Source organism: Boleophthalmus pectinirostris, unplaced genomic scaffold (genome assembly GCF_026225935.1).
Source record: "Boleophthalmus pectinirostris isolate CB_2022bp ecotype Guang Dong unplaced genomic scaffold, ASM2622593v1 HiC_scaffold_19, whole genome shotgun sequence".
Lineage (NCBI taxonomy): Eukaryota > Metazoa > Chordata > Actinopteri > Gobiiformes > Gobiidae > Boleophthalmus > Boleophthalmus pectinirostris.
In genome coordinates this window covers 37,203,745-37,275,833 of record NW_026571140.1, presented here as the reverse complement: position 1 = coordinate 37,275,833, position 72,089 = coordinate 37,203,745, and the positions used below count along the sequence as shown (strand labels likewise).

The 72,089-nt window shown below is 40.2% G+C and overlaps 2 protein-coding genes across 2 annotated transcripts; one reads left to right on the top strand and one right to left on the bottom strand.

Moving 5' to 3' along the window:
- Positions 1 to 13,637: 13,637 nt before the first annotated feature.
- LOC129409166 (uncharacterized) lies at positions 13,638 to 14,752 on the top strand. The gene is made up of 3 exons (XM_055154345.1): positions 13,638 to 14,145; positions 14,239 to 14,407; positions 14,632 to 14,752. The coding sequence occupies exons 1-3, from the start codon at positions 13,719 to 13,721 to the stop codon at positions 14,750 to 14,752; spliced, it is 717 nt and encodes a 238-aa protein (XP_055010320.1). The 5' UTR covers positions 13,638 to 13,718.
- A 9,214-nt stretch (positions 14,753 to 23,966) lies between these two features.
- On the bottom strand, positions 23,967 to 39,903 carry gpatch1 (G patch domain containing 1). The gene is made up of 20 exons (XM_055154974.1): positions 39,817 to 39,903; positions 39,095 to 39,229; positions 38,926 to 39,011; positions 38,076 to 38,236; positions 37,606 to 37,703; positions 36,891 to 36,943; positions 36,503 to 36,742; positions 35,776 to 35,923; positions 35,261 to 35,340; positions 34,959 to 35,172; positions 34,544 to 34,885; positions 33,240 to 33,418; positions 31,812 to 31,939; positions 31,504 to 31,592; positions 30,595 to 30,812; positions 29,125 to 29,443; positions 28,164 to 28,238; positions 27,630 to 27,757; positions 25,495 to 25,625; positions 23,967 to 24,057 (listed from the first exon to the last, which is right to left on the bottom strand). Exons 1-20 carry the CDS (start codon positions 39,887 to 39,889, stop codon positions 24,024 to 24,026), a joined length of 2,931 nt encoding a protein of 976 aa, XP_055010949.1. The 5' UTR covers positions 39,890 to 39,903; the 3' UTR covers positions 23,967 to 24,023.
- Positions 39,904 to 72,089: the final 32,186 nt, after the last annotated feature.

The following is a 72,089-nucleotide window of genomic DNA, read 5'->3' as shown; positions in this document are numbered from 1 at the left end:
CACATTTTAAAATCAATGCGATAGGCTTGAGATTTTAAAGATGATCACCTGCATTTTCTGTAAAAAAACATTGGAAACATTAAGAGGCTATGTATTACATTGCAGAGTGCATAAGAACGAGCCTCCTTGTCTTTTCAAATGTGTTGGCGCCAATTGTAGTCAGACGTTTACCACTTACTCGGCTTTTAAGGGGCATTTTTATCGTGTGCACTCTGCACCTGCTCCATGTGCTGCTCCTAAGACCGTTGTTTCAGATTTGAAATGTGCAGTTTCATTGTGTTCACACCATTTTCATAGAGTGAAGGAGCTTGTGGCTCATTTAAATGACCATATAGAAGAGGGCAGGTCTGTGGCATGCCCAGTCACTGGTTGTAAGCACGTGTTTACCAAAAAGTCATCACTTACTTCTCACATGTGTAGGAAGCATAAAGCATGCTCTCCTGATGCTATTAATGATATGTACAGAGAAACACAACCACCGACCACACGTGTTATTGTTTGTACAGGTGATTCAGAAAACACACAGGAGGCCATGTCCACAACTAATGCATCTGTTGATATGCCAGAGACGGATAGCGAGTTCTATCTCAGAAACATGTGTCTCTTTTACCTTAAACTGCAAGGACAGCTGCTGATTCCTGCCTCTACTATACAGACTATTGTTGAGGAAATGCTAAATGTTCACGAGTTAGGCCAAGCTTACACAATAACTAAAGTAAGTTCTGTATTAAAAACTGATGCAAACCTATCAGATGAAGCCGTCACTAAAGTCTGTGACTGCATTAAAGAGTCAGATTTGTTTTCTTCCTGTCATCAGGGGCCGTTAAGGACAACATACTCCAGAAATCAAACCTTCACAAAACTGTTTAAATACACAGAACCTCAAAAGGTGGCATTAGGTATGGATGAAAAACATGACTCAAAAGTGTGCTTACTACATACCAGTGGCAGAAACTCTGAAGAGCTTTTTTGCAGTCACATTTATGGAGGGCTGTGCAGTCCCAAAAGTTAAGAGATCCTGAAGCAGGGGTTTTTACTGATTTATATAATGGACAAAATTTCAGATGTCACCAGTTCTTTAACGAAAACCCCGAGAGCCTCAAACTGATTTTGTACCAAGATTCATTTGAAATTGTGAACCCCCTGGTTCTGCTAAAAAGACACACAAGGTTCTTGCTGTCTATCTGTCAGTAGCAAATATACCCATCCATTTGCGCTCAAATACTGATAATATGTTTTTGGTCCTGTTGTGCATTGAAAATGACCTCAAGCATTTTGGAGTAGCCAAAGTTTTTTCAGAATTGTTAGCAGATCTAAAATCCTTAGAGACAGTTGGAATAAATGTAGATGGTGAAACAGTAAAGGGGGTCTGTACTGCATTTCTGGGGATAACCTTGGTTCTCATAGCATAGGCGGGTTTACAGAGAACTTCAGCCGCTCTCAATATTTTTGCAGGTACTGTGAAATCACAAGAAGTGAGTTTGAGGCTGATCCGAATGCCTGTGGACCTCCACGCACTCCTGAGACATACAACGCGGCTGTTACTGAGCTTCAGACTAATAACACTGAAGACGTCCGCAGAATAAAGATAAACTCTGTCTTTAACAGCCTTGAGTCTTTCCATGTGTCTCAGCCTGGTCTGCCGCCTTGTTTAGGTCATGACCTCTTTGAGGGAGTTTTGTCATATGATCTAGCACTGTACCTGAAGAACATCATAAAAAGAAAAAAATGGTTCACATACTCACTCTTAAACAGGCGCATTAAACAGTTTAAATACAAAGGATCAGAAGCACTCGCAAAAGCCATGTGCTGTCAACTGTGAGGGAGCCAGGTTATCAGGGCAAGCCATTCAAAACTGGAACTTCTTGAGATTGCTGCCAGTTTTAATTGGCGACAAAGTGCAAAACCATGAAGATGAAGTGTGGCAGTTAGCTCTCCAGTTAAAAGACATTGTGGATCTTATTTGTGCTCAGAACATTTCCTTGTCCCAGATAGCATATCTTGATATTTTGGTCCAAGAGTATTTGGAGTTGAGGAAGATGTTGTTTCCTGAAATCAAAACTCAAACCGAAGCACCACTTTTTACACCATTATCCAGCCACTGTTGTTGAAATTTGGTCCTCTGATAAGGTTATGGACACTTAGGTTTGAAAGTAAACATGGTTATTTTAAAAGATGTGCCAGACACTTAAAAAACTTCAAAAACATTTGTCAAACTTTAGCAGAGCGTCATCAGATGTATCAGGCATATGTTTTAGCAGGACAAGAATGCATTAAACTACTTCAAGTGAAGGACAGCTGTGCATTTTACTCCAACCTTTATAGTGACACTATTAAATGTGCTGTCCAGGAGTTTGCCTTTTCAGAAAGCAATACCACAGTCTCCACAGACATTCAGTACAAGGGCCTACATATAAGAAGGGGCAGTTTGTTGTGTACCGAAATGATGAGTATGTGGAATTTGGTGAACTTCTTCTCTTCTTGATTCAAAATGACTCGGCTGTGTATGTTTTGATGGATATCCACCAAGGCATCTTCCTGTCAGAATACCATCTGTATTCTGTGATAAAGAACAGTCTTGGGTTACAGCAGGGGTCTCAGACTCACGGCCCGGGGGCCAACTGCAGCCCTCGAAAGGATTTTTTGCGGCCCGCCACTTAATTCCAAAGAATAATGTCCGTGCGGCCCGCGGTAGATGTACGCACAATCCCACCCACCTACCGCGGGCCGCACTGACAGAAGAAGCTGCAATCGGTGCCCATGCAGATTCACAACAGATTATTAACGCAGCTTACATCCCAAAACTCAATTTACAGCAGTTGCGAAGCAACGAGTCTAAGTGGATCTGGTAATACGAGTACACGTGCACATACGGCGTCACCGAAGAATCAAAACAAACCACACATGGTGGTACACGTGTGCACACTTCACTTTACGCTCCCACAACCACAGTATCAGAGCGCAGAGGAGACGCTGACAGAATCCCCCTGTTCATAAGTATGGGACCTTTATCGGAGGGGGTAATAAGAAATAAAAAGGCATTGATAGTCTGTTTACCTGTTCAACACTCGGTGCGTAATTTGCTGGCAACTCGATGACCAAGCTCCACATGTGCGTCGCCGAAATCCACGCGCACTCAGCAGCAAACACAGTTGTCCTATCAATATGCAAGCACCACAAAACTGCAGCGATCTATTCCAGAGGCTTGGCGACATGTTAGCAAAAAGTACGAGGCAAAAACAAACGTGTTCCATTCGTGTTTGACATAGGAGACGCGTGAGGGAAAGACGACGTATTTGAAAGAATCCGGTCATTTTTCAAAATAAAACATTGTTCATTGCCTGATAAAAATAAATAAAGTATAATGTATAACACAAGTTATTTAATATATTTCATATGGACCTATTATCAAATGTCGGAAGAAGGGCAACGTTGATTTATTTATTTATATATATATTTTTTTAAATCAGCTCCCTCGGGCTCGTAACTGCTTCCGGTGGTATTTGCAGAGAAATTAGCCAAACTAAAACTGTGAATTAACCTCGTTAGCTGAATGAAAAGTGACTTCGAAGTGAAATCTAGTCTAGTGGAAAGAAAATAAATTCTGTCATCCAATGAAAGGTACAAAAGAATTAGGAATATTATAAATTATATTCTTATGTTTTAATACATGTAACTAAATATATATTGTTGCTTTTTTCCACCCAGACCGAGTCATGTCTTTCTCAAAACCTGCTGTGAAAAGAAAGATTAGCGATGAGCACAGGCAATTTCAAGAAAAGTGGGAGATGGAATATTTTTTTGTTGAGCACAGGGGGAATGCAACGTGTCTTATATGCACAGAGAAAGTTGCAGTGTACAAAGAATATAATATCAAACGTCATTACTCAACTAGACACGCTGAAGAGTATGCAAAATACCTGGGAAAGGAAAGGGAGGACCGAGTTGCCAATCTTAAAACATGTTTACAGAAGCAACAATTTTTTTTCAAGAAAGCTTGCAAAGACAGTGATGCAGCAGTTGAAGCCACCTACGTAGTGAGTGAGATGATTGCAAAGGCAGGAAAGCCATTCACAGAAGGCGAGTTTTATTAAAAAATGCATGTTGCAGGCTGCAGATATAGTCTGTCCAGAAAAGAAGGGCCAGTTTGGCAACATCAGTCTTTCAGCCAACACAGTGGCAGAGCGCATTACTGAAATGTCAGGTGACATATACAATCAACTATGTGAGAAAGCCAAACATTTCCGTGCATACTCAATCGCTCTTGATGAGAGTACAGACATCACTGACACTGCACAGCTTGCAGTGTACATTCGTGGTGTTACTGACAATTTTGAAGTTACTGAGGAGCTGCTCACAATGGTGCCAATGCATGGTCAGACCACTGGTCAAGAGATATTCTGCCAGTTGTGTGATGCCATTGTAAAAGCCGATTTACCATGGGCCAGGTTTGCTGGAATAACAACGGACGGAGCACCGTCAATGACAGGCAGGAAAAATGGACTGGTGGCACTTGTTCAAAGAAAATTAGAGGAGGAAGGTGTAGAAGAGGCAGTTGTTCTCCACTGTATTATCCACCAGCAGGCTCTTTGCAGCAAGTGCCTAAAGTTTGACAGTGTGATGTCTGTTGTTGTGAAGTGTATCAATCAGATCAAATCCAGGGGCCTCAAGCACCGGCAGTTCCGTGCTTTTTTGGAAGAAATTGAGTCAGCCTACGCTGACGTTCTCTACTTTACTGAGGTACGTTGGCTAAGCAGGGGAACCACCTTGAGGAGGTTTTTTGATTTGAGGGTGGAAGTGAAAACCTTCATGGAAAGTGATGGAAAGGCTGTTCCTGAGCTCAGTGATCCAAAATGGCTCATGGATTTAGCTTTTCTTGTTGATATTACACAGGAACTCAATGTACTTAACAAGAAGTTACAAGGCCAAGGGCAGCTTGTGAATGCTGCTTATGACAATGTAAGAGCATTCTCCACAAAGCTTGCATTATGGAAAGCCCAGCTCTCTCAAAAAAAATCTATACCATTTCCCAGCATGCAAGACACTTATGGATGCACCCACACCATTTAGTGCTGAGAAGTATGTTGAAGCCATTGTGAAGCTGCAGGAAGAATTTGAGCACAGATTTGCAGACTTCAAAACACACAAAGCCACTTTTCAAATTTTTGCTGACCCCTTCTCCGTTGATGTGCAAGATGCCCCCCCTGTGCTTCAAATGGAGCTAATTGACTTACAATGCAATTCTGAACTTAAGGCTAAATTTAGGTCGTTTTCACACCGCTAGTTCGATTATTTGGTCCGCACCAAGCAATAAAATTGTTATTATGTAGCAAATACACTCCAGTGTGGTCCGCTTTCACACCGACAAACGAACCAAAACTGGTTCGATTGACGTGTCTCTGTTTCCCCGGTAAAACGGCGATACTCCAGTTATCAACACCGATGTTCCTGTTAATATCACGGGCCGTCCTCATCTCAAATTATCACCATGAACTCATAAAACAGCAACATGTAGAACTTTGTACAAACTCACTGCATCAGCCCAGAGTTCGGGTAACAGCAGCAGCCAACAGCTCCTCAGGACGGGGCTGGGGTCTGTTACAAGCTCGTTGGTCAGATGGTCCGGAGGNTTTCATTGTGTTCACACCATTTTCATAGAGTGAAGGAGTTGTGGCTCATTTAAATGACCATATAGAAGAGGGCAGGTCTGTGGCATGCCCAGTCACTGGTTGTAAGCACGTGTTTTTACCAAAAAGTCATCACTTACTTCTCACATGTGTAGGAAGCATAAAGCATGCTCTCCCTGATGCTATTAATGATATGTACAGAGAAACACAACCACCGACCACACGTGTTATTGTTTGTACAGGTGATTCAGAAAACACACAGGAGGCCATGTCCACAACTAATGCATCTGTTGATATGCCAGAGACGGATAGCGAGTTCTATCTCAGAAACATGTGTCTCTTTTACCTTAAACTGCAAGGACAGCTGCTGATTCCTGCCTCTACTATACAGACTATTGTTGAGGAAATGCTAAATGTTCACGAGTTAGGCCAAGCTTACACAATAACTAAAGTAAGTTCTGTATTAAAAACTGATGCAAACCTATCAGATGAAGCCGTCACTAAAGTCTGTGACTGCATTAAAGAGTCAGATTTGTTTTCTTCCTGTCATCAGGGGCCGTTAAGGACAACATACTCCAGAAATCAAACCTTCACAAAACTGTTTAAATACACAGAACCTCAAAAGGTGGCATTAGGTATGGATGAAAACATGACTCAAAAGTGTGCTTACTACATACCAGTGGCAGAAACTCTGAAGAGCTTTTTGCAGTCACATTTATGGAGGGCTGTGCAGTCCCAAAAGTTAAGAGATCCTGAAGCAGGGGTTTTTACTGATTTATATAATGGACAAAATTTCAGATGTCACCAGTTCTTTAACGAAAACCCCGAGAGCCTCAAACTGATTTTGTACCAAGATTCATTTGAAATTGTGAACCCCCTGGGTTCTGCTAAAAAGACACACAAGGTTCTTGCTGTCTATCTGTCAGTAGCAAATATACCCATCCATTTGCGCTCAAATACTGATAATATGTTTTTGGTCCTGTTGTGCATTGAAAATGACCTCAAGCATTTTGGAGTAGCCAAAGTTTTTTCAGAATTGTTAGCAGATCTAAAATCCTTAGAGACAGTTGGAATAAATGTAGATGGTGAAACAGTAAAAGGGGGTCTGTACTGCATTTCTGGGGATAACCTTGGTTCTCATAGCATAGGCGGGTTTACAGAGAACTTCAGCCGCTCTCAATATTTTTGCAGGTACTGTGAAATCACAAGAAGTGAGTTTGAGGCTGATCCGAATGCCTGTGGACCTCCACGCACTCCTGAGACATACAACGCGGCTGTTACTGAGCTTCAGACTAATAACACTGAAGACGTCCGCAGAATAAAGATAAACTCTGTCTTTAACAGCCTTGAGTCTTTCCATGTGTCTCAGCCTGGTCTGCCGCCTTGTTTAGGTCATGACCTCTTTGAGGGAGTTTTTGTCATATGATCTAGCACTGTACCTGAAGAACATCATAAAAAGAAAAAAATGGTTCACATACTCACTCTTAAACAGGCGCATTAAACAGTTTAAATACAAAGGATCAGAAGCACTCGCAAAGCCATGTGCTGTCAACTGTGAGGGAGCCAGGTTATCAGGGCAAGCCATTCAAAACTGGAACTTCTTGAGATTGCTGCCAGTTTTAATTGGCGACAAAGTGCAAAACCATGAAGATGAAGTGTGGCAGTTAGCTCTCCAGTTAAAAGACATTGTGGATCTTATTTGTGCTCAGAACATTTCCTTGTCCCAGATAGCATATCTTGATATTTTGGTCCAAGAGTATTTGGAGTTGAGGAAGATGTTGTTTCCTGAAATCAAACTCAAACCGAAGCACCACTTTTTACACCATTATCCAGCACTGTTGTTGAAATTTGGTCCTCTGATAAGGTTATGGACACTTAGGTTTGAAAGTAAACATGGTTATTTTAAAAGATGTGCCAGACACTTAAAAAACTTCAAAAACATTTGTCAAACTTTAGCAGAGCGTCATCAGATGTATCAGGCATATGTTTTAGCAGGACAAGAATGCATTAAACTACTTCAAGTGAAGGACAGCTGTTGCATTTTTACTCCAACCTTTATAGTGACACTATTAAATGTGCTGTCCAGGAGTTTGCCTTTTCAGAAAGCAATACCACAGTCTCCACAGACATTCAGTACAAGGGCACTACATATAAGAAGGGGCAGTTTGTTGTGTACCGAAATGATGAGTATGTGGAATTTGGTGAACTTCTTCTCTTCTTGATTCAAAATGACTCGGCTGTGTATGTTTTGATGGATATCCACCAAGGCATCTTCCTGTCAGAATACCATCTGTATTCTGTGATAAAGAACAGTCTTGGGTTACAGCAGGGGTCTCAGACTCACGGCCCGGGGGCCAACTGCAGCCCTCGAAAGGATTTTTTGCGGCCCGCCACTTAATTCCAAAGAATAATGTCCGTGCGGCCCCGTAGATGTACGCACAATCCCACCCACCTACCGCGGGCCGCACTGACAGAAGAAGCTGCAATCGGTGCCCATGCAGATTCACAACAGATTATTAACGCAGCTTACATCCCAAAACTCAATTTACAGCAGTTGCGAAGCAACGAGTCTAAGTGGATCTGGTAATACGAGTACACGTGCACATACGGCGTCACCGAAGAATCAAAACAAACCACCACATGGTGGTACACGTGTGCACACTTCACTTTACGCTCCCACAACCACAGTATCAGAGCGCAGAGGAGACGCTGACAGAATCCCCCTGTTCATAAGTATGGGACCTTTATCGGAGGGGGTAATAAGAAATAAAAAGGCATTGATAGTCTGTTTACCTGTTCAACACTCGGTGCGTAATTTGCTGGCAACTCGATGACCAAGCTCCACATGTGCGTCGCCGAAATCCACGCGCACTCAGCAGCAAACACAGTTGTCCTATCAATATGCAAGCACCACAAAACTGCAGCGATCTATTCCAGAGGCTTGGCGACATGTTAGCAAAAAGTACGAGGCAAAAACAAACGTGTTCCATTCGTGTTTGACATAGGAGACGCGTGAGGGAAAGACGACGTATTTGAAAGAATCCGGTCATTTTTCAAAATAAAACATTGTTCATTGCCTGATAAAAATAAATAAAGTATAATGTATAACACAAGTTATTTAATATATTTCATATGGACCTATTATCAAATGTCGGAAGAAGGGCAACGTTGATTTATTTATTTATATATATATATTTTTTTAATCAGCTCCCTCGGGCTCGTAACTGCTTCCGGTGGTATTTGCAGAGAAATTAGCCAAACTACAACTGTGAATTAACCTCGTTAGCTGAATGAAAAGTGACTTCGAAGTGAAATCTAGTCTAGTGGAAAGAAAATAAATTCTGTCATCCAATGAAAGGTACAAAAGAATTAGGAATATTATAAATTATATTCTTATGTTTTAATACATGTAACTAAATATATATTGTTGCTTTTTTCCACCCAGACCGAGTCATGTCTTTCTCAAAACCTGCTGTGAAAAGAAAGATTAGCGATGAGCACAGGCAATTTCAAGAAAAGTGGGAGATGGAATATTTTTTTGTTGAGCACAGGGGGAACGCAACGTGTCTTATATGCACAGAGAAAGTTGCAGTGTACAAAGAATATAATATCAAACGTCATTACTCAACTAGACACGCTGAAGAGTATGCAAAATACCTGGGAAAGGAAAGGGAGGACCGAGTTGCCAATCTTAAAACATGTTTACAGAAGCAACAATTTTTTTTCAAGAAAGCTTGCAAAGACAGTGATGCAGCAGTTGAAGCCACCTACGTAGTGAGTGAGATGATTGCAAAGGCAGGAAAGCCATTCACAGAAGGCGAGTTTATTAAAAAATGCATGTTGCAGGCTGCAGATATAGTCTGTCCAGAAAAGAAGGGCCAGTTTGGCAACATCAGTCTTTCAGCCAACACAGTGGCAGAGCGCATTACTGAAATGTCAGGTGACATATACAATCAACTATGTGAGAAAGCCAAACATTTCCGTGCATACTCAATCGCTCTTGATGAGAGTACAGACATCACTGACACTGCACAGCTTGCAGTGTACATTCGTGGTGTTACTGACAATTTTGAAGTTACTGAGGAGCTGCTCACAATGGTGCCAATGCATGGTCAGACCACTGGTCAAGAGATATTCTGCCAGTTGTGTGATGCCATTGTAAAAGCCGATTTACCATGGGCCAGGTTTGCTGGAATAACAACGGACGGAGCACCGTCAATGACAGGCAGGAAAAAATGGACTGGTGGCACTTGTTCAAAGAAAATTAGAGGAGGAAGGTGTAGAAGAGGCAGTTGTTCTCCACTGTATTATCCACCAGCAGGCTCTTTGCAGCAAGTGCCTAAAGTTTGACAGTGTGATGTCTGTTGTTGTGAAGTGTATCAATCAGATCAAATCCAGGGGCCTCAAGCACCGGCAGTTCCGTGCTTTTTTGGAAGAAATTGAGTCAGCCTACGCTGACGTTCTCTACTTTACTGAGGTACGTTGGCTAAGCAGGGGAACCACCTTGAGGAGGTTTTTTGATTTGAGGGTGGAAGTGAAAACCTTCATGGAAAGTGATGGAAAGGCTGTTCCTGAGCTCAGTGATCCAAAATGGCTCATGGATTTAGCTTTTCTTGTTGATATTACACAGGAACTCAATGTACTTAACAAGAAGTTACAAGGCCAAGGGCAGCTTGGGAATGCTGCTTATGACAATGTAAGAGCATTCTCCACAAAGCTTGCATTATGGAAAGCCCAGCTCTCTCAAAAAAAATCTATACCATTTCCCAGCATGCAAGACACTTATGGATGCACCCACACCATTTAGTGCTGAGAAGTATGTTGAAGCCATTGTGAAGCTGCAGGAAGAATTTGAGCACAGATTTGCAGACTTCAAAACACACAAAGCCACTTTTCAAATTTTTGCTGACCCCTTCTCCGTTGATGTGCAAGATGCCCCCCCTGTGCTTCAAATGGAGCTAATTGACTTACAATGCAATTCTGAACTTAAGGCTAAATTTAGGTCGTTTTCACACCGCTAGTTCGATTATTTGGTCCGCACCAAGCAATAAAATTGTTATTATGTAGCAAATACACTCCAGTGTGGTCCGCTTTCACACCGACAAACGAACCAAAACTGGTTCGATTGACGTGTCTCTGTTTCCCCGGTAAAACAGCGATACTCCAGTTATCAACACCGATGTTCCTGTTAATATCACGGGCCGTCCTCATCTCAAATTATCACCATGAACTCATAAAACAGCAACATGTAGAACTTTGTACAAACTCACTGCATCAGCCCAGAGTTCGGGTAACAGCAGCAGCCAACAGCTCCTCAGGACGGGGCTGGGGTCTGTTACAAGCTCGTTGGTCAGATGGTCCGGAGGCTTCATCCTCCATGTGCTGGTTCCAAACGGAGGCGAGCAAGACCAGTGCGCAATGACTGGGTCTGAGCGGGTACGTTCCGTCGTCTGCGCGCTGTTTCCGTGCGGGAAAAGCAAGAATGCGCTGTGGACTACAGGCCCGGGCGCTGCTCCGGTTCTCCGCGCTCAAGAACCACGGCTGGTTCCGAGGTGGTGCAGCATCCGGACAGAAGCGTGAGTCCAGTTTGGTTTGTTATATGTTGTTCTGAGCGTCCGTCCTCCGCGCATTTGGTTCTTCCCGGGGAAAGCGCTTCCTCAGGTCGAGGCTCCCCGCTCCAGCTCCTCTGAGCCCGGCCTGAACTGGAGCTGCCCCCGCTGGTTCAGGACTCTGGTTTGGATCTAGTCCGACTGTATTTCTCACACTAGGCTAAAAGCAGGGACTTTTTTAAGTTGTATCAATTGAATGGACGATTGCCTATTGCCATAAAATTATTTGGTTAATTAAAGCCTAAAATAACAAATGTTGGTTGCTGTGTGATCACGGGGGACACCGGGTCGTCTCTGTGCGTGTAGGTCCCGAACAGGGGTACGCACCCCCAATTTTGACTCACTCTGGAGCCACACGTTCGCACACTGATACTTGCTCTGATCTTCGTGTGTTACATTCTCTGTATTGGCCATTGTTGGTAAAATAATTTGAAAATGAATCGCGACTGCGTCTGGACAACAATCTGTTACTGCGCTGGAGTCGTACAGCGCGTCATTTCAGGCAGAGGAGACGCGTGTCCCTCCCATGATGCATTTCGAATAGTCCGTTTGTCCATACTGTCTATGGTTTGGACCCGGGTTTGCGTTCACACCAGAGGAACCGCACCAAAATTGGTCATTTGGTGCGGATTCAAGCGAACCGAGACCACCTCCTTTTTGAGGTCTCGGTCCGCTTGATTTGGTTCGGGTCCGAGTCCGATCGACGCTTTCACACCAACGCAAACGAACCGAACTAACCACTTTTGGTTCGAATGGACCGTTTGGTGCGCACCAAATACTGTCGGTGTGAAAACGCCCTTAGAGAGGTCTGTGGAAAAGCAGAGGGGCTTGGACAATTTTTGAGGGAATTACCACCCAACTTCCCTGAGCTTTCAAGGATGTTCAGGCGGACCATGTGCCTTTTTGGAAGCACATATCTGTGTGAAAAGCTCTTCTCTGCCATAAAATTTAATAAGTCAAAATACAGGTCAAGGCTCACTGATGAGCATCTTCAGTCTATCCTGAGGATTTCATGTGCTTCCTCTTGCAAGCCAAATATCTCTCAGCTGTGCAAGCTGAAGCGTAGCCAGGTTTCAACCAGCAAGGAGTAGGCAAAAGAAGAAGAGTAGACGTATTAGTTTAAACTTACATTTTGAATACATTTTCATGTTCTGAACTGTTATTAAAGATTAAGAAAGTGTGTTGCATGTTGTTCTTTCTCTCTTTTTTTTCGGGCAACCGCTATTTATCGAATACTCAATGCGGCCCAGCCTCACTCAGACTTTATCTAATGTGGCCCCCAAGTAATTTGAGTTTGAGACCCCTGGGTTACAGTGTATGAACATTAAAGACCTGCTTGATTTTTATCCTTTGGTGTCATACATTCTTAATGGAAACAAAGTCATTCCTCTGAAGCACAGTATTGTGGAAAAATAAAGTTGAAGCTAATGCTATACTTCTCACACTGTAAATAGTTCACAATGATATCTGATTTAAGTTTATTTACTGTATTTTATTTTATTTTTTTCTTTTTAGTGCAAATATGAGTGACTCAGAGCGAACGTTCTTAGATGATGCCATCATGGAAGTACTACCAGACCTTCCACCGGCAACCAAAAACATCCTCCAAGAACACTTGCAATCCATTGGAGTTGAGATGTATGATGATCTACATTTCATACAGGAGGCTGATTTAATGACTGCATTAAGACCTATACAAGCCAGAAAACTTCTTTCTGTTTGGAAACAGAAATGTAAGTAAAGACCGTACACAAACAGTCTTTTAATGTATGGATTTGTCATCTGTTCAAAACATGGTATGCACAGTGTAACTCATCACCTTTTTCCTGTTATTTTAAGACCAGACTCCTGAGCCCAACTGTCACCTGCCCACTCTGTGTCCTTGCCATCAGTTTCACCCCGAAGTTCATCTTCAACCTCCTCCAGTAGTAGCAGCCCAGGACTCGATACACAGTGGGAGAACAGTTTTGAAATTCCATGGAGTAAATTTCCTGAGGAAATGATGCAGTCTTTGGAGAGGGGAAAAAGGCCAGGCTCAAAACTGAGGAGACAGATGATCCGGATAGTTGCGACTGAGATGTTAGAAAAATACCCTCATGTAGGTAAAAAGCATTCAACTGATGTTGCAAAAAAATTTTTAGCAAAATATCCAAAATCTCTACAAGATGTTATAGAGGGAGATATTGTTGGGGCAGGCTACCATTCCCTTGTTAAACAGTTACAAAACAGAATTGAAAATGTGAGGCGCGGTTCAACACCTAAAATAAGAAAAAGAAGACATGCGACCGATGACTCGGATCACACAGATGAGATCCCTTTAGAAGAGAGAGCTGAAATGCAGGACATTTATGGGTGCATTAAGTGGAATGTCAAATTTCTGCCCATTGGAGAAACTCAAGAGAGCCAGCAGCAAAAGATGGAAAAACTCAAAGCAATGTACCAACATTAATCTGAGGCCAATCTGGAAGAGATCAAAAATCTAATGAAGTCCACTTTTTACACACAGCGCCAACAAGTCAACCAGGGAAAAAGTATCAAATACCTCAGAGAGGAGTGGCCATTTTTGTTTGATGAACTTGGTATGTCTGTCCACTTCAAGGAACTCACTGGGATTGACCTTAAAGAGACATTCACTCGAAATTTGGATTTGAAGGGGAAAAGGCTTCTCAACTACATGACAACAGTTTGTGTCAACAAGAGTAAGAAGTTCCTTCAGACTTATGCTAGGCTTCAGAGGATGCGAGGACAGCAGAGTAGCTGCTCAGATGATGTGAAAGAGATGGTCCTGCTTCTGCTCAGCTACTTTGATGAGAAGGAGGAGTCCTTGTTCTTCTATGTAGAAGATACATGTCTGGCAGAAGAGGTCCAACTGGAGCAAGTGCCTGTGACACCAGCTGTTATTGTCTGTGGTAAGTCTGTTTCATATCTTTTAATTGCAGTTTATAGAATTTGTCATGTGTGTGGTGTTTATTAAAATACCCTGTTTAATATTGTATTCATAGGAACATCATGCTTTTCTTCAACGAGGTACATGCTGAGTCTGGATCAGAACCTTATCAACACAAACATCTCCTCCTTCATTTCTGCATTGTGCCTGATGTTTGGGAGCTACTATTGTTTTAACATCCATTATCCATCTGAGCTGGCTTCAACTCTTGAGTTTCTTCAAAGGTGAGTAAATATGGCTTACACATTTCTTAATACTGAGATTGATACCTGGACTCAGACCCAGACTTTACTCTGGGTCTGACTTCAGTCCTGGGCTGGGACTGCTACTCTGGGACCTAAAATGACAGATTTGTGTTTTAAACATTCATTTTATTCGAAAATATATTTTGTAGTTTATTTTATTCTGATAAATAAAAATGTTTAATATGCAATATTTTATTTTATAGGTGTTTTTTCTTGATAAACCCGGAAAAAGGAACCAAAGTGGAGAGTAAAAACTCAAAGCGTCGTCTCAATGTAAACCCTCGAGTCCTCACCCTGATACAAGAACTCTCTGATCACGAGTAGCGGGAAGGATAAACATGGACTGTCTGATGGAGTCTTTGGAATCTCTTTGGACTCTGTGTTCGTTTGAGAAGAGGTACCGGAAGTTTTTGCTTTGTTAAATCTACAGTGTGATTTATGTTAATTAAGGCATAATATGTCATTGATTTAACCATCATGCTCTCCTCGGGGTCACATTGACCTGAAGATTAAAAAAAAAAACGGTTTTCCTTTCCTCTCTCTTGGTGCGGGTCAGTCAAACCCAAAAATGTATTTTCTCGCCTGGCGAGAATTTATTTGAAAATACATTTTTGGGTCTGATAGACCCGCTCCAAGAGAGCAGGAAGGGAAAAAAAACAATTCTTCGGGACAATGTGACCCCCAGGAGAGCATGAGGGTTGTAAATGTTAATTTTAAAGTCATTTTAAGAGTTATGTTTTAGCAAGTAAACACAATTTTAATTTGGTTGTGTGCCTGGCACTTGAAACTTGTTTTAAGGGAAAGCCCAATACTGTAAAATGACTCATTCAATAGACCTGTAGATCAATGCGTGTTAATTTAGTTCAGCTGAAAATCAGTCACATGCTTGATATTGTTAAAACAACACCATGAGAATGCATTGTTTGAGTAACTGAAAAAAGTTCTGCAATAATGAGGCTATCTTGGAACTTCGATTCAGTGGTTTCTTTGAATGCAATTTTTTGTTCTATATGCTGAAAAAAATCTAATTGTTTACAACTTGTTACTATATTGAGACTGTTAAATAAATGTTTTAAGTGATATTTTTCTTGTCATGTATTATTGCATGTTTTGGTAATGATTACAGTAGTAGCAGTAGAATTTATGATCTTGCAGGTTTAACAGGTAATTTTTACAGTTCAACTGTATTATTTAAACATAAAAATACTGCGTTTATGAGTAGATTTTATGTAAAATTTACAGAAAAGCTTAATTTAAAATATAAACTTTTACTGTCATTTTGCCAGCTTAAACTGTTTTTTTGTGAAATATTTCCCTGTTAATTTGACAAGAAATCAGTGCACAAAAAACATTTATGTTATGTAGAAAATACAGGAAAGGATGTATAATAAGCATTTTTTTCATGTTAAAAATACAGGAAGGTGTCTATTTATTTACAACACGGTTATGCAAAATTAACAACTTTTTTGTGTAGATTTCACAGATTTTAAATGTGATTCAACCGTGATTTCAAAAACCGTAAACTGATTTACATTGTTCTCAGTAAAGTTATTAACTGTATTACTGTATTTTTTACAGGAAAGCTCTGGTAACCCCAGCTGCCAGCGTTTTCCTGTAAAAACGACTGATTTTTTTTTTTACAGTGTAGCTTTGATTTTTGCAATTGAAAAATTGTACTTAAAAAATCATAGTATATTTTTATATGTAATATAAAAAATATAAAAATTTATATGTAATATAAAAATATGCTTATATGTAATGAGTAGAGTTAGTTTTCCCTTTTTAAATGTCTTGACAAGATCTTAGTGTGAATCATTACAATCAGAATAGAAATAATTCAGATTTAAAAGTGCTTCTCAAGTCACAGGCCTCAAGTCCAAGTCGAGTCCCAAGTCTTAGTCTATTTCTTCAAGTCAAATCTCAAGTCCTAAAAATGGTGCACCAAGTCCAACTCGATTCCAAGTCACGACATGGTTTGCATCGACATAATAGTTTAAAGGGCCGATATTACACTGTTGTTTCCTCATCGCAAACATACCTGAAGTTGTGTTTTGTTTCATTCACACGTTTCACACACAAATCCTGCATATTTAGGTTCTTCTCTCAAACTGAAAACACTCTGTTCCACCTTGTGATGTCATGTGAAAGCGCTCCACTGTGTTTTTAACTCCCTGCACCTTCACTACAATCACTTAGATAATTTCAGCCCTGGAATTGCCAAACTCTACTGAACAAAAGGTAAAAGGAGCTGTTAATTTTAAAACTATCAAAAGTTGGAACAAATTAATAATAAAGAGTTACTCAAACATGTGTGAATGAAACTAGATCTAAACCAGGTCTGAAACCTGGTCTAAACTAGGTCTAAACCATGTTTAAACCAGGTTTAAACCAGGTCTAAACTAGATATAAACCAGGTCTAAACTAGATCTAAAACCAGGACTAAACCATGCTGCACATGCTCCGTCCTCCATGTCCTGGTTCCAGACAGGGGCGAGCAAGACCAGTGGGCGATGGACTGGGTCCGAGCTGTTCTGTGCCGTCATCTGCACACTGGTTCTGGCCTAGTGATGCCACCTTATTTTCTCCATGGAAATTGATGCTTATTACAGTGGAATTTTCCAGACAAAGGAAAAACATCCATGGAGACAAGGGTGTGGGGATCCTCTGCCAGAAAAAGGTACATAGTGCGCCTACAAGGGATTTTTCATTTTATGCCAATTTTAGTCAACTAAAAAACAAAAGATACACTACCACCAGTTTATTATGTAAATAATGCAGTTTTAAGAAAATTAACTGAAACCAGTTTTATTCTCTGTTATTACAATCCAGTAGCAAAATTGCAATCAGATATGTCCAAACCAGTAGAGGCTGGTGGTATAATTTTTTTTGGGTGGGAGCACAGACCAAAATAATAAATATACGTTTTATATATGTGAAGGTGTGTCTTGACCTCTCTTTATTTCAATGACCCACAGAAGCTGCTGGAGTTTGGTGTGACAGCAGTTTATTCTGCACAGAATATAGAAAACAGTTGCTGTGAATTGATTTGTAGTGGACATTCATCATGTGATTCATCTCGTCTCGAGTTCTCCATAACAATGAGTAGTACATGTAATAATATTCAGGGTATTACAACGTTTAAGTCTTTTACAATATTGTAATAACAAAAACAGAACAGCATTACTCAATTCTCTGTAAATAGTTCTTGTGACCGTATAGTGGATTTATAATATAAAATAAAATGCAATTTTATTGTTTTTTTTTCCAACGGGCAATTTATATCTGTACCTTCAATGCAATTTGCCTGTCTGTCACGTTTTTTAAATTTTACTATCTGTAATGTGCAACGCACTTAGAATATAACCAGATGTACATTAACATAAAACATTTGTACCTTACGTACCTGCACAGAATATACAAAAAAGTTGCTGTGAATTGATTTGTAGTGGACATTCATCATGTGTTTCATCTGTAGAAAACAGTCATTTATTAGCCGCTAGCAAAACTAAGAAAAACACGGTCAATACAAATATACTGTAAACTGACTTCAGCAGATCATGGCCAAACAAACATAAAATACCTCCAGTACAACACACAACTGTCAGCTTAACAATAAAATAGCTACACATGAGTGAATTAATCATTTTTGTCCACACAATTTCAGAGCCACGTGACCTCGTCTCGAGTTCTCCAGAACAATGAGGACTCAGAATTCGCTCGAGTTTAGTAAGTGCAGGTACGGCGGGCACCAGGAGATGGCGCTAGTTCACAATTTAGCAGGATTTAACAACGAGGGTTTAACAAAACACAACGCACAAACTGATCCACCGCTCACACCCAGCTCCAACAACGTCAGTAAAACTACAATAAGACACTACGGTCACAACACAAACACAGGGCATCAGCGCTGCTCCTACAGCGCACGGCAGAACAACCGGAGCAGCTCCGTCGGATCAGAGCTCTTTTACGCACTATTTAACTATTAACACTATAACACTATTGAACTATGTTAAAACAGACATTTATTCAATAACTGAGCTCTTATGAGACAAAACACAAACGTCAGCTAAAAACACTTTTAAAAGGCTAAAAAGGTTATTATCTGAATATTACAACACGTTTAACAAATAACATGACAGAAAAACCTGAAAATAAGACAGGCTACCGGTTATCATAGCAACGGGGTCTGGGTCAGCTGACCGGGGTAGGACAGGTTTATGACTTTTCAGAAAAAAAATAAAAGTATTAAATAGCCAATCCCATAAAACGATCAACTGAGATTTAGTATAGAAAACCATCACTCTGTCATTTTCAACTTATTTAAAAATACAGAACTGAGACTCAAAAGTGAAATCAAAGGCAATTTAAATTTATCTGAAATTTTAATAAATCACAAATCTGGTCACAGTCATCAAATATTGTGAATCTGGAGGTCTGGTTCTTGTCTTCCTTCTCCAGCAGATGGCGCCACTACTCTGGGCGACACGGGATGGTTCTTAGGTTTTCCTCTGTAAAAGTCAAAACTTCAGAAGTATTGCACAGGTTGAGAAACATGTTTTTTTTTTTTCTTTCTAAATTCTACACACATTACACATTTTATTCAACATTACAATATTTACAGATGTACTTTTTATTCTAGCAGCAGGAGAAATTTTGACGAGTGACTAAATCAAACCTATAAATATAACTTTACAGCTACAAGATAAACGACAGATTTAAGTTGGTACAGTCAATATATTAAAGTGCATATGGTATGTTAGCAATTATATTTATGAACATTTCTCACTTTATTTCCTGGTTGAACGGACAGAAGATACAGAGACAATTTCATAACTTTTACCGAGCAACCATACTGTGAAAAATGGGCCAAGACTTCCCTATATGACACAATAGTTCAATTATCCATAGATGTATTCCTTTTTAAAACTACTACATCCTGTATTTTTGTGTTTTTCAATTTTTGTCCAGAAACTAACACAAAACTGATGTAAAACTATGACAAATATTCACCACAAGTAAATATCACCAAACCAAGTAAAAATAATTAGAAAAATCTGCCATAAACACTTTAAGATCAGGCTAAAAGAGGCAGGTTTTACGCCGAAGCAACCCTCTCCATTTATCCAGGCTGGGGACTGGCACAGAGGGACACACACAGCGCCCTCTGTGGCTGGATTAGACCCACCGCCCGTGTTCATACAGAGTTAGTGTGTTAGTAAGTGCGTGCAGACATACTCACAGTAAACAGCAGCAGCCTCTGGACCTGTAAAGACTAGTTTAAAAGTTTAGTACAACAGTTTAGAGCTGCAATGAGAAGAGTTAGAAGAGTTAGGGTGAGAACTGTCATTTCACAAAACAAACCCGAAACAATTTTCCAACATACACAATGACAAAATTAATATGAGATTTAACCTTTAACCCTGTAAAGTTAATACAATGTTTAAACAGAAATGTCAACAGATTTCAAACTGGTTAAAATGAACAGACCCTCTGCAAACCTGTGGAAGAGTTGAACAACTAGTATTACAGTTTAGTCTAAGGGTTAGGACCAGAGCCATCAGACTCTATAAACCAGTCCAAATCTGGCCCACGTTAAGACCAGTTCAGACCAAACCAAATACAAAACACATCTCCTTTAAACAACCCAAGACTCAAATCAGTTTTCAGACCTTTTTACCTCCAAATGAAACTGTTGAAGGCTTAGTTTCGAATAAGAAATTTCACTTTCACCCGAGAATAACATGATTTACCAGCCTGTTTAAATCTGGCCAATATTTAGACCAGTCGAGGCACACACCAAAAACACACAAGGGCCCAAGCCCAAATGAAACCTGTGGAAATTATGGTGTAAACATTTAATCTGGCCCACTCCACATTTAGACCAGATAAGACCAGGAGAGACCAGCAGTCTCCATAAAAGTGAGGCAACATTTAAATATGGCCCACTTTCAAACCACCTTAGGCCTAAAACTAAAGCCTTGGACATAAAATCCTCAGCATATTCAGGCCTTGTTTTGAGATGATGATTCACACAGAAATGTCACCTACCTGAGTTAAAGTCTGCATGAACAGACCAACGAATCCAGTGAAACCTGCACTCGGGAAAGATCCCTGTAAGATTATGTCGGTCACAAATCCAACGTCAAAGAGTCAGAACTATTACATTCAGACCATAAAAAAGTGACAGAACACATGGGCCTCAACCCTTGGACCAAAACTCAAGTCAAGATGAGTGGCTGAGCACTCACTCACAGCAAAAAGGTTCCTTTGTGTGCAGAACCTGCACAGGTGTATGGCAGCAGCTCACTGCTCCTGACAGGCTGTCCCAGCAGCACTTTGCATTTGACCCATTCATCATCAACAAAGGGAGAATTTCCCTCAAAAATTCCCTACTAAAATATACTGTACCTGAAGATTATTCCAAATGATCAGGTTTTAAAAAGATGTGGGTTTCTCCAACCTGAAAACTGAAGAGTTAGTAACATGACAGTCATCACATTTTAGCTTTAGCTGTTTAAAAAAAAAAAAAAAACTAACATCTGCTACAGTTGTTGCAGATGATTTTCATGTCTCACAGTTGCAAGACATGAAGTATATTTAGCTTAGATTAACTATGAACTAATTAACAATGATAATAATAATAATAAACTGATACCTGTAGAAAGGTTAGAGGACACCACCCAAATCTGCAAACACAAAGGAAAAGTTATTAACAAAATTACAAAATTCTAGAGTATTTCAGCAAAACAGTTTAATATTCACCTTTGGGTCTTTGGGGGAAAGCTGGCTGAAGCCCAACCCAACCCAAAACAGAGTTTAGGTAAACTCTTCCAACAAGGTGGTCTGGATCAATTCTTTCATTCCATATTTTGGAGTATAGCCTCTGATATAAGAGTTTCCATTCTTCTACTTTAGTTCTTGGGTCCTTTTTAACTTCAGATGGAGGCAAAAGGTTCATTTTTCACTGGTCAGCAGCACTCTTTAGCTTCTATAGCAGTAGTAGATATCACAGAGCTGCTGTAAAAGGGTTAGACACCAACCTAAAACCTGAAAACTCCAGCATTAGTCAGTAACATATGGTAGACAATTTTATTTGAAATGAGCTAAAGCTAAAACATAACATCTGCTACAGTTGTTGCAGATGATTTTCATGTCTCACAGTTGCAAGACACGAAGTATATTTAGCTTAGATTAACTATGAACTAATTAACAATGAAAATAACAAACTGAGACCTGTAGAAAGGTTAGAGGACACCACCCAAACCTGCAAACACAAAGGAAAAGTTAGAAACAAAAATTACAAAATACTAGTGTATTTCAGCAAAACAGTTTTATATTCACCTTTGAGTCTTTGTTTTGGGTTGAACGTCCGTCAGCTTCCCTCACAGAGTTCAGGTAAACTCTTCCAGCAAGGTGGTCTGAGTGCATCACAATTTTCCTTAATTATGCACTTGTTTCAGTTTTATTCTTACCAACCACCCCAAACCCACACCCAACGCAATACAAGAACCCAAAACCAAGTGCCACCTGTGGAAATTAAACATTAAAATCTAGTCCACATTTAGACCAGATCAACCCATAACAAACCACACAGTCTCCATAAAAGTATGTAGAATATGACACATTTGGACCAGTTTAGGCCCAAATCTGAGCCATTAAAATCCTCAGATCTTGTTTTGAGAGGACACAAGGTAAAGGATAAAAAGAAAGAACAGAAGTTTTAGGAGTTGACCATTGTACAGTTGGATGCATTTGGACGGTTTTAAATTTCCAGGACAGATGAGAGATTTTTATTTTCCAAGTAGGTTTTCATCTCATTTGAAACCTTTGATGACACCTTCCACTTTTTGTTTTGCATTTGTTTAAATTTGCATGTTTGAGTATTTTATGGCAGGTCCTGTATCATCCTTATATCATTCATGTTTGGAAAGTGACCATTTAATTCCCACAAATGTATCGTTCATTTCATATAATTCTGAGTCATTGTGTTCCAGTTCATTGACCCAAGCTTGGTGGACATGTTTAAACCTTTTCATTGCAATTTGTTACATTTGAAAAACACATTTTTTTTCACCATGGTTTTACACTTTGTGATAAATGACATTTTCACACATCAAAATACCGAGAGATTTTATTTGAGAAAAGTTTAGCTTTTGTTTCATGAATTTTGTTTGTAGCACAATTTCCTTCATTTTACTGACAAAACCTTTTGCATTTGTTTTCAGAAAATGCCTTTCTGTAAGTTTCCTTTTACCAGACAGTTTCAGGACACAAGGCCGCACCTTCATGTTTCCTTTTATAGTCAGTTTTTTTCAGTGAGCCATCATTTACAACACATCCACAGAGTGAAATAAATTTCCTTTCAACAAAAGCATCTTTATCATTTGAAACTCATCACATCAACGCTTTATTTATTTCAAACCACTTTGCACATTGCATAAACATGAATCAGAGCGCAGAGTAACGACGCACCCGCAGCAGTTTCATTCATCCAATATTTACAAACGAACGCATTTTATTTATTATTGCAATAATGATTCTGTATCCATAAACAAGACTCACCTGGTCTCGTAAGACTTACCTGGACTCCTCCGTGCTGTTTGTCGTGCTGATGGTGATTCGGGTCCCGCTGCAGTTTTGGCGCGTTTTCCTAAAATGCGCGGGTCCTGCGCCGATGGCTCCACACCGCAATTTCTTGTTGCTAAAAACGTCGCGCTGCCGTGAGAGGTGCTTCCTCTGACAGAAAGCAGCGTTTGAAGTGACACCAAGAGTAACTTTAGTGAAACTGTCAGCAAAAAAAATATAACGAGTTGGCTCGACTCGACTCACCTCGGCTCCCCCGGTGCCAGGTCCCTTACCTGTGCAGGTGAGCGCCATTTTTAAAAGAACCCAGCATTCATCTGTGCCCACGTGACCACGCCCACCTGGCCGGAATCACCATGACAACTATCCCAAGGTGCCTCCCCATGGATTTATCTATCTGTCTATCTATCTACCTATCTATCTATTCATGCTCCTCCCCGGGAAAGTTTTGAAGAGACTCTATGTTTGTCACATGCCAGGGCATTTTAGAGGTTTATAAAGCCTCAGCTCAATAATATAAACCTTTCTAAATGTAATAGGTTTAATTTTGACAGTGTCAGTGTGTTTGTGAACTTCTCACAGACATGAGAATAAAGTGTGTGCTTCACAGAGCAGAAAGAACAATATTTATGTACACAGTCTATGAACAGCACAGACACTTCAGGCTTTAAGCCTTTATCAGGACACAGGCTGTTTTATGATCATCCATGTTTGGATGCAGCACCTTCATTTTCAGTGAAAAATACCTAAGCTGTCTGTAAAACAAAAGGCTACTGCAGCTTTTCTTTAATTGTGCAAATAGAAAATACTTAAATGCTGCTTGTCAGCCTAAATTATCTGCACATAAGAGTGTGAGTCTCATATAGACTTGAAATGATTTTGGCCAATATGATATTTGACATATTTTGAGAGAACAAACTGTCTGTAATATGAAATAAGGCAACAGCACCAACAGTTTATTGTACAATATATACAATTTATTGTTTAAAACAGCAGCTGTAGTTTGGAGTCCTCACAGAGGACACTGTGCACGGACAGTCTTCAGCCTGAAACAACAGAAAGAAAAAGTTATTTTACATCAGACTGAGCACTGACCCTTAAAGACACATTAACCGTCTCTGCATGTGCATTTAAATGGTAAATGGTCACATTTTTCTATAGCGCTTTTCCACCTTCAAGGCACTCAAAGCGCTTTACAACAAGGAACCACTCATCTGTGGGAGCTGGAATCACACCAGCCAACCTGTGGGTCAGTGGATGTCGAGAATTGGATTCGAACCACCAACCTTCAGATGAGTGGGCAAATGCTCTTCCAACTGAGCTACAGCCGACCATTTACAGTTTTAAGTACATACTTATAGTTATAGAAGATTACGTCTCTCTAAACATTTACATTTAAGTAATATCACATTCACACTAGTTCAGTTTTCATGGGTGAACGGTGTAAATGTGTGTTGTTATAATGCATAGGCTGTGTGCTGTGTTTGAATAAACAACTAATAAAACAGGAAAATGAACGTTGAAACTAATAGAAGCACATTCAACCTGGGTTTTTTCCTGTCCCCATCAGAGAGTGGGAAATTCAGCATATTAAAGAAAACATTTTGTATTTTTTCTGGTATTTAGTAGTTGCATTATGGTACTGCAGAGGGGGTTGTGAAATATTTGGCTAATTTGACATTTTTTATCTTTTTTAAAAATATTTCTTAATTTTTGCAGGATGATTTCAGTGGGTTCTGTCTGTTTGCTCCTTCATCACGTCTGTTCCTCTCTCTTCATTCCTTCGTTTCTCACTCCCTGTCAAACTGCAAACATGTCGAGTGCGGATTTGATCATTTCTTCTAAGCTACACGTGAAGAGGTTGGTTACAGCTTTACTTTTCTGCACAGCGGAACTTAAGATCCACACGTACAGATCAGAATGTCTGGAAAAGTTCCCTGTCCCATATCAAACTCGTCCGTGTGCGCTGTGGCTCCTCTCTCGTTTTAATCAAAGTCAAGCTTTGAGCCCATTTTCCATGATGTCGTTGCTTCATTGCTCTGGTCTTTTCAGAGTCACCGCAAGCTCACAAAGTGCTGCTTAAACTTCAGGTCTGAATTAACTTTGGTCAGTCTCAAACTTATTTCTGTCATGGAACAAGTTCAGGCTTTAACTGGAGATGGAGTTAGATTTAGTTCAGGATTTCAGGATAAGCCTGGACTTGTTAAGCGACTTTGATGTAATGTTTATACACGACACTAGGCCCAGTTTAATATAAAACACAATTGTCTGCCATACATATTTATAGTAGGGGGTCCCTGCACCAGCTCTCTATCAGTCTGGGGGTCCCTGGCCTGAAAAACATTGAAGACCCCTGGACCTGAACGTTGAATCGGCCAATGATAAGGGAACACTATTGAAACATTCTAAAACTAATTTGAGATGATAATGTGTCCACTTTAAAGCACCATCTAAAGTCAAAACATCTTTATCCCCACACAGACCTTCTGAGCAGCTCCTCTGTCGACACTTCTGTGGTGGTTTCTTCACTCTCTGTGTCACTGTCCGAGCTGCTCTCCTCTTTCTTACTCTTCTTCTGTTTTCCTTTGTGCTTGTGCTTCTTATGCTTCTTCTTCTACAGAAACAGGAGTTAATATTGTGAGTTCAGACAAATAATATAGTGGCTTGACTTTTTGCTCAAAGAACTAGCCTACATAAAAATGATTAAGTAAGTAAAAAAAATTAAGTAAATGGGCTGAACCTACATATATGTCTACGTATAGGACAAAATTTATGTCCACAAAACAAAAAGCAATAGGTCTAAACCATAAATTACCCCCAAACCAAGACTAAACAAGGTCTGTAAGGCTACTAAAACTACAACTACTTAAAATTCACTACAAGAACAGGACTAAACAAGTTAAAATTCAGGTCTAAACTGCTTGCACATGCACCAAATCAAAAACAGGACTGCTACATTATATTAATCTTGTACAGCTCTTTTCCAAACACAATTTTGTACAATTCAATCCCTATTCACAGGGTTCCCACGGTCATGGAACTCCTGGAAATATCATGGCAATTGAAAATGTAATTTTCCAGGCCTAGAAAAGCCATTGAATTTTTTTAGACTGTTATGTAGGGATGTAACAATAACCAAAATATTGTGATATTGTATCATCAAAAGTATCTCAATAATATCGTGAACCATCATAATATATCGAATTACACACAAAAAAAACAGAGGGCACTACATCGACCATGATCCTTTGCTCCATTTTTTAGCCAAAATATCGCAATAAATACCGTACTGTGAGATGCATATAGTGAAAATATCGTACTGTGAGATTTGAATATTGTTACATCCCTACTATTATGATGATTTACGAAGTATGCGCCTTTTGTTTAAAAGAGACGACAATAAATGCACTGACAGTATTTTGAAATTTAAAAAAAACTATAAAACCAAACCATAAGAATCCGTGTATCATTCGTTCATTCGTTTTTCAATATAAAACCAAAAATAAGAAAACGAAAAAACAACAGTTTTCTTCGTTATTTGTCTCCAAAACCAAAATGAAAAAACGGATAACGATTCGTTTTTTCAGTTTTCGATTTTGTGTTTAAATGAAGAATGGAAAAACGGATAACGGCCGTTTCCCGTTTACGTGACTTCCGTGACTGCGATGCCGAACTTTTGCACCGGGTATGGACTAAACTAGGACTGATCCAGGTCTGAGACCAGACCGGGACTAGAGCGGGACTGGGTGGACTCCAAGCTTTGACTCTGAGCCTCCGCGGGGTCCGAGCCTCAGCTTCGAGCTCCGGCCCTGTCGTGGGCTCTGAGCCTCCGGTCTGGTCTCGGTCTTGTCTCTGTCTCAGGCCCGCTCTGGTCCCGGTCTGGTCCCAGTCTCAGTAGCGCTCTGGTCCCGGTCTTGTCCCGGACCTGGTCCATTTGAACCAAAAGCTCTTAGTTCAGTTCGTTTTCGTTGGTGTAAAAGCGTCATTTGGATGCTTTGCACCACCTCGGAACCAGCCGCGGTCTCAGTTCCGCTCTGATCCCGCTCTGGTCCCAGTGTGGTCCCGGTCTCAGTCCCGCTCTGGTCCTGGTCTGGTCCCGGTCTGGTCTCGGACCTGGATCAGTCCTAGTTCAGTCCGTACGCGGTGCAAAAGTTCGGCATCGCAGTCACGGAAGTCACATAAACGGGAAACGGCCGTTATCCGTTTTTTCCATTCTTCATTTAAACACAAAATCGAAAACTGAAAAAACGAATCATTATCCGTTTTTTCATTTTGGTTTTGGAGACAAATAACGAAGAAAACAGTTGTTTTTTCGTTTTCTTATTTTTTGTTTTATATTGAAAAATGAATGAACGAATGATACACGGATTCATAAGGTGAGTGGAAAGAGTTAACATTTCATATTTATCCCTAAAAGTTTGATCAATTCTACACATGTAGGGTGTCAAAGTCATGGAAAATTCACTTTAGGTCATGAAAAAGTCATGGAAAAGTTTTGAAATTTTGTCAGTGAAAAAGAGTGGGAAACTCTACTCAGTGGTGGTAAGCTACTATGGTACCTTATCAGTACTATTCTGATCCTATCCTCCATGTTGTCCCATCAAAAGTGAACGTTTACCTTCTTCTCCTTCTTGTGCTTATGGTCTTTTTTATTCTTATGTTTCTTGTCTTTGGACTTTTTGTATTTTTCCTCAGAACTGGGAGACCGCGATCTGGCCCGAGGATCTCTGCTGCTGCTGCTGCCGCCTAAACGAGGAAAACAAAATCACAATAAATCAAATGAAACAAGTTCATCAATTCATAAATCAGGAGTTACATATTAGAGGGCCCTCTTGTGTTTATTTAATAGAACACTCACATTACAAAGGGTTGGAAGTTAAAATAAAAGCATGGAACATCAATGAGCCTCAATGGGAGGGAGATACTTTCAAATAAACCTTAAATAACTCTTTTGTTATAATAATATGATGTATGGTAACTCGAGCTTTAAATGACTGCAATACTGTTTGATAAAGAGCTTGGTGTCAACTAAATAAACTAGAGGGGTTATTACACTTCTATGTAGGATTAATTGCTAAAACATGACATATTTAGACTACCAAGCTCCAAAAAGTTGATTTTGCATAATACCCCGTCTTTAAAAAAAACTCACTCAATACAGAAGATGGAGGTGGCAGCTTTGGACCAAACCAATCTTGTTCTTTTCCAGTTTGTGATGCAGAGGGGGCTATGGAATTAAATAGAAAAACAAAAAAAAACAATGGTAGAATCAAGTTACTTCATTTAAAACTGATAAAAGTCAGTGTATAAAGGATGCACTATATAACTTTTAAGGTGGAGGGTCCGCTACTTGCTTGTTTAGTTTAGTTTATTAAGATCCCCATTAGGCACTAAGATATCAGTAGCTATTCTTCCTGGGGTCTCCTCTGATTCTTTAAATACATTTTACTGTATAATACAGACATGTCAGACTCAGGACCGGGGGTGAAATTTGGCCCGCGAGATCATATAAAAAATGTATTAGTGCTGACTTCTTCTTAGGTTTAATAATACATATCTCGAAAGAAGAGAAAACATTCAGATGTTGTTAAAATTGTTCAATAAATATTTCGTTTGGCCCACGACTTAGTCCCAGTTTTTAAAATATTGGCCCTCTGTGAATTTGAGTTTGACACCCCTGGTTTAATACATAAACTACACAGACACACACAGACTCAAAAACAAGACACGAAAGCTTGTGTAAAAATAAACAACTAATTAAAACAGATAATATCAATAACAATAATACATAAATAAACAATATAGAATCATTGGACAGTAATTAATAAAAAGAACAATTTTAACTTTTTTTGAAATAACTTTGTTATTTTCAAACAACAAGAATGGCTCTATGATGTGTTTCATAATTGTGGGTATCTGAGAATAAAGTTAATTTGTTATCAATTATTTCAAGGATTTTGGTTTTGGTTAAAATTATATAACTAATAAATGTTAATAAATGGTATTTCAGTCTTTACAGTCAACCAGAATTGAAATTTGGAATTCAGCTCGACCATGAAATGGAATTGTGCGATCAAAACTTCACAACGCTTTATGATTTTAGTTTTTTTTACCTGTGTTCTGATTGGTTGACGTGGCAGATGTGGGCATGGTTGTTACAGGGGGCGTGGTTGTCGTGGATGGCGTCGCCGTGGTGACAGGAGCATTAATGTTAAACAGATTGTGGGTCACATGTCCCTGCTCCTCCTTCTGCTCCTCTTCCCCCTCAGACTCGGATGAAGATTTCTCATCAGACGAACTGGAGAAAATGGCCTTGAACACGTCCATGGGAGGTCGGGTCTCCTCCTCTGCCTCAGAGTCAGAGTCAGAGTCCGAGTCTGAATCAGAATCACTGCTTTCCTCTTTACTCTCTTTACTCAACTTCTCTTTAGTCTGTGAGGAAAAGACATTATATTTTTATTTGTACATATACATACACCTTATTGACACCTGCCTCTTGCTATTTTTGCTACTTATTTTGAATTTTCATACTGTGACGATATCGTATTGTGAGACTTGGATATTGTTATACCCCTACTATTTATATTTTTTGTTTGCTCTTTATTATTTACTTCTTAACCTTTATTTTACCAGGCAAAATATTAAGAACAAATTCTTATTTACAATGTTGGCCTGGGCATGCCAGAGCAGCCAAGGGAAGGGGAAGGGGAGTTAAAACAATTAAACACTCAACATCATTCATTAAAACATAAACAAACATTTACATCAGTCTCTAAAAATCTCCTTTCCTTTCATTAGTAAAACATTTACACATGTCAAACATGTTACATTATTTATTATTTATTTCCCTTGTGAATCAATAGAGTTTGTCTAAGTCTAAGTCTAAAAGCAGTGAGTTTACATTATTTTATATTAAATATCATACTTTTTGTCCTTAACAAACTGGAATTGTTTTGCTTTCCATTAGTTGACAGGACATGTGATAGAAAAGGTTGAAGAAATGGTTGTCATCCAGGCAATGTGTTTGAAAGTGAGATATTTCATTATTACTACTGGCTGTTACAAACATATTAGGAACTACTTTTCAGAAGAGATAACTGCACTAACAAAAATTCATATATAATTTTTGTATGCTTTCAGCTATTTTTAGAAGGGCTATCCCTAGAATAGAAATGTTCGCAGAAGCTAAAAAAACCCACTGTAAGCCAAAAAACAAATGGATGTGACGTAAAGGTTTTGCATTATAAGCTCACGTGACTTTCAAAATAAAGTTCTTCTTCCTCAAAAATTCAGTCTGCAATAATGTTTTCTTTAAATGACAGTTTTAGAATGAAGTAATGCAAAAAATATTTTTGCGTGTGTGTGCAAAAAACACTAAAATGCCCTACTTTGTGACTGTAAAACTTTTCAAGCTTCTCTAGAATGAGTCACTTGTGTTAAAGCTGCTGCTGGTGTAAAGTGAAGTGTGTAAACTTTCTTATTAAACCTACATGTTTATATCCACTTTAAATCAATAGTAAAACAATTTAGGAAGTTTTATGCTGCTGTAATTCAAAGAGTGTCATGTGGTTTAAGACCCTCACCTCTGTCCGTGTATCCGATGACTGGTCTTTAGTGTCTGGAGCAGGTAAAGCCAGATTCTCTGTAGTCCTGGTCTGGTCCTTGGTCCCGCTCTGGTCTGGTCCGGTCTCAGAGCTCTGGTCTCGTGCGGCGCTCAGCATCTCACTCAGAGCATCACTGTCCTTCATTTCCTGTGACACGTCCCATCGAGACTTCTTCACCTCCGGAGCTTTTGGAGGAGCTGAGCAGAGGAACAACAATGAGACAAAAATTCACAGGAATCTGGGAAAGATTCACCATTTAATTAAGCACTATTTACTGGCATTCAAATATTATCTTGAGTGCCCTTGTTCTGGCATTTCATGTTTTAGAACTTTAAATAATAACCATGTATAAAACCAGCCTTTTTTTTTTCAACTTGGACGCTCCCAGTACTGGAATCTGGTGTAGGGCTCCATCTACTGGCAGCAGAGGGAATTGCATAGGGAAAACTAACGTTATCCAATTAAAGGAACATTAATATACACACTCAGTAGTCATGAATGCAACTGCATTCATGCAAGAAATGTTTAGCAGAAGTCTGACAAAACTGCACTTTTTAAAACTGCACAGGTTTTAAAAGCTCAAAAAAATCAAAATTCCAAATGATGTGTCCTTTAATTCTACATTGGCCTGGTTTATTGGTGCTTTGAAGTTTGAATCAGATATTAGTGAAGTTGTGTCATCAGCAAACAATATTAGAGATCATCAGATATCAGCTGTTTCTGTATAATCAAAAAAAATAAAATAAATAATGGGCCTAATATGAAACCATTAATACATAAAACTGGGAGGACTTACAAATATAGTTCAACGAATAACAAATGTGAATCGATAAACGTAGTTAAACCCAAAATGTATTAAAAATATAAAGTAATAATTAAAAAATTTACCTGGAGGCTCTCTGCTCTCAGGGACAGTCAGGAAATTAAACACTGAAAATTTGTCCCGTTTCACTTTGGGCAAACCCACCAAACCCGACCTGTGACCAACCAGACAAAAGAAATACTGATAAATATAAAGGTAAGCACAGAACTAGTCAAATCGCAGGAAAAAAAATACAATGTACAATAACTTTTAGTCCAGATAATAAATCCAATTTAAGACTAAAAACTGTTTTGGTGAACATTGGATAATAATTATCTTTGGTGTGAACTATTTTGGGTTTAGTTGTACATAAAACATATAAATCCGGTCTTACTCTGGATAAGGGTCGGGGATGTTGAAGCGTTTGCACAGCAGTTTGTCCGGATGCCACTCAAAAGTTTCTCTGGTGAGTTTCCCAAACATCTTCATCTTCACTGCGGCCTGTTTATCGTCCAAATCTCCCTGAAAGAGAGGATTCGTTTGTAAGAGTTCATAATAAAACCAAAGGAGATTAAAGATGCCAAATACAAAACCAGACCAGATTTTCAAAATTCCAAACTGGGACACACTCGGGTTTGGGATGGTTGATGTAAATAAAAATGTGAAAAGAGAGCGTAACATTGTCCATTCTCGACTCATTTGTGGGTCATAATCTGAGGGACTTCTGTCGGTACCATTTTCAATTAAAGTTTTTTGTGTTTTAGCTTAACAAATGACTCTTCGTAGGTAACAAATTGGTTAAAAATAGGGACAACTGGGACATTTCTTACATAAAACTGGAACAAATCAGTGGTTTTGGAGAAATCTGCTGAGACAGGGGACACGGAGCTCAAAAATCCTTGTATCATTCGCTCAATCGTTTTTCAAAATAAAACAAAAAACAAAAAAACATTTTCTTCATTATTTATCTCCAAAACAAAAATGAAAAAACAGATAATGATTTGTTTTTTCAGTTTTTGATTTTGATTCAGTTTTTGATTTTTTATTCAGTTTTGAATAATGGAAAAAAAGGATAACGACCGTTTCCCGTTTCCTTGACTTAAACTGCGATGCTGAACTTTTGCACAGTATACGGACTGAACCAGGACTAAAACAGGACTAAAACAGGACTAAACCAGGACCATTTTCAGTCCTGGCCTCAGTCCTGGCCTCAGTCCTGGCCTCAGTCCTGGCCTCAGTCCTGGCCTCAGTCCTGGCCTCAGTCCTGGCCTCAGTCCTGGCCTTGTCTCGGTCCCAGTCCCGGTCCCGGTCTAGGTCCCGGACTGAGTCTTTGCCTGGTCCTGGTGTAAGTCCTGGTCTCAGCCCCGGTCTGGTTCTGGTTTGGTCCTGGTTTAGTCCTGGTTCAGTCTGTATGTGGTGCAAAAGTCCAACATCACAGTTTAAGTCACGTAAAAGGGAAACGACCATTATCCGTTTTTTCCCCATTATTAATTTAAACGCAAAATCGAAAACAGAAAAAAACAAATAATTATCTGTTTTTTCATGTTGGTTCTGGAGACAAATAATGAAGAAAACAGTTGATTTTTCATTTTCTTATTTTTGGTTTTATATTGAAAAATGAATGAACGAATGATACATGAATTCTCAAAACTGGGAGTGTCCTGGTCCCGTCTATTGACTCTTCTTCTCCTCAAACTGCCCTGACACAGATCTGCAGACGCTCCCCTCCCAGTCCTTCTGTTAGACTGCAGTAAAAATGTAAATGTTGCTGCAGCAAATCTGTCTCTTAAAAAAACTGAACATTCGCGTGATGTCGTGTTACCTCTTCGTCTCTGTTGACCTCCACGGTGTCATCATCATCGTCCTGTTTGCCCCTCGTGAACCTGGACGAGAGGAAGGAGGTGGACGGCCGGTACAGGATGGACGCCCGGACAAACTCGTCTCTCTCCCGACTCCTCTCCCACTCTGTCATCTTACGGTCCAGGCTGTGCTCCAGGGCATCTGACACAAACACAAAGAGAATTTTAGAATTTTAGAGTGGTTTGCATTGGTTAAACTAAATTCAGTGATTAACTGTTGCCCTGAAAAAGTCTGTTTTCCAAAATTATTCTTCTATATTGACAAACTGTATATTGTGTACATCAAGAAGTGACTAAAATCATTGTTATAACTACTTTATGTTGCTTGTACTACTTTTGGACACCTTAGTAGTAAATTAATTGAATCATTTCTGAGCATGAAATAAACTGGCAAAAGGCTCAAGCCATTTACAAACAAAATAAATTAGAAAGTGTCAGGTGAATCTAAAAAAAAACAAAAAAACAGAGGAGCTCTTCTATATGTACTCGGTAGAGTGAAGAAGAAACCATGTTTGTTTCACATCCGTATTAGAATTACCTTGTAAATTTGATAGTAATGCCAACAAAAACTCATTTGAAAATAATAACTAAATAACTAAAATGCTAACTATGAGAGATGGTACAAAATCTGGTGTCAGAAGATCTCATGAGACAAAATTGCCACAAGATCATGCACACATGAGAAAAATGACCTTGTGAGATTTTTATCCAAGTGTTCACATTTGAATTGGACAAGAAAGGGTCACGTGTTGGCGAGTTACATCTCTTACATTTCCAAAAAGCTGCACTAGAATGGAAACAAAAATATTAAATCAAATAAATAAAAAATTTTGACACTGAATTGTGAAATGTTTATATTAGAAATTATGTTAAAATCTCGTCTTGTCTCGTTCTCATGGACCCAATCTTGTGTCTCGCCTCCTAGTGGAAATTGCGTCTAATTTTGTCTTTGTCTGGTTGTTTTCAGTCTCTTTTAAAGCTGCACTGTGTAACTTTTCTGGTGGAGGGTCCGTCACCTGCTTCTCTTTATGGAGATATTGTCTCGGATATTCCACAGTATGGCATTACACTTATTTATCTCTCTGAAGACAGCAATAAAATAGAAACAAAAACCCACGTTACTGCGTAAATGCAAAATGGAAACGTTTAATGCCCCACTGGGACATTTTAGACAAAGCAACAACATCTCCATGGACTCTCCTCCAGAAAAGTTACACAGTGCAGCTTTAATAACACCAATGATGTCCATGTTTAGCCGGTGTATTACCTTTGTCTCCTTGTTTGAGGCGGTCCAGGTACTGCTCGTATCTCTCCTGTTTCTCTAGGTTTTTCTCAAATGGTTTAAAAGTCTGTGCCGACGTTTGTCCTTTCCACGCCGATAGAGCCTCCTGCTGTTGCTGCAGGCTGAAACTAGGGGGCGGAGGCGGAGGCATGACGGTTGGCGCTGGCTTTGATGACGACGACGCAGGAGGGAGAGGAGAGGGCCGCGGTGTATTCTGGGAGTTAGAGTCTTTGGGAGGTTGTGTCTGGAGTCCGCTCTTGGAGTTCCTGATGTGTTTGAGGCGCTCTCTATCCACAGGCTTCAGTAAATCCAGAACCGAACTGGGACCTGAAATAATATAATAATGTTAAAGAAGAAGTGCAACGGAGAAATTACTATCCCGGGTGATTCTAATTCTTACCCTGCAGCGCCTCCTCTCCGATCAGGGCCCTCCTCTGCCCCGAGTCCAGCTGATGCCGTCCGGTCTGGGGCTCGTCTTTGACCATGTGCCCCCTGGAGGTTTTCAGAGCCTGGGCCAAAGCCGGGCTGACCCCCGACACGTGAGACACAAAAGTCCCAGGATTAAATCTCCGCACCGGCCGGTAGTCTCTGGGCAGCCTGGGAGGAGGGAAGATCTAACAAACAGACAAAATACATTACAAACATGACAGTAAGGGACTTACTGATAGCATTTGTTTATATTGTTATTATACGAGTACTCACAGTTTTCAAAGTTTCAGGTTTTTGGGCCAAAGTGAAGCCCTCTAAGATTTTACCGATGTATGACGCGTCTTTGTTTGAATCTGGAAAAATAAAATGTAGATGATGGTTACCCACCAAGTCATTTTTTGGCCAAATTATTATCATGATCATCATTAATTATTTCTTTTTTACACTTTATTTTTATTAGGTATCTTTCTTGACACTCAAAATCACCTTATAAATGTACAAATGTCTCATTCTACTCTCCAGACATTAGGTGGACAAGTGTCATTGGCTCTGTCTTCAACCAATCAGAACGGTTTTTACTGCTAAGTAAACAAAAAAATGTTTTGTTATTTTTTAACCAGTTTATTTTTCCATTTTCCGGAAAACTTAGAAAAATTAGTTGAGTTATTTTGCTAGTAATGTTTGAACTAATATAATATGATGCCAATATTTAGATCTAAAAATTGTGTTTTATGTAATATTTCAACCCAGTTTTCAGGTAGCATTAAGCAGCTCTGGTCTGTGCTCACCCTTCTTTTTGGTGTATTCCTTTGGAGCGGTCCACCCGAACAGTCCGTCTGTGGGCTCCTCGTCTCTGATCTCTGTGTCATATTTGGACATCGAGTCTCTCTGATAAATGTCCTCATCTTCATCCTCCAGAGCCCCCACGCCAAAACCCTAAAACACAACCAAAGGGAGGCCACAACGTGAATCATTTAGTATTAGAATTATAATACCATGGGGTTTTACAACTCAATTTACTTTCAGTGAAGGAACCCCAGAAACAGAGCCGGCTGTTATGGTTGTTATATTCTGGGCTGAGAAGAAGTACCCCAGCTGTAAAATACTAATAATACTGCAGCTGATGACATCAACATTCCCTGGGGGGTGAAGTTAGAAACTAGATGCACTGCTCTGTCTGAAGCTCTGTTCCTCAAATTAAACTTTAATCTGAGTTTTATTTTAACACAATCTGACCAGAAAGAACTGATTGAGTTGGAAGTACAACAGGTGAGCTGATTTTGTACTGAGCTTTTTTGTTCAAAATCAAACACACACGACAGACTCCCTGGCTCCTGAAAATGTGTTGTTTAAATCTAGTTTGTATTTTTTCTTTTTAGTTTTCAGACTATCTAAAAATTTATCAGGCTGTGTTTGCTAATGTGTACGTCGCAGAACTGTCATAAATAATGTTTTTAAATGCACTGTATAAAGTGGATTGCAGATATTCCTCTTTAGTAGAGTAAATCCCCTCACCTGTCCAGCCACTCCTTTGCGTCTGGTCTGCTTCTGTTTTCCTCCGAACAGTTTTCCCTTTGAGTCGAACTGTGGGTCGAAGAGGTTTATGTGTTCAGAGCCCTGCCCCAGAGCCAGGCCCGGGTCCAGACCCCGGTACCCCAAACCCTGAAGCCCCAAACGAGGAGTGAAATCCACCGGAGTCACGTCTTTGGGCGCAAATGTCACATTCTCCGGAGCAAACTCATCATCGTCCTCCTCCTGAAAGAAGATGATAGAAACATCTCACAAAAATGTTCAAAAAAGCCATCTTTGTGACTGTAAATGCAACTAGAAATTCATGTTTTTTCTCAATTGTGATAAAAATGGAGCAGTAATTGATGGATATGCAGAGACAGATTTCACTCACCTCAGAGCCCTCAGATCCAGCGGGGGGAAGAGCACATCCATACACCCCGAGACCTTCATGTGCCGAGATGAAAGTGTCAATTAGAATATATTTTTCTTTTTTTTTGTACTTCCTATTAGTGCTGGGCGATATATAGAAAAAAGAATCATGATTTTTTTTTTTTTTCATATTGATCAGTCTCAATTTTTGATTTGACATTCTTCTATCTTATTAAAAACATAGACAGACCTAAAGAGCAGTCAGGTGTCAGGATCACTACAGTTGTTTTTTGTGTTGATAGGACCAATAATTCAGGAGAAATTCACATTTAAAATTTGGAATGAGTTTGTACAGTATATTAAACCTAAATGCATGTGTGTGTTACCATTAGCTGACACATGTGCCAGCAGACACACGTGCATACGCTCATTAGTTTTGCTAGTAAATGGTGAGAAAATGGTCATTTAATTTCCTTAACTTGAATTATAATGATAAGAAGCACCAAAGGAGAGAAAGAGGAGAAAAGGTGAGGAGCTGGAGCAGCGAAGATTTTCGTCAGCACTACATGGTCTTACTGCCACACGATTGGCTGTAGACCTGTCGATTGAAATGGGCATGCCTTATCATTGAGATCTTACTATCTTAGGCACAGCCCTACTTCGTATTTTCAATTTCTAAAATGTCACCATGGAGAGGTCAACAACTATTATTTTTTGCACCTTAATTAATTTGTTACCTGTTTTTTGTTTCTTTGGCTTCCTCTTCACTCGAGGCCCGACCCCCTGTCCCTCTCTCCAGCCCATCGTCTTCAACAGCTCCACACCGATGGACGACCTGAAAAATACAAGAAAAAATGTCATTCAAAAACTGTGGTTTTACATTTTCATAATGACTTGGACAATTTTTTTTATGCCAGAAACCTTCAGTAAATTTCAATAATATTTAGTTATACAATCGGGTAAGATTTGTGCATTGTTGTTGTGAAATCTTCTTGTCTGTTTTGTGCAAGAATCTCATTTGCAAACAGATTAGGCTACATGACCAACAGGTACAGTTAATTCTGTCCCTAACAAATAAATATCAAACAAAAGGTAAAGAGAGATGTTTTAGTCTGTTTATACTTTAATATTCTGTTTCCTGATGTTCAGCACTTTTGGCTGTTTTAAATACATTTTGATTTGAGAAAAGTTGTATAAACTGTATTACTGGGCAGGTGCGATAATGTCCTCCAGCAGAGTGGCTCCGGGGATCAGGGAGGTCTGGGCGTTCACAGCTCGAGCTTTTTCCGAAGCCGAGTCTCTGTGTCCCGACTGGAACTCTGCGCTCCGAGTGATCTGTCTGGGGGCGATGCCATGCTCACCAAAATCCTGTTATCACACAACAGCATAATGATAAGTACTGGAAGTTGTGGACGCATTTGTCATTATTAGATGTTTGACTCTTTGTTTGATGCCAAGCAAATTATTTTTAAGTACATTTTGCTTACTTGGCATTTTCATTTAATTTTCTAAGACAAAATGGCAGGCTTAAATTTGTGTTTTACAATACTTTGAAGGAAACACCACAAAATTCACTTATGTATAGTAATTAATCAATCAGTTAATCATTGCATTTATATAGCGTGTTTCAAAACACCGAAAGCGCTTTACAGAGAATTATTTATTCATTCCAAAGCCTGTAATGGTAAGATATTGTAGCCACAGCTGCCCTGGTACAAACTGATGGAAGTGAGGCTGCCAAGCTGCACCGTTAGCCCCTCCGACCACCACCAACACTCACACACACTCCACTTGAGTGAAGTGTCTTGCCTAAGGACACAACAACAGTTTTTGACACTGGCGGCACTGGCCCACTGTGGCACCTGGAATTCCCAGTGACAATGCCTCAGAAGCCATTTTATTTGTTAAATCTGGCTTAACATGGACAGTTAGGCAGTCACGCTTAGTAGCCTGTAAAATATAAGATTGAAGCAGGTGGTTCCAATACATTATAAGACCAAAAAGGAAAACTTGCTTAAATAACAAAACATAAGAGAATAATTAGACAGTGGCATTACCTCCTCGTCCATAAAATCCTCCGGTCTGGCTTGCTGCTGTTCGGCTTTGCTTTGCCGAGACGACTTGAAGGTGGAAGGAGCCCATCCTGTTCAAACACAAAAACATATTAATTGAATGCTACATAACTAAGACATTTGAGCATAAAAGTCAAATGATAAGTTCACTGACCTTCTTTGGAGCCGACAGTATTGAAATATCCGGCAGAAAACCCTCCAGTGAACGCCCCATGGAACCTCTGGTATCTGCCCTTCTCATCCCTCACGGTCTGTTCGTAAATGGGCACCGGCTTCTTCAGAGGCTCATCTGTAACAACAAAACACGCAGTAGTAACTTGAGTATGGGATCAAGAGGAGAATACATGCATAATATATTGTTTAGTTTTAATGCCACAGATGTATAAAGATTTAGTCTGCTGAAAATATACAGTCAGTGTGAAAGACCAGGATTTTACTTTGGATAAATGTAGATCAAAACTGGTAATACAAATACTGGTACACGAAAGATTCAATACTTTTTTTATTTATGAGAAAGATTAATGACAGTTTTGCATAAAGTTAGTAAGACCAAGATATGTGACGTTATTTTGTAAACATAGATCAATCACGCTAAGATTATTTTCATGCACAGTTCTTCAGAAAATGCGTATATTGTACTTTTTTGTTTAAATACATGTCTTTAACATGCAAGTATCAAGTACGAACAACAGAAGTGACTAAAACATAAACGCAATCTCAACATTAAGGAGCATGTTTGAACTTTAGCATTCCGGCTAACTCGCTACATAAACCCACACTTTGCTACGTTTCCGCTTTGTTTAATCCACGTATAAACACACACGATATTCGACACTGCACTTTTCTTTAATAAAATGAAGTCAGGTCGTTATTTACCCTCTTCTAAAGGCTCTAAAGCGGTCCCATACGACACAAAATCATCCTTTTCGTTATCACTGTCCGCCGCCATGTTGCCTACAAATACTGCAGCCGCGGAGGGACAAACTAGCTAAACAAGACCCAGCGAAAAAGTTAGTGGCATCTTGTGGTGAAATCGGCAAATACATAGACCAAAAATAAATTATAATTAAGAAATATAAATGAAAAATATTAATAAATTGGCCACTAACCAAAACGTTAATTTTACTGACCTAAATTCTCAAATATTTCGGTACTGACGTCATTATTTTACATTACATTATTATTTTTTGTCTATTTATTTATTTTTATTATTTTATTTTATTTTAGTTATTTTATTTTATTTTATTTTATTAATACTTTTGTTTTACTCTAATGCTGCGTTGCCTATTGCCGTGAAATGGTTATTTGAGCTACTATCTTGGGAAAAAAAAAAGGTTATCTTATCCCTGGAGATAGTGAGATACTGTAGGGTTAGATAAGGACAGTGTAGGGCTTGAGTTTATATCTTTAGTTTCCAACCAACATATGGGTCATTGAGATACTGGACTATGCAAACGTAACAGGTAATGTGCACTGTATACATGTGATGTAACAAAAGAGGGTTGGAGTTTAAAATGATTATAGTTCATGTTTTAATTTCCAACTTAAGATGTATTTTTACAGTACATGTTTACGTGGCTGTGAGTAATAAGTAAAAGTGGACCAATAGGTGTAGTAGGCTAGTACTGCTATTCAAGCTTAAATAAGAAAAATATGTGAAATGTACATTAAATGCACTGAATACTTGTACATTTACTTTCTTCTTAATCTGATTGAAGTAAAAAAAATAATGATAAAATATTAGTAGTACTAGATAGTAATGCTAGCTGTTGCAATAGTAGTATTAGTAGTAGTAGTAATAGTAATAGCAGTAGTAGTAGTAGTAGTAGTAGTAGTAGTAGTAGTAGTAGTAGTAGTAGCAGTAGTAGTAGTAGTAATAGTAGTAGTAGTAGTAGTAGTAGTAGTAGTAGCAGCAGCAGTAGTAGCAGCAGCAGCAGCAGCAGCAGCAGTAGTAGTAGTAGTATAGTAGTAGTAGTAGTAGTATTACTACTAATAGCAGTAGTAGTAGTAGCAGTAGTAGTAGTAGTAGTAGTAGTAGTAGTAGCAGTAGCAGTAGTAGTAGTAGTAATAGTAGTAGTAGTAGTAGTAGTATTACTACTATTAGCAGTAGTAGTAGTAGTAATAGTAGTAGTAGTAGTAGTAGTAGTAGTAGTAGTAGTAGTAGCAGTAGTAGTAGTAGTAATAGTAGTAGTAGTAGTAGTAGTAGTAGTAGTAGCAGCAGCAGTAGTAGCAGCAGCAGCAGCAGCAGCAGCAGTAGTAGTAGTAGTATAGCAGTAGTAGTAGTAGTATTACTACTAATAGCAGTAGTAGTAGTAGCAGTAGTAGTAGTAGTAGTAGTAGTAGTAGCAGTAGCAGTAGTAGTAGTAGTAATAGTAGTAGTAGTAGTAGTAGTATTACTACTATTAGCAGTAGTAGTAGTAGTAATAGTAGTAGTAGTAGTAGTAGTAGTAGTAGTAGTAGTAGTAGTAGTAGTAGTAGTAGTAGTAGTAGTAGTTGTGGCCAGTAGGAGTCTCCATTAGACCACAAATGCACCAAAATGAATGAGAGGCAGTTTCTATTTCTGCAGCGTCTCTGCCTGAAGACAAGTTGTGACATAAACTTTATTTTGTCCTTATGCTGCAGTCAAAATGTCAGACACCTGAACACTATCTGTACAAAAACAAAAAAATACTTATACGAAATATCCTTTTATTTTAGTGTATTTTAAGGTGAAAAGTTACATAATGTGGCTTTAAATTGTTGTTGCTTTTTCAAATACTGAGACGATAAGCAATAAAAACTCATGTATGAACCCTGTTATCTTCAGTAACAGCCAATTCTCCAGAGGAAGTCAAGAGGTGTTGTATTACAAGATAGGAAATGCAGTACACTGGATAGACTTTTAGACCTGTGGTTCAATCTCCACTCCCAACCACATACTGCTGTTGTGTCCCTGAGCAAGACTTTGAACTCACCATACCTACAGTGTCTCTGTGCTCTGTGAGTGAGCATGACGAGCCCAGTGGAGGTATAATCACTGCATATGTTTAACTATTCAGCACCAGCAGCAACAGCTCCTCTCTCTACAATGTAAACACACGAGTGAAGGATCTACTGTTTAACTGCTTTGGATCATTGGGACAGTGCCTCATCAATAATAATATAAATGCATTCAGATTATATAACACTAACATTACATTGTTCATTCACTCCACACTCGGTGGTAGTAAGCTGCTATAGCCACAGCTGCCCTGGGACAAACTGATGGAAGTGAGACTGCCAATCTGCACCATCGGCCCCTACGACTATTACCAACATTCACTCACACAAAAAGTGACCACATTTCAAAATCAAAAACTGGGAAATCCCTGGTTTGGTTGGTAATAATAAAATTGTGAAATGAGTGCATAATTATTGACAATTATTATGCACTTGGCCTATTCATGACTAACATTTGAGTCAGCATAATGACATTTTCTTTGTGTTTTGGCCGTTTTTAAGCACCTTTTCTGTATTTTACCTGAACAAATGTCAATTTATGCCCCTTTTTATTGCTGTACGGTGGCCGTTAAGTGCAAAACACTTTTATATTTCACAATACACATTAACAAGTTTTTTGACGTGTTGAAAACAAATTTACGTTCCATAAAACACATTTGAAAATGAACAAACACATTTACAAAACATGAAACATTTGTACAAGCACCGAGACAAATTTACATGTGGTAAAAACACAAATACAAACCCCTGAAACACATAGAGCTTTTCACAACAACCAGAAGTGCTGCAAAGGCAAACGTCACTTCCAGTTAGCGGTTTTCTATGGCAAAATATTCGTATTTTCCAACAGCTTCATAACTCTGCCCCATCAGCAAATCTTCAACCAACAAGGTCCACAAAGAATAAACATTCTAACATGAAGAATTTATCCACAACTATCAAGGTACGAAAGATGAAAACGTAAAGACGAACAACGGCGATGCATTAGTGAACTACTGAGCAAAACTAACTTTATGGTTGTTTGTCATTTCCGCTTTTTAGGACATTCCCTTTTCGTCAAAACTTTCTTGTTAATTTGTTTCAGGGTGTGTGTATTTCTGTTTTTGCGACATGTAAATTTGTCTCTGCTCTACTGCATATGTTTTATTTTTTGTAAATTTGTTTGCTTATTCACAACTTGGAATTTGTTTTCAAGATGTAAATGTATGTTGTAAAATGTAAAAGTGTTTTGCACTTGCCGGCCCCCGTACTGTTGGCACGGCTCAAATAGATGCATCACGAATTTCAGACTTCCGGTCATTGCATACTGGGAAACCGATCTTTTCAAGTCTTTTGAACCATATCACTTTTGTTTCTGGTTCTGATATCGTCATATTTTTGTTTTGTGATTCAGACATTGTAATTGTGTGGTTGTTGAACGTCCTAACAGCGGAAAACGGGCTTTGGGTTTGGGTTTGCCAACTCTGTAGATGCAAAAGGGAATCAGATCTGTGTGACTGCAAACCTCCGTTCAAACTGTTTCCCTTCCCAACGGAATTGAAAAATAGTGAAAGGCGAAGGCGATGGGCAGGATTGATACACAAGAAGGACAAAAAAGGAAACCTGTGGCTGTCTAGAGTTTGCACTTTTTGCATGTGGAACGCCATCAATGCGGGATCCCGTTTGGTAAGCGAGAGGTACAGAAGACAAACAGACTGAGCTTGTTCGACTTTACAGCAACATCACGTCTTGGTCTCTTTGCAGTGGAAGGTGTTTCTTGGTGAACAGCTGGTGCTTTCTGCTTTGGCGTTGACTTTTTAGATTCGTAACCAAGCTTGAGTGAGGGATCGGGATTTTGCTTTGTTGGGGCTCCACGTACAAAATGTTCACTGCAAACTCGGGATGATTTAGGCAGTCAAAGATTACCTTTTTGGTCCTTCCTGTGGATCAGTACCGCCCATCGCCTTCACCTTTCACTATTTTTCAATTCCGTTGAGAAGGGAAACAGTTTGAACGGAGGTTTGCAGTCACACAGATCTGATTCACTTTTGTATTTATGAAGTTCGCAAACACATTTCTCAAGCTGTTTTCCGCTGTTAGGACATTCAACAACCACACAATTACAATGTCCGAATCCCAAAACTAAAATATGACAATATCAGAACCAGAAACAAAAGTGATATGGTTCAAAAGACTTGAAAAGATCGACTTTGTCAATAGACGCATCCCACTGGGAAAACAAACACGGCATTTTGATGCTCACTTTTTCAGAAAATCCTTCCCAGTATGCATTACGCAATGACCGGAAGTCTGAAATTCATAATGCATGTATTGGTCAAAAATAAGGACACCTGGGATATTTCTTGTATTAAACTGGGATAAATCACTGGTTTTGGATAAATCTACCGGGACAGGGGACACAGGACTCAAAACTGGGACTGTCCCGGGTAAATATCGATGCCTGGTCACTCTACTCACACGCCACATTCATACTTGGCAATGTGGGTGAAGTGTCTTGCCTAAGAACACAACAACATTTTTCTTTTTTTTCCACTAGCGCCCTCTTTTGGCTCCCGGTGTTCCCAACTGTCTCCCATCCAAGTCCTAACCAAGCCCAGCCGCTCCGTGCTGCAGAAATCCGGCGAAATCAGGCTTTGAACAAAAAGGTTTGGCCACAAATGTCCAGCTCAACCGTTGTCTCCCTCCTCGTCCTGCAGCTTTAGACGAGCCTCAGTTTCTCCAATAAATTGTGAAGGTCGACAAAATAGACACATTTTTCTGTGCGGAGTTTTTACAGAAAAACTTGAATTATTTAAACTTATAAACTTTGGAGGACGCCTGCTTTTCTACTCAACACTTTTACCCTTCCTCTCTCTCCTCGCCTCTTCTTCTACCTCTTCTTCTATTTCCCTCTCTCCCTACAGCCCCCTTCACTCACTCTCCCTACATCTCGTTTTTCTTATTTCTTTCTCCCTGTCTTCCCTCTCCTCTTCTCACTCTTGACTTTTCTCTCCTCCCTCTCCATCTAATTCTTTTTTTCTCTATTCTCTCTCTCTCTCCCTCTCTCTGTATCCCCACCTTCACCCTCTACCTCCCACAATCCTTCATTCTTCATCATCTCTCTTGTTTTCTTTCTCTCCTCTGCCTGTGTCCTTCTCTTCTCTCCGTCTGTCTCATTCTTTCTCTCTCTACAACCTTTTCTCTCTACTATCTCTCTCCTCTTTCTCTCCCCCCTCTCTCTCCTATCTCCATCTCTCACTTATGTTTTCTCTCACTCTCTTCTCTGTCCCTCTCTCTCCCTGCCTCTCTTCTCTCCTCTCTCATTCTTTCATTCTCTCTGTCTTCTCTCTACCTCTCTACTTTCTCTCACTCTTTCTTTCTCGCTCCATCCTCTCTATATCCCTAACCACCCACTCTCCCCCCTTCTCTCTCCTCTCTCCAGCTCTCTCATTCTTTCTTTCTTTCTTTCTCTGCTCTCTCTCTCTCTTCTCTCCCTCCCTCTCTCTCCTCTCTCCCTCTCTCTCCCTCTCTCTCCTTTCTTTCTTCTCTCTCACTCATTATTTCTCTCTGTGTCTTCTCTCTATCCCTAACCATCCACTTCTTCCCTCTTTCCTCTCTCCATCTCTCTCAGTCTTTCTTCCTCTACCCCTACTCTCTCTATCTCTCTCCTCTCACTGCTCTCTCTCCCTCCCTCTTCTCTCTCCATCTCTCTCACTCTTCCTTTCTCTCTCTGTCTTCTCTCTATCCCTAACCACCCCCGTCCCTCCTTCTCCTCTCTCCATCTCTCTCATTCTTTCTTTCTCTACTCCCCTCTCTCTCCATCTTTCTTTCTTTCTCTGCCCTTTCTCTCTCTATCTCTCTTCTTTCCCTCCCTCTCTCCATCTCTCTCACTCTTTCTTTATTTCTCTGTCTTCCCTCTATCCCTAACCCCCCACTTCTTCCCTCTGTTCTCTCCTCTCTCACTCATTCTTTCTCTCTCTGTCTTCTCTCTATCCCTAACCACCCCCTTTCCCTCTGTCCTCTCTCCACCTCTCTCATTCTTTCTTCCTCTACTCCCTCTGTCTCCATTTCTTTCTTTTTTTCTTTCTCTCTTTCTCTACCCCTTCTCTGTCTATCTCTCTTCTCTCCCGCCCTCTCTGCTCTCATCTCTCTCACTATTTCTTTGTTTCTTTCTTTCTCTGTCCGTCTTCTCTCTATCCCTAACCACCCACTTCTTCCCTCCTTCCTCTCTCCATCTCTCTCATTCTTTCTTTCTCTACTCCCTCTCTCTCCATCTCTCTCCTCTAACCACCCACTTCTTCCCTCCCTCTCCTCTCTCCATCTCTGTCCCTCCCTCTCTCCTCTCTCACTTTTTCTTTCTTTTTCTCTCTCTTCTCTCTATCTGTAACCACCCGTTTCTTCCCTCTTTCCTCTCTCCATCTCTCTCAGTCTGTCTTTATCTCTTTCCTCTCTCTCCCTCTACCCTCTTTCACTCTTTCTTTTGCTCTCCATCTTCTCTCTATCCCTCTATCCCTAACCACCCCCTCCCCTCTCTCTCTTCTCTTCTCTTCTCTTCTCTTCTCTTCTCTTCTCTTCTCTTCTCCTCTCTCTTTCATTCTTTCTTCCTTTACTCCCTCTCTTCTCTATCTCTCTCCTCTCCCTCCCCCCTCCCTCTCCTCTCTCTCTTTCTTGCGTTCCTTCTTTCTTTCTTTCTTTCTTTCTTTCTTTCTTTCTCTGTCTTCTCTCTATCCCTAACCACCCACTTCTTCCCTCTTCCTCTACCCCTTCTCTCTCTGTCTTCTATCTACCTCTAACCACCCCCTCTCCCCTCTCTCTCTCCTCTCTCCCTCCTTCTCTCCCTCCCTCCCCTCTTCTCTCTCTCTCTCCGCGGTGGTCTTGTCTCGGGGTCGTGTTACACCTCTTCGTTGCTAAATGTCGTCATGGCGATAATGTCGAAGCCGCCAGCGCCGCCTGAAATATTAAAGAGTCCAACAGCGAAACGGCGCTCACAAAACTCATGACTAAAGCATTACTGTGCATTTGTGATCCACGCTCGGCAGGACGGGAGCATGAGGCAACGCTCTGCAAGCCCAAAACCTGCTGGAACAGAGGGAGAGGAAAAGGAGAGGAGGAAGAGGAGAGGAGAGGAAGAGGAGAGGAGAGAGGGAGGCAACGCTCTGCAAGCCCAAAAGCTGCTGGAACAGAGGGAGACGAGGAGGAGGAGAGGAAGAGTAGGAAGAGGGGAGAGGGAGGCAACGCTCTGCAAGCCCAAAACCTGCTGGAATAGAGGGAGGCGAAGGAGGAGAGGAGGAAGAGGAGAGAGGGAGGCAACGCTCTGCAAGCCCAAAACCTGCTGGAACAGAGGGAGACGAGGAGAAAGAGGAGAGAGGGAGGTGACGCTCTGCAAGCCCAAAAGCTGCTGGAACAGAGGGAGACGAGGAGGAGAGGAGGAAGAGGAGAGAGAGCTCTGCAGAGAGAGAAGGAGTAACACTCTGCAAGGCTGCAAGGAGAGGAAGAGGAGACGAGAGGAGGAGAGGAAGAGGAGAGGAGAGAGGGAGGCAATGATCTGTAACCCCAAAACCTGCTGGAAGAGAGGGAGACGAGGAGGAGAGGAAGAGGAGGAAGAGGAGAGAGAGAGGCAACGCTCTGCAAGCAGAAAACCTGCTGGAACAGAAGGAGATGAGGAGGAGAGGAGGAGAAGAGAGAGGGAGACAATGCTCTGCAAGCCCAAAACCTGTTGGAAGAGAGGGAGAGGAGAGGACAAGAGGAGAAGAGGAGGGAGGGAGGTAACCCGAAAACCTGCTGAAAGAGAGGGAGAGGAGGAGAGGAAGAGGAGGAGGAGAGGAAAAGGAGAGGAGAAAGGTAGGCAATGATCTGCAACCTCAAAACTTGCTGAAAGAGAGGGAGAGGAGAGGAGGAGGAGAGGAAGAGGAGGAGAGGAGAGAGGCAGGCAACGCTCTGCAAGCCCAAAACCTGCAGGAATGGAAGGAGAGGAGGAGGAGGAGAGGAGGAGGAGAGAGGGAAGCAACACACTGCAACCCCGAAAACCTGCTGAAAGAGAGGAAGAAGAGGAGAGGAGGAGAGGAGAGGAGAGGAGAGAGGGAGGCAATGATTTGTAACCCCAAAACCTGCTGGAAGAGAGGGAGATGAGGAGAGGAGGAGGAGGAGAGTAGAGAGGGAGATAACCCTGAAAACCTGTTGAAAGAGAGGGAGAGGAGGAGGGGATAGGAAGAGAGGAGGAGCGGGAGAGGAGGTAACACACTGCAACCACAAAAATTTGCTGAAAGACAGGGAGAGGAGGAGAGGTGGAGGAGAGGAGGAGAGAGGAGAGAAGGCAATGCTCTGCAACCTTGAAAACTGCTGAAAGAGAGAGAGAGGAGGAGAGGAATAGGAGAGGAGAGGGGAGGAGAGGGAGAGGAGGAGAGGGAGAGGAGGAGAGAGGGAACATACAGCAACCTCCAAACCTACAAAACCTGTTTGTGGAGAGGGAGACAAGGAGAGATTAAGAGGAAGAGGTGGAGGGGGGTGAGGAGGCAACACATTGCAACGCCCCAAAATCCACAAAACTTGTCTTTGGAGAGCCGAGGAAAAAAGGAGAGGAGGAGAGAAGTAGAGAGGGAGAGATGGAGAGTACAATTGCATAATACTGCTTCGGGTTCAGTCCACACTCAGTGGTCTTATGCTAGTTCTGTAGCCACGGCTGCCCTGGGGCGAGCTGACGGTGAGGCTGCCAATCTGCACCATGGGCTCTTCTGACCACCACCAACACTCACACACCAGAGTCCAACACGATGTGGGTGAAATGTCTTGCCTAAGGACACAGCAAGAGTCCCAGCAGTCTCCCATACAAATACAAACCAGACTCAGACTCAGTTCAAGTATCTCGGGGTCTTGTTCACGAGTGAGGGCCGGATGGAGCGTGAGATTGACAGGTGGATCGGTGCAGCATCTGCAGTGATGCAGTCGTTGTATCGGACCGTTGTGGTGAAGAGAAAGAGGGGAGTTGAGTCAAAAGGCAAAGCTCTCGATTTACCGCTCAGTCTTCCTTCCTCCCCTCACCTATGGTCATGAGCTCTGGGTAGTGACAGAAAGGACAAGATCGCGGATACAAGCGTCCAAAATGAGTTTCCTCCGCAGGGTGGCTGGGCGCTCCCTTAGAGATATGGTGAGGAGCTCAGTCACACAGGAGGAGCTCAGAGTAGAGCCGCTGCTCCTCCACGTCGAGAGGAGCAGTTGAGGTGGCTCGGGCATCTGTTCTGGATGCCTCCTGGACGCCTTCCTCGGGAAGTGTTCCAGGCATGTCCCACCGGGAGGAGACCCCGGGGAAGACCCAGGACACGCTGGAGTCTCATGTCTCTCGGCTGACCTGGGAACACCTTGGGGTCCCCCCAGAGGAGCTGGAGGAAGTGTCTGTCTAGGAGACCCTACTCAAACTGCTGTCCCCCTGACCCGGCCCCGGATAAGAGGAAGAAAATGGATGGATGAATCGATGTCTACATCTCCAAAGCTAAAAATGCTCTTTTTAACCTTGTGATGTCATGAACTTGTAGTTTAGCTTTTACCTTTAGTTCAGTAGAGATAGACAATTCCTGGGCTGAAATCATCCAACTGATTCTAGTGAATGTGTATGGAGTTTAAAAACACAGTGGAGCTCATCTTGTATTATCACAAGGTGGAAAAAAGTGCTTTCCATCTCAGAGAAGAACTTAACCAAACTATCCAGGGTTTGTGTGTTAAATGTGTGTGAATGAAGCAAAACTCCCAGTAGGTTTGTGAAGAGAAAACAACATTATAACACAGACAAAAATAATAAAATAAAAATAAAAAATTTAATAAACAAAGTCTAATATCGGCCCTTTAAAGCGCTTCTGTTGAACATTCCAGCCAAAACAATAAAACTGTCCCCCTCCAGAAGAGTTACAATAGTTGTATTTAATGTTTCCCAGTTTCCTATATTTTATTTATTTGTTATTGATTAGAAAAGCCTGGAATTTTTAATGGTTACTGTATGATCCCAAGCATTTACAAGTGAATAAATCATAAAGCTTAAGGATTAAATAAAGCTTGATGAAACCTCTCAAACCCGACTTGTTTCCTTCCCGGTTTCCCTCTGACGTCACGAAGCTGCAAAAACTTTAAAATAATCTTTGTGTGGGACGAGGAGGACAATGGGGGAGTGTTTCTGAGTTCATAAACCATCTTTGATAAAACCGCAGTTTGTTTGGCTGTCAACACGTTCACACTTCACGTCGTTCACACATGTACGTGATGAACAGGAGATCACAGCGTTTCACAAGCTCCTGCAGGTTCAAAAGGTGAGAGGACGAGGCCGACACGTGCTCAACCAACCGCAACCATTGTCTCGACGCGTGTTTCCTGGTTCATTTGTGTTTTTAAAGTGAAGTTTCCTCGTAATTTTTGACAGTGGCATAAAGGAGGAAAAAAGTGAGACAATGAACAAAGAGGTGCGGAGTTCGTTGGCAGAGCAAAGACGCGGTTCGTATCAAAACAATGAGATTTTGTTGTTAATGTTGCGACAGATGTTGGAGCTCAAAGCGACAGAGGCACTGTGTTTTCATTTCCATAACTGCAGCCATGAAATGTACAGAAATGTTAATGTCATGTTATTTTGAATTTAAAGATGCACTGTGCAACTTTTCTGGTGGATGGAGATGTGTTTGCTCAGCCTGGTTTCGCTGTGATCATTTGTTTCATCAGATTTTAAATTTTAAGTGAATTTTGAATGTCTGAGTTTGAATTTTTTTAACTAAAAAAAAAATAAAATAAATAATAATAAAATTTAAAATAAATAAATAAATACAAATAAAAACATTTATTAAAAAATACATAATTAAATAAATACATAAATAAATAAACTTCTTTGAATGTTTTTTTTTTTCTGAATTTCAGTTGATGAATTTTTAAGTTAAATTTTTTATGTTTTTAAAAATATTCAGCAGTCATATTTTCAAGCCCTCAAATACAAAATTCAGAGAGTAAAATTGTAAAAACATGAACAAATTGCAGCAAAGATCCTAGATAAGTACGCTCCATCAGAAAAGTTACACAATGCACCTTTGAGAACAACAATATTTTAAATATTTTAAATTTTTTATTGTATTCAAATATGTACACTTATAAAATCTGCAATTGAAATTCAGAATGAAAATATTTCATATGTGTTTGTTTTTTCAGAGTTAAAAAATTCACAGTCACTGTAGTTTCCATTTCCATAAATGCAGCCATGAAATGTACAGAAATGTAAATGTCAGGTTATTTTCAATTTAAAGATTCACTGTGCAACTTTTCTGGTGGATGGAGATGTGTTTGCTCAGCCTGATCATATATTTCATCAGATTTTAAATTTTAAGTCAATTTTGAATTTCTCAGTTTGAATTTTTAAACTCTTAAAACACACACATACACACAAACTTGTTTGAATTATTTTTTTATTCTGAATTTCAGTTTTTGATGAATATTTAAAGATACATTTTTATGTGTTTTTAAAATATTCAGCAGACATTTTTTCAAGCCCTCAAATTCAAAATTCATGGAATAAAATTCACATGTGAAAAAATGTGTAGCAAAGATCCAAGATAAGGACCTTCCACCATCAAATGCCAATAAAAAAAAAAAAAAAAAAAAAAGAATTAAAAAAAGACAATTAGATAGTGGAGCAAATGCAATGCAATTGAATATTAGCCAGGTTGGCGCCACCTAGTGCCTCCGCTCAATTTCATTTCTCTCCAGTGACTAGGTCAGGAATCAAAATACACTAGACGGTTTGCAAAAATCCTGCAAGTGCGAGTTCAGGCACCAGCCAATCAGCAAAGAGCCATACATTCTGTATTGGCAACACAGTATACATGGCTCTCCACAAAACCCTACATGACTGAAACGGTTTTCAATTTACGCACATTTGCCCACTTCATTAAGTCGGTTTACATCCAGATCGCCTGAATCCACACACATTTACCGCCAAGACATCTCAGTACGATATAACCTTTTGAGTTTTAATTTAATTTCTTTATGGATGAGATGCTCGGTACAGTGTTGTTATTGCAGATGCCCTCCCTCTGCTAGAAACCTGTCCCAGATCTCCCACGCAACACCCTTAACAAAAACAAAACAAATAATAAAAAAAACTTGTATGAATGATTTTTTATTCTGCATTTAAGTTGATGAATTTTTAAGTATACATAAAATATTCAGCAGATTTTCAAGCCCTCAAATACAAAATTCAGAGAGTAAAATTCATACGTGAAAAAAAAATGCAGCAAAGATCCAAGAAAAGAACCCTTCACCAGAAAAGTTACACAATGCACCTTTAAGAACAACAATATTTTACATTTTAAATTGTATTCAAACATGTACACTTATAAAATCTGGTATTGAAATTCAGAATGAAAATAATTTATGTATGTTTGTTTTTTCAGAGTTAAAAAAATTCTAAGTGAGAAATTCAACAGCGAACATAGAATATTTAGTTTTGAATTGTTAATTAAAGGTGCATTGCGGAACTTTCTGGTGGAGGGTCCGTCAGATGTTTTTGTCCACTGAGGTTATTGCTTTGTCTGGAATATTTCACAGTATGGCATTAAACCTTTCTGTTGCCGTGGAAACCAATCTCTGGAAAGGCAAACCCGCTCTCAGTCGGAATGTGATTTTGAACAGAGACAGGAAGGAGGAAAAAAGTGACACAATGAACAAAACAATGAGATTTTGTTGTTAATGTTGCGACAGATGTTGGAGCTCAAAGCGGCGGAGTCACTGTGTTTTCATTCCCATAATGGTCATCATGAAATGTATAGAGATTTAAACAGACAGAAGTGTAAATGTCATGTTATTTTGAATTTAAAGATACACTGTGCAACTTTTCTGGTGGCTGGAGATGTGTTTGCTCAGCCTGGTTTCACTGTGATCATTTGTTTCCTCAGATTTTAAATTTTAAGTGAATTTTGAATTTCACAGTTTGAATTTTTTTAACTCCTGAACAAGACCCTGAGATACTTGAACTCTTCCACTTGAGGCAAGGACTCACCATCCCACCCAGAGAGGGCAAGCCACCTTTCTCCAGTCGAATTTTATTTTATTTTTTTACTCGTGGTGAAGAGGGAGCTGAGCCAAAAGGCAAAGCTTTCGTTTTACCGGTCAATCTTCGTTCCTACTCTCACCTATGGTCATGAGCTCTGGGTAATGACCGAAAGAACAAGATCACGGATACAGGCACTTGAAATGAGTTTCCTGCGCAGGGTGGCTGGGTGCTCCCTTACAGATAGGGTGAGGAGCTCAGTCACACGGAAGAAGCTCGGAGTAGAGCCGCTGCTCCTCCACTTCGAGAGGAGCCAGTTGAGGAGGCTCGGGCATCTGTTCCAGTTGCCTCCTGGATGCCTCCCTCGGGAGGTGTTCTGGGCATGTCCCACCTGGAGGAGGCCCCGAGCAAGACCCAGGACACGCTGGAGGGACTATGTCTCTCGGCTGGCCTGGGAACACCTCGGGGTTCCCCTGGAGGAGCTGGAGGAAGTGTCTGGGGTGAAGGAATAATAATAATAAATTTTTTGTTATTCCAAATTTCAGCTGATGAATTTTAGCCCTTCTTAATCAAAATTTGACTCCAGAATTCAACACTTTTAAAATTTTTTACTGCAAAAAATAAAATGTTAAAAATGTTGATTGTCAATTCATTTCAGTTCTTCTTCAGTTCTTCATGAAAAAGACCCATGTGTGTAAATAAATAATAAATGTGCATAAGACATAATATAGTGAAAGGCACGAGACAGCGGTGGGTCTGAGTTCAAGTTCTGTTCTTGTTTACACTCAAGATTCCTTCTTTTTGTGTCTCCCCCCATCCAAACCTCTCTATTATCCCGATTATTTCCCAGTTAGCAGCTTACAAACCCACATCCCAAACAGTTTGACCCTGCCACGACCCTTTTCCAGGTTAACATAGATTTTTTTCACAGAATTCTCTAAATTTAAGCTGACTGTGGTGGTCATATGAGCGCAGAGCTGTGAAAATGTCATTTAAACAAACACTTCTTTATTGGTGGCTCCATCACATGCTCGTTGTCCACACTTTACTCAGATTAAGATGGTGGAGCGGATTATGGCGGCTTTATGTTATAGGACTTTATATACAGGAATGTAGTCCATACACTGTAGGCAGGCACCGAGTAAAAAAACACAGCAAATACAGATTTTTTTTTTTATGTTGTGCCAAGACTGGAACAGAAGAATTGTGTAATAAAGTTGTATAATGTTGTGTAATGACCGGCATGCACAAATACTCCAAAGAGGTTATAAAAGAAGAGGAATCCGAGTGTCATTCGTTTGTTCATTTTTCAATATAAAACCAAAAATAAGAAAATGAAAAAACAACTATTTTCTTCATTATTTGTTTCCAAAACCAAAATGAAAAAAAAAAAAAAAAAAAAACTGTTAATGATTCATTTTTTTCAGTTTTCGATTTTGTGTTTAAATGAATAATGGAAAAAAATAAATAAAATAAATAAAGGATAACGGTGACTGAACCAGGTCTAAACCAAGACTAAAACAGGACTAAACCAGGACTAGACTGGGACTTATTTTTGTCACAAAGACGCTTTACATAGCATTACATTCAGCATTAGTTCATTCACTCTGTACCTGGTTGATGGTAAGTTACTGTTGCCCTGGGACAGACTGACGGCTGCCATGCCAATCGGCACCAACAGTCCCTCCAACCACCACCATCACTCATGCACACACCACTTTCATACTAGGTGACACCAGTGCTAATTTCCACCTGTAGTCCCTGGGCAGGTTCATTGATTGATTGTATTTAACTGACCTTAACTATCGACTGTTCTGGAGACCTGTAACATGGTTTTTTTGGGTTTATGGAGAAACTGGAGGAAACCCATCCACCCAGACATGGGAGAAACATGCAAACTCCACACAGAAAGGACCGGGCGACCCGGGGATCGAACCCAGACTGGGACTAGACTGGGAGTAAATTAAGACTAGACCGGGACTAGACCAGGACTAGTCATTAACAGAGTCATTAACAGAGTATACATATACATATATATATATATATATATATATATATATGCCACAGTTGTTGAGCTGATCTCCTCCGCTGATGATTTTCTGTAATAAAAACACTAAAGTTTCTCTCAGTCTGCTCTGACATATCGAGAAAAGACCGGGAGCGGGCACTTGTTTCCAGGGCAACGGACATGCGTCAAGTATTTTTCTCCTGTTCATCCACTGCATCAAAAACGTGCATCGGGGGCATCTAAAGTCAAATGCAAAGGCGTCTCAGGTGTGAACGGCCCTTACCTTTCCTGCTACTCTTATGTTATTGGTAATTATAATTTAAAAATGTATTACCAGTTTTTATGAAATTTTTAAACATTGCTGGCCCTTGTAACAAATTGCACAACTTTTATAATCGGTCACATCACATTATCAGCGTTGATTCTTGTCCCCAGACAGGATTTTCTTCCGTTACTTTTAAACACTAAACGAACTGAGAAAACGAATGAATGACAACTAATTTACAACTTCATAATTGATTTCATGATCCAAACATATAAAACTTTACAACTTAATTAAGCCCCCTTTTTTCTTCTTCTTTATTTCCCCTGAGGAGGTTTCAGACTTGGATAAACACAGCAAACCACATCCAGGAAATAAACAACGCATTAAATTGTATCTGATAAAACTCCGATCTGGACTCACGGAGGAAGTCGAGTTCATTAAACGTGACACTGTTTGGTTTGAATATACGTCAAATGATTTAAATTGCGTAAATTGAGTAACTAAATATTTGTACGTATTAATCCTCTTGGTGTCAGGAAGAAGTCAGACTGACCTGTCGATCTTGGACTCTAGTTTCGCGGGTTAAAGTTTAAAAATTGTTCTCTCTGTGCAAACGAAACAGGAGTAAATATAACCCCAGAATCTGCTGCTGTCCGCTGACCCTCCCTGACCCCTGCTGACCAATCCTACTATACATCTACACCACCTTTTTCTTCCAGTGAGCTGCCTTTACAAAAAGAAAATGCCAAAGGGCGACTCATTTTAGAGGAAACCAAGCACAGGAAAGCTTAGATGGGGAAGAGTTATGTATGTATGTATGTAGTTAAGCAATTTTGAGTCATTCATCTCAATTTGTGATTCAGAAATCTTTTGGCGAGTTTCTTGGAAGGAGGTGGAGAGCTACTGGCTTACAGGTTGGAGACTCCTGATTCGTGATCCAGAAAATAAAAAAATACACCTACACCAGGGTCATAAAATGCCTTAGAAGATTGCATTATAAAAGTGTTTTTCTAGGTGTTTTTGAGCTGTAAAACTACCTGTATTTAAATAAATGGAGGTAGTGCTGTTTCATGTCAAACTGTGGAACATCCCGGGTAAAGCAACAGCCTTTTTTCACACGGCTTGGTCATCCCTATTGTTTTCTTTGTTTGTTTTGGTTTAGGTTTTAAGATCAGGTCCAGAGGTGGGAAAGGTCCATTATGGCCCTGAATGATTCTACTAATATGACCCCACACTCAGTGCAAGATCAATAGGCCGAGCTAACTAACAAACTGTAAACAAGTAGGTGTGTTAGTTTGAGTAGTTTCAGTGTAGTTAGCTCCTCCTGCAGGCAAATATGAGGAAGTGTTCACCAGCGTCTCATCAGAACTAAAGAAGCAACTTGGATGAACTTTTGTCCAGCTGACAAACTGAATTTCTCTTTTTGCCATGGATTCTACCTGGGCGACTGAGGGATTTTACTCTACTATACATGATCAATAAAATATACGGCATATTATATATGCTACTGTTTGTGTTTTGATTTTTGCTGTAGCAGATGAATTACTGTATTTTTCAGACTATAAGTTGCTCCGGAGTATAAGTCGCTCCAGTCAAGAAATGAGTAATGAAGAAGAAAAAACATATATAAGTTGCACTTTTTGGGGGAAATGTATTTTAAAAAATCAAAGACCAGGAACTGACATTTCATGTTGAAAGGCAAGTTCTAGTAATAACAATAGAACAGAGAACAACAGACTGTTAACGTCACATATGAACAGTTCTTCAGATAAGTATAACATAAACAACAGAACATAAATTTACCAAACTCTCCATCTCACTCCAAATCAATAAATTCATTGAATTCTTCATCCTCGGTGTCACTTCTGAGTGACTCCGTGACCTCCGGAGTAAACGGAGCATCGCTTCCTCTTCTGTGTAGCTGTTGTCAGACTCAGCATCAGTTCCAGTTAGAATTATTCCGGCCTTTCTGAATCCCGACAGGATGGTTTCAGTTTTCACTAAAGTTCAGGCTTTGTCGATCCATCCAGTCACTTCCAGGAAAGTTACATGGTACACGTGCCTGGTTAACGTGAAGCTGTGTTCTCTGTCCCCGCTTTCTGCTAGTCCTTCACAAGTTTCTCACTCACTCCAAACTTTCTTTCTGCTGCTCGATTATCATTTTCGGCCGCATATTTCACTATTTGCAGCAGAACAGAGGCTCTTTCTGCAGGAGACATGCGCAGTAGAGTGAAATGACAGTGGTCCAGGAGTAATAGGAGCAGCAGATACTGACACACAAGACTAGAGCCTCTCGCAGCTGTCAGTGTGAAATATTATTATATTTTAATATATGAGTCGCACCGGAGTCTAAGCCGCAGGAAACACCCAAACCATGAAAAAAGTGTGACTTATAGCCCGAAAAATAAGGTAAGTAACAGGTCAGGATAAACTCTGGGTCTACTAAGTTTCACTTTACTATGACAACAAAAGCACATGAACACAACACACTTTTAATTTCCACCTCACAAGTGGAAAGGCTCATCTTTCCCACACCATGTGAAGGCAGCATAAGTCATTAATATGAGAATCAATATACCGTTTTTCTACTTTTCTATTTAAACACAGCAGTAGTTGTTGTTAGAACCGTGTCCCACAAACCCAAATTTTGGAGGTTTGAGCTCAGCTCGGACCTGTGAATACTTCCATACTTTTGGCAAAACACTCCATCCACCTTAATGAAGAATTCAATTTAAAAGTACATTATGTTTCTTTTACAAAAGCTCTTAAACAGATAACAAAACGAATACAGTATGGTTAAAAAATGAACACATTCTTTGTAATGCCTCTAACAATTTAAGCATCTTTTGTGGACTTCTTCAGGACACTTCTTTTAAAACAACAGGAAGGACAATGGACCTGAACCCTTCATTTTGTTTTGTTTTGTTTTGACTGGAGTAAACTGAAGGCTGTTGAACTCTGTGACACGGAGCAGCTGCATCTGAACACAAGAAAACTCACTTCACCACCTCCAGGGCCCAGAGCCATGTTATACTGAGCTCCCGTCGCCCGCAGAGGTCAGAGGTCAGATCTCTGAATGATGTAATCCCGGAGTTAACATCAGATGCCCTTTTCAGTTTTCAAATTGGAAAAACAGTGACCAGTATGTTACCATAAAGATTCAATAAAGTGATAAATATGAAAATAAAAGTGCTCCAATCAGCCAAAATGAGTGTACAATTAATTTGCATTTAAATTAATAGTTTTGGACTATTTTAAAACCTTTTTGGGCAGTGTTTGCTGATGTGTGCATTGTGTCGCCATGGTAACTGCTGAACATTCTTCCATATACATACAAATTGAACACCCCCACTACAATTGTACGCAAGAAACGGCCATAATTTCTCTGTAGCCAAACCTCCTGGAGCCCTGCCCCGGGTTGAGTATCTGCAAATAGTTGCTGAAATGGGCGAGTATGCGGGCGGGTAGTGATCACACGCGGGCGGGTCGGGTGAATCAAATGAACGACGAATGGGAGAAAAATACTCGACACTTATCCAGGATGTCCGTTGCCCAGGAAACAAGTGACATTTCTCTGTCTTTTCCTGGAACGATGGACCAGGCTGAAAGAGACTTTAGTGTTTTTATTACATAAAACCTGCAGCAGGAGGAGAATGGCTTGGCACCTGCGCTCCTGGTTTAGTCCTGTTTTAGACCTGGTTAAATCCTGGATAAGACCTGGATTAGACCTGGTGCAGACCTGGTTAAGTCCTGGTTTAGACCTTGTTTAGACCTAGTTTAGTCCTGGTTTTGACCTTGTCCAGTCGTAGTTTAGTCCTGGTTTAATCCTGGTTTAGAAATGCTTCAGTTCTGTTGTAGTCCTGGTTTAAACCTGGGTAAATCCTGGTTTAGACCTGGTTTAGACCTTGTCCAGTCGTGGTTAAATCCTCGTTTAATCCTGGGGAAGTCCTGGTTTAGTCCTGGTTTAGTCCAGGTTAAATCCTGATTTAATCCTGGTTCAGACCTGGTTCAGTCCTGGTGTAGTCCTGGTTTAGACCTGGTTTAGTCCTGTTTTAGACCTGGTTTAGTCCAGGTTTAGTCCTGGGTTAGTCCTGGTTTAGTCCTGGATTAGTCCTGGTTTAGTCCTGGGTTAGTCCTGGTTTAGTCCTAGGTTAGTCCTGGTTTAGTCCTGGTTTAATCCTGGTTTAGACCTGGTTCAGTCCTGGTGTAGTCCTGGTTTAGACTTGGTGTAGTCCTGGATTAGACCTGGTTTAGTCCTGTTTTAGACTTGGTTTAGTCCTGTTTTAAACCTGGTTTAGTCCTGTTTTAAACCTGGTTTAGTCCTGTTTTAGTTCTGGTTCAGTCCTGGTTCAGTCCTTGTGTAGTCCTGGTTTAGACCTGGTTAAGTCCTGGTTTAGTCCTGGTTTGGACCTAATTTTGTCCTAGTTTAGACCTGGTTCTGTCCTGGTCCAGTCCTGGTCCAGTCCTGGTCCAGTCCTGGTCCAGTCCTGGTGTAGTCCTGGTTTAGTCCTGGTGATCAGCTCTGCGGTTGAGGCATGTATACATTTATAATCCGCTAATAACACAGTGTAGGTCCAGTCCTGGTTCAGTCCTGGTTTAGTCCTGGACTATTAGACTGTCGGACTGATGGGCTGACCCTGATTTATCACGGGCACGGGCGGGTTAACGGGCGAGTGTGGTGCTGTACTACTCAGCTGCGGGTCTCCAAAAACGGACCCGTGCAGGACTCTGACTCAGGTGCCACAGTGGGGCGTTGTGTCCTTAAGCAAGACACTTCACCCACACTGACTAACATGAAAATGATGTGTACGTGACCAGTGCATCAGTCCGTCCCAGGGCAGGTGTAGCTTCAGAAGGAACTTTCCACCAACAAATGCGGAAAGTGGATTATTTATTTATTCATCATTATTATTATTAACTCTTGTCGATATTTTCTGGTGTATAAATTAATCTCAAATAAATACAATAATAACATCTCCATAGCGACAGGGATGGTCTTCATGGGAGAAAAGGTCAAACGCACTCGTCACTCACCAGAACAAAAGGTCACAAAGCTCTGACTCACACTCTACTTCTCTTTATTGGAGTATCTGCGTACACACATTTTTTTTTCCGATTAGCGGTGCATTCTCCCCATGTGATACGTGTAGATGCTCAAATATTTAATTTAAAGCTGCACTATGTCATTTTTCTGTTGATGGATACAGGAAGATGTTCCACTGTATTGTATTAAATCCATCTACTGGAAATATCTGAGGAGAGAACAGAAAGAGTCCATGTTTTAAAAGACATTTCCTTCCTTTTTTTAATTTTAATTTTTTTTTTTTTAAACAATAGAGGATCTTCCAACAAAAAAAAGTTATATATTGCTAATTTAAATGCTTATAAATATAAATAAGTACAATGACCAGTAGTAGCTCTGTTCATAGACTTAACCATTCTAGACCATTTTAGACAAAAAAAAAAAAAAAAAAAGCCTGGGTATTTTATTTTTATTTATTTATCTATTTATTTATTTATTATTATTATTATTTTTTTTTTTATAGAAAGACTTATTTATTTATTTATTTATTTGTTTATTTAAATTTTGGTTCTCCAATTTAAAAAAAAAAAAATCTAGTCAAGTTAAGATGACTTGAATCCAGAAAGTTTGATCATGATTTGAGTAAATTTCACTTGACAAGTAAAATTATCTGCCTGTGGAATAAGACTTTTTGCACTTAAAATATGAAAAAACATCTTGCTTACACTTAAAATAAGAAAAAACAACAACTTTTTTTTACTTAAAATGAGAAAAAAAAAAAACCCGAATGTTGCTTGAATTTAGAAAAACAGTTATTCCGTTGGTAGATAATTTTAATTATCAAGCTGAATCGACTCAAATAAAGTAAAATATTCTTGATTTAAGTCATTTTAACTTGCCTAGATGTTGTTGTTTTTCCAGTGTGTTTTTATTGCACTGAAATACTCTGAGTGGGGGCTCGCTTTTCCACAAACCTGACTCTTACTTGACCTGGAGAATGGATGCTTCCTACTTCTTTCTATGGAAATTTTGTTCTTTTGGTTATGATATTCCACAGTTTGGCGTAAAACATCTAAAAGCTCTGAAGTTGAGTTTTAAATGAACTTTCTATTTATCGTTGCTGGTGATGTGCGAAGTGTGTACAGAAAGTTACACACTGTATCTTTAAAATATTCTTTTAACCGGTGCGTTGTTTCAGGGACCCATCTCCAGATCTGGCGCCTGTGCTGTTCAAAACGACATGTATGTTTCAGGTGGATTAGGAAAAACGGAGTAAAGTCCTCACAGAGAAAAGCCTCGCTGGTTGGAGAATTGAACCTGGGACCCTCTGGCCGTGAGGTAAAAGTGCTCAGTCATGCCGTGTCACAGCTCTTTGTTTTATTTTTAGTCCACTTGACCCTAAACCTGCCCCTGCCCCAGTCTGGACCCCCTCCTCCTCCTGCCCCTTCTCTCTCTCTAATCTCTTTCCAACTCCTCTCTCCCCCTTCTCTTTCCCCTTTTCCCCTCTCTCACACCCTTCTTCTCTTTCCCCTCTCCTTTCTCTCCCTCCTCTCTCTCCTCCTCTTCCTCTTTTACTCCTCTCTCCTTTCCCCTCTCTCACCCTCTCCCTCTTTCCTTTCCCTCTCTCTCACTCCCTGCTCTTCTCTCTCGACCTCCCTCTCTCCCTCAACTCTTTCTCTTCCTCTGTCTCTCCTCTCCCCCTTCTCTGTCTCTTCCCTTCTCTTTCCCTTTCTCCCCTCTCTCACACCCTCTTTTCTCTCCCCTTCCCCTTCTCTCCCCTCTTCTTCTCTCCCCCTCTTCTTCTCTCTCCCTCTCTCTCTCTCTCTCCTTCTCTCTCACCTCTCTCACCCCCTCCCCCTCCTTTTCCTCTCTCTCCACTTTTCTCTCTCCCTTTCTCCCCTCTCTCACTCCTTCCTCTTCTCTCTCGCTCATCTTCCTCTGTCTAGCTCCTTCTCCCCTTCTCTCTCCCTCCTCTTTTCCTCCTCTCTTCCTTTCCCCCTCTCTCACCCCCTCCTCTCTCTTGATCTCCCCTTCTCTCCCTCAACTCTTTCTCTTCCTCTGTCTCTCCTCTCCCCTTTCTCTGTCTCTTCCCTTCTCTCTCCCTTTCCCCCGTCTCTCACACCCTCCTCTCTCCCCCTCCTCTTCCTCCTGCTCCCCCGTACCCCTCTTCTCCTCTCCTCTGTCTCTTCTCTCTCCTTTCTTCTCCCACTCCTCTCCTCCTCCTCCTACCCTCTCCCTCTCAGCCCCTCCTCTTTCTCCCCTTCTCTTCTCCCCTCTCTCCCCTCTCCCTCTCCTGTCTCTCGACATCTCCTCCTCTCTCCCTCTCTCCTTCCTCCTCTTCCTCTGTCTCTCCTCCTCTTCTCCCTTTCTCCACTCTCTCTCTCCCTCCTCTCTCTCCCCCCTCACCCATCCTTTATGTTAGTGCGTTTTCATGCTGACTGGAGTTTTTTTTTTTTTTTTTTTTTTTTTAAAGCTCTTTATTTCAGATTACATTCTTTCTTATATAACTCTGACTGGTCCCAATCGCTCCGCTGACGACCGACACCAGAAACACAAGAAACACAAGAAACACAAGACCCATAAGAGGATTCCCCGAGGACCTGCATCTGTGTCCCCAAATTACACTGTTCCCAGGCTCCACAAAGACCAGAAAAACTCACGTTAAACCGGACGTAGTTTAGTTTTGTTGGAGTATTAACCGCTAACACAAAACATATTTAGATCACAAACAACGCAGCAGGTTTGTGAAGTTGTTGTGCACAGTTTTGTATCATGTTTTTGAGAATTATCGTGTGGGAGCTTGGGTGACGTAGACTTGTGGGCGGAGCTTTGCACAGAATATTAGAGCGAACGGTAAGGAGGGTTCGAATAGGGCCAGGGTGAGATCGCTAGATTACTCAAACATGCAAACATGCTTGGATGACAAATAACACCTCTTCAGACATGTTTTTGATGATGGACAAAAGTTATAAGATGGGAGAAAGCTAAAAATAAATAACTAAAATAATGTTTTTGCATAATACACCCTCTTTAATCTATGTATACGACTACTTACGAAATTAAAAGATAAGTGCTTACCTCTTAAAGTTTACAGCAAGGGTGAAAATGATGGAAAACTTTGATGACAGAGGTCTCTAATTTTGGCATGCTCATATATATATGTTATGGCATGTTTTATTGTTAAAGGTACAGTGTGTAACTTTCTGGAGGTGGCATGTCAGTTGCATGTTTCCATGGAAATACAAAGTTGAAACCTCACTTCTGTACATGGTCAATAGACAGATATGTTTTTATGCCAGGAGTTTTCAAATTAGGTGATTGTGAGTCTCCCTTTAAAGTAGGTGGACATTTTAAAAAAGTGGATTCATAAACGATTTTTGCAACAGCAAATAATTTCCAGCTTCATACAGAACTAATTAAGGCAACTTTTAACACCCGTGAACATCAGTAGGACTAAACCAGGACTAAACCAGGACTAAACCAGGACTAAACCAGGTCTAAACCAGGACTGAACCAGGACTAAACCAGGACTAAACCAAGTCTAAACCAGGACTAAACCAGGACTAAACCAGGTCTAAACCAGGACTAAACCAGGACTAAACCAGGACTAAACCAGGACTAAACCAGGTCTAAACCAGGACTAAACCAGGACTAAACCAGAACTAAACCAGGACTAAACCAGGACTAAACCAGGTCTAAACCAGGACTAAACCAGGACTAAACCAGGTCTAAACCAGGACTAAACCAGGACTAAACCAGAACTAAACCAGGACTAAACCAGGTCTAAACCAGGACTAAACCAGGACTAAACCAGGACTAAACCAGGTCTAAACCAGGTCTAAACCAAGACTAAACCAGGACTAAACCAGAACTAAACCAGGTCTAAACCAGGTCTAAACCAGGACTAAACCAGGACTAAACTAGGACTAAACTAGAACTAAACCAGGACTAAACCAGGACTACACCAGGTCTAAACCAGGTCTAAACAAGGACTAAACCAAGACTAAACCAGGTGTAAACCAGGTGTAAACCAGAACTAAACCAGGACTAAACAGGCACTACACCAGGACTAAACCAGGTCTAAACCATGTCTAAACCAGGTCTAAACCAGGACTAAACCAGGACTAAACCAGGACTAAACTAGGTCTAAACCAGGACTAAACCACAACTAAACCAGCACTAAACCAGGACTAATCTTGAACTTGAGAGAGAGAGAACCCTGAGTCAGTGGAGCAGTGTGTCCGCAAAGTAAGATTGGGCGGCTGCGCTTAGCTCCGTGAGGCGTGGAGCTCTGTGCTGGTCCTTTCGCCTGCGGTCACCCGACGGTCCACGCAGGCGCACCTCTGGGCCTGTCCTGACATGGTTCAGTTTTGGTTTAGTCCTGGTTTAATCCTGTTTTAGTCCTGTTTCAGTCCTCGTTCAGTCCTGGGATCATTCCTGGTTTAGTCCACATGTGTCACGCCTCCCCAGTGGCTCTCTGGTGCCCCCAGGGAAGGCAGGTCTATTGAAAACCGCTGTTTTATGCCATACTGTAGAAGATTATAGCCAAAGGAACATTTATGCACTGTAAAATGTATTAAATAAGAGTCATGTTTGTGGAGATGCAAGCTCGCTCAGAGTAAGAACACAATTTTCAGCTAGTAAAATGTGTGGTGTTACTTCTGATTCGACATGGGGGAACATATCTGTATAGAATATATGAACTAACTTTAACAATCAGTCATGAAAATTCAATAAAATCTAGATTATATAATGTATATTTATATGAAGATTATTATCTCACAGCATTTATCCAACCACAGAAAGCAGGTCAAGTATGTTTTTTCTCCCCCAATCTCATTACAGGCCTAGAATACTTAAAAATCATCTGAAAATCTGAAACAATGCACAAACGTAATAAATTAACATGAGTGTGGATCAAGTTTAGGATTATATCTGGTCTCAGGTCGAGTCTCAAGGTTGTCTGGATAAAAACGCTTTGCAAAACCTGACTGACAGGAGGATTAACGAATCAGAGAAATGCAAGGTCAAAAAATACAGTGGGTTTAGAAGTAAAAAATAAGAAATAAACAGCACAGAGGATTCGTGCATTTGAACAGAAAGTCGCTCTGTCTCCGGTCTGGTTTATCTAGATGAAGGTTCTGGTTAAAAGAAGAAAGAGGAACTTCAACCACTTCTGTTTTTTCTGATGCTTGTTTTTTTTTTCTTTTCTTTTTTTTCTGCTGATTCACTGCACCTCAACTCTCCACAACCTCTGACTCTCTTCGAATGCTTTTACTCCAAAAAATACTACCAATTTCATAACACTCTCCTCTCTTTCTAGGACTACTTTTACACAAAATGTTATCTTTTCTGTTAGTATTGTGTTTTTTACGAGCTTGATCAAAACACCTTACTGTCGTCACTGATGATTCATTCCACTCTCGTCATATAGAGAAAGGGTCGAGAAGTGTCTGGCCCAAAGTTCGTCAGCGCTTTTCACAACTTTCAGAGCCCAGAGCAAAGTGTTTTATTGTACGGTAACTGGATGCACTAGTGACAACTCAGAGGTGGGACCAAGTCGTTGTTTTGCAAGTCTCAAGTAAGTCTCTGACCTCAAATCCGAGTCAAGTCCCAAGTCAAATACAGGCAAGTCCAAGTCGAGTCTTGAGTCACTGGCCCTTAAGTTCAACTCAAGTCCAAGTCATCTGCTTTGAGCTTCAAGTTATTTCAAGTCTTTAAACCAAAACACCAAATATAGCTTAGATTTTTTCAATTTATATGAATTTTAAGTCAGTTTTTATTCATATAACACTTTTCTCAGACATATGTCACAAAGACGCTTTGCAGATCATTATTTATTCACTCCATACCTGGTGGTGGTAAACTACAGTTGTAATTGTGGGAGGCAGTAGCTCAGCTGGTAGAGCATTCGCCCACTGATCTGAAGGTTGGTGGTTTGAATCCAGTTCTTGATATAAACATCACAGGTTGAGTGGTCAGATCCACTGACCCACAGGTTGGCTGGTGTGATTCTAGCTCCCACAGATGTATGCTGTCATTGTGTCCTTGGGCAAGACATTCAACCCACCTTGCCCACAGTGTCTGCGTACACTGGTGTAAGAGTTTGTGTGTAAATGAGTGAGTGCCTTGAAGGAGGAAAAGTGCTACAGAAAAATGTGACCATTTAGTCTCAGCTGCCATGGACACTGACGGAAGCGCGGCTGCCAGTCTGCACCATCGGCCCCTCCAACCACCATGAACACTCACGCACACACACCACTTTCTTACTAAGGACACAACAACAGTTTTATCATTGTACTTAAAAAGTGATGGTATATTTATATGTGAGTATTTATATAAGATCTTAGTGTGAATCATTACTGTCAGAAAAGAAAGAATTCAGATGTAAAAGTACTAATAGCAGTTATTTTGTCATATAGTCTGCACTAAAGTGGAAAGATCATGTTTATTTTTATTATTTTATTTTTATTTAGATCCCCATTAGCTACTGAAAAACAGCAACTATTCTTCCTGGGGTCAGTAACATTCTATAAATGCATTTTTCTGCAGGAAAACAGGATGTACATGCATCAGATTCGCATTAACAATGAAAGATAACAAAAGATAACAAAAATATACAAATAATCATAATAATTGATGCACATAGATATACATACATACACACATACATACATACACACACTCTTTGTTCTGTGTAGTTCTCTCTCTGTTTTACTGTATTGTACTGTCTATCACTGTATATTTTTGAATAATACTGTTGTGCATTTGAGGATACCACAGGATATTGCAGTACTTCAGTTACATCCAAAGTAACAAACAGAGAAGTGGGAGGTACCTGTTCCAGTTCTGTTCCTGAAAAGTGTTTTCTAAAAACATACTGTATATCTTTTTAGCAGAACCAAGTTTTCTCAAATCACCCAGCTCAAGTCTGAGTCAAGTCCCAAGGCACTGACCTTCAAGTCCAAGTCGAGTCCCGAGTCTTAGTCGATTTAATCAAGTCAAGTCTCAAGTCCTAAAAACAGTGACTCAAGTCTGACTCGAGTCCAAGTCACGACTTGCACGTCCCCACCTCTGCTAAAAATAACTCAAATTTTCAACTTTTGGGCACCATGGGAATTTGTTTTATGCAGTATAAGAAAATAAAATCAATATCCAGGTCCAGAGATGGATTTTCCAAGATTTATTCCAAGTTTAACAGCAAAAAACAAGGATACATGATCAAGGCCGACCTGCTGCTTCTCCTGCCGACTGGGAAAAACCACCGGCCCACCCAGGTGCACTCTGGTCCTGCTCAACCACCCACCTTTATCCCCGAGGTGCACAACAGAAATGGTGCTGAGATAAATAATAACAAATTAGACTAAACAAATGAGCAAACATAGGAAATAAAAACTAAAATTGGAAACTAATTTGACATAAACAAAAATAATAAACACATTTTAGAATAAACAAAACAAGCAAATAGCGCCTACTCTGCAATGTTAACCTCGCACTTCCTGATTCTTGGACTTTAAAATGCTTTCTAATTAGACGCAGAAAGACCACAGTGAACTTCTGAGGTAAACACTTGGGAAAACTTACAGGACCATTAAGTAACATATTAGAAATTTAACCTGCGGCGATCCAAATCAATCCCACCTCCAGTTTCTATCCCTCAAAGTCTTGTGTGAGTTTCCAGCCGCGATAAGCCCCGACTCTAAATGCGTGTTGCCTAATTTCTGCGTGACCTTTGACCTCCACAGCAGCGAGCGGAGCCGTAATGGCGTCCCATAAATCGCGGCGATAGCAGCGGCACGTCACACGGACAGAAATATGGATGTTTGGGATTAGCTCGGATCGTCCTCCCCGAAGACACTGCGCAGGATCCGCCGCAGATTTATATGAGAAACACAGAGGAGTGAACTGCAGCTACTGTTATCAAACTGAAATATGAAAGTGTGAACAGGATGGAAAACGATGATGACAGAGCGGGCGGCGATGTTCATGCTCATGTGCTGCACCTCAAGCGTACACTAAGTTTTATTGTTAAAGAACACTTACTGTGCTTGTGTCTGATATTGTTATAATCTATGAAACCCGTGGATCCTTGTCTTATAATCTGCACATTTTAAATCACAATATTGATCTAAAACAATTTAATTCCTTTAGATGATTTCACATCAACCTGCTGAAAGACTGAAGATGGAAATTAGCCACTCTAGCTATAATCTTTACATATTTACTTTTTAAATGTTGATTAATACTGTATGTGCTGTCCCTTTACAAATAAATAAATAAGAAATAAGTTAGTGTGAGCTGGCGTTGTCGAAAATGTGAAAAAGAAAGTTGATGGGCAATATGGCGTCTTGTGCAATATGTGCACGAATCACTCCAAATACAACTTTGAAGGGTTCATGAGAAGGGCAAATAAATATAACATGTTTAAAAGTTCTGAAAAGTCCATCTGCTTTCTATGGATGGCACTTTAACTGCATACCATAGAAATAGAAAGATTAAAACCAAACTTTGGGACATTGTCAATGGAGATAGACAAGTTTTATGCCCAGGGATGTGCAAAAATATCAAAATATCAATATATCCTATCACTTAATATGATGATACAATATTGATACCATAGGCTGCTGTATCGATATATTTTCAAAGAGTATTTTTATGGTATTCTACTCAATTATTTTGTTGCAGCTACAGTTTTGTTGCTTGTTTAGTGGACGGAACCTCATTTATGCAACAGATTTGACATTTTCAGTAAAATGGGCGTGTTTCAAATGAACTTTGCACAAGATGTGGTTTAACGAAGACTTTTAGTAACACAGCCACAATTTAGCCTTTATTTTTATTGAACCGTATCGAATCAATTTGAAATATATCGTATGGAATTGAAAACTCACTGAATCGTATTGGCAACTTCTTAATGATACCCAGCCCTGGTTATGCCATGGAAACAAGCAGGAGGAGTCTCTTCTCCAGGCGAAATAAGAGGCAGGTTTGTGGAAATGCAAGCCTGCTCACAGTAAAGACACATTTCTATGAGTTTTAGTGCAATAAACAAAACTGGAAACCCCCCCCCCCCAAAAAAAATAAAAAAAAAATTAAATTGTCTCATGTAATTTGTCTTAGTGGTGTCTTTTTCTTCTCTCTATGGAAAAAAGTTTAATGCCACACTGGAACATTTCTAGCAAAAGAGTAACATCTTCACTGAGAGAGGCAGGTGGCGGACTCTTGCCCAGAAAAGTTAAATAGTGTTCCTTTTAACTAAACTGGAAATTAAATGTTGAAAATCAAGTGTATACACAGCAAAAAGTGGAGTGTTAAAATTGACTCTCACAGAATCAACTTTAACATTTTCTCAGAGTTTATATGAGTCCAATCTGTTCTAGAGTTAATTTAACATTTTTGGAAATGTTAATCAAGTAACACTGGACCAAAGTTCCTGTTTAACCCCGAAATCAAGAGTTAAATAGTTAAGCATTAATGTTTTGAGAGTAAACAGATAACACTTTGTAGAGTTATTCTGATTGAGCTACAGAGGTGTTTTATTTTATTTTTACTTTATTTTAGTTAATTTAAGATGAAATTATGTACAAAACAGGTTCAAACTGGTCTTCTCTCACAAGAGTTTGAAGTGGGGAATGGGAGGAGCCAAATTAACACTAAGAAAAGGTGAGTTAACACTAAGGGAAGTTGAATTAACACTAGAGGAAGTTGAATTAACCTCAACCACATCAACTCTGACAAATAACCCCAACTCAAACCCCCATTTAACTTTCAAATAGTTAAAATAACACTCCTGGTGTTCAAAACAACTCTGACATATTTTACCCTAACATTTTAACCCTCCAGTTTTTGCCATGTACCATTTTGGACAGGGAAAGTCACATTCAAATTCTACTTTTAGGTCAATACAAGGTTTAACACACACCACAAAATATTTTATTATGAATTTAGATAATTTTATGGTGAGAAATAAACAAGTGCAGAGCTACAGTGTAAATCTGACGAAGTGCAGAATAGTTTTACGACTGCTGTGAGCCAGGTCTGTCTCCCCTCTGCTCTGAATCCGGTGCTTTTCTCACATCTCCAAGTTTGCCTCTGCAGCCCAAAGCCCGTCATTAAAGCTTCAAAACAATGTCTAGAAAACAAACACTAACTACAGCAGGGACCAGGAGGCACGTTCATCCAATCTGAACCAGGAAAGTCAAAATGGAAGAAGATTTAACAAGCTTTTTCAAACTAGAGTAAAGACGGAATTTAAGGGAACAACTTTATAATATTAAAGGAGCCATATTACACTATTTTCCAATCTTTGTTATAATGTTGTTTCCTCATCACAAACATATCTAGAGTTGTGTTTTGTTTGTGGTTTTGTTTCTTTTATTTCCTGCATATTTGTTCTCTCAAATGGAAAACACTGCTCCACCTTGTAAACTAAAGGTAGCTGTTAACTTTGGTTACGTTTCCACTGAAATGAATCACTGTATCACCGTATCGGAAAGGATTTGCGTCAAGACACATTGTTTCTGTGTCCGCAATCCTATCCACACAGTAACGCAAAACCACCTGAAACACTAGTCACATGACCTGGCTGGCGTCACGTGGGCGGTAAAAATAAGGAAGTGGTGCACCGTGTCTGAAGTTGCAGCAGCCGATTTCGAACCGAGAAAAATGTCAAACGTGAAAGTAGTAAGTATTTCAAGCTACGATGTTTCCCGTTTGTCTATGGCAGAGGTGTCAAACTCAAATTCACAGAGGGACAAAATAAAAAATGTGGGCCAATCTAAATATTTATTGAAACATTTCAACAATATCTGCATGTTTTCTCTTCTTTCAAGATATGTAATGTTAAACCTTTTCTTGTTAAAATAAATGTTTAATAATAGTTTTGCTGAATCCAGAACAAGCATGATATAAAATAATAACTAAATTTTTAATAAATAATGTCTCTATAGTATATCTGTAGCCAGCAGGCAGCTCTAATACATATTTGATTTGATCGTGGACCAAATATAATTATATTGTGGGCCAAATTTGGACCCTGGGCCTGATTCTGACATGTCTGCAATAGCGTCACATGACCGATGTCATGAACACAGCGAATCAGGAAGAATCAAATCAAAGTGACGTGGTCCAATAAAGACGCAACTAGAGCTCCTACGTCAGCGTATCAACTTTTTCAGGCGTCCACACAGTGCCGGATCAGATCTGTTCTCAGATGAATTCGTGGGAGCTGGCGGCACCGGATCATTCCGTCTCTGGAGCCGTTTTCCGTCGGATTAGTGTGGACGAACACTGCATCCACAACGAAAACATCTCAAATACATACTAGTGTTAATGGGGCCTTTAAAACTGCCGCTTCATGACATCACAAAGTGGAACAGAGCATTTTGAGCAGTGGAGATGCAGAGAGAGTGTAGAAAAGGCCCCCTTGTGGCCACAGACTTTGACACTCTCTCCTTACTTGCCGTGCACCTCGCTTCACCTGGACTCTCTTCCAATCAGAAGACGCCTTGGACTCTTCAGCCTGTGGCTAGTTATTACTTGGTTGGAAAGTTCGATGGAAGCAGCAGTGTTTAGTGGCGCTATTATTACCTGCTTGTTCTTTTTGTATTTGCTGTCCTCTGATGGTGTGAATTGTGTGTGTCCTATGCAAAACCACACACACATACAAACCCAGATATACTCATCACAATCAGACAGCCTCCAATAAATATACTCCAGTCAAGTGAAGCGTCACAATGATTCTTACCGATCACCTGCTCTGGGTTCCAACTTAGCGATCCAGTAAATAAATTCAACTAGGAAGCACATCCTTCCTCACAGAGACTAATAATCCATGCTTATTCTAACACACACGTGAATAAAGAGATGAGATAACAACATTATA

Coding starts and splice junctions, on each gene's coding strand:
- LOC129409166 (XM_055154345.1), top strand. CDS start 13,719: ATGAAGTCCACTTTTTACACACAGCGCCAACAAGTCAACCAGGGAAAA. Junction 14,146..14,238: donor ACCAGCTGTTATTGTCTGTG/GTAAGTCTGTTT, acceptor TTGTATTCATAG/GAACATCATGCTTTTCTTCA. Junction 14,408..14,631: donor ACTCTTGAGTTTCTTCAAAG/GTGAGTAAATAT, acceptor TTTATTTTATAG/GTGTTTTTTCTTGATAAACC.
- gpatch1 (XM_055154974.1), bottom strand. CDS start 39,889: ATGGCGGCGGACAGTGATAACGAAAAGGATGATTTTGTGTCGTATGGG. Junction 36,743..36,890: donor CTGGATCTGAGGGCTCTGAG/GTGAGTGAAATC, acceptor ATCTTCTTTCAG/GAGGAGGACGATGATGAGTT. Junction 25,626..27,629: donor AGCACAAGAAGGAGAAGAAG/GTAAACGTTCAC, acceptor CTGTTTCTGTAG/AAGAAGAAGCATAAGAAGCA.